General features: G+C 36.6%; 6 protein-coding genes across 6 annotated transcripts; all 6 read left to right on the plus strand.

Annotated features, from left to right (window-relative positions):
- Window positions 1-10,828: 10,828 nt before the first annotated feature.
- LOC149143135 (putative ubiquitin-conjugating enzyme E2 23) lies at window positions 10,829-19,331 on the plus strand. Its single transcript, XM_089451697.1, has 8 exons — window positions 10,829-10,892; window positions 12,925-13,880; window positions 14,115-14,290; window positions 16,340-16,655; window positions 16,890-17,159; window positions 17,372-17,444; window positions 17,924-18,063; window positions 18,172-19,331. The coding sequence occupies exons 1-8, from the start codon at window positions 10,829-10,831 to the stop codon at window positions 18,523-18,525; spliced, it is 2,349 nt and encodes a 782-aa protein (XP_089307823.1). The 3' UTR covers window positions 18,526-19,331.
- LOC149143136 (putative ubiquitin-conjugating enzyme E2 38) lies at window positions 14,509-15,913 on the plus strand. The gene is made up of 3 exons (XM_089446956.1): window positions 14,509-14,637; window positions 15,117-15,256; window positions 15,365-15,913. The coding sequence occupies exons 1-3, from the start codon at window positions 14,574-14,576 to the stop codon at window positions 15,716-15,718; spliced, it is 558 nt and encodes a 185-aa protein (XP_089303082.1). The 5' UTR covers window positions 14,509-14,573; the 3' UTR covers window positions 15,719-15,913.
- A 32-nt stretch (window positions 19,332-19,363) lies between the features above and the next one.
- Window positions 19,364-21,347, plus strand: LOC149143137 (putative ubiquitin-conjugating enzyme E2 23). Its single transcript, XM_089446955.1, has 5 exons — window positions 19,364-19,462; window positions 19,697-19,966; window positions 20,179-20,251; window positions 20,731-20,870; window positions 20,979-21,347. Exons 1-5 carry the CDS (start codon window positions 19,451-19,453, stop codon window positions 21,330-21,332), a joined length of 849 nt encoding a protein of 282 aa, XP_089303081.1. The 5' UTR covers window positions 19,364-19,450; the 3' UTR covers window positions 21,333-21,347.
- Window positions 21,348-21,624: 277 nt separating this feature from the next.
- Window positions 21,625-22,695, plus strand: LOC149143138 (uncharacterized). Its single transcript, XM_089451698.1, has 3 exons — window positions 21,625-21,736; window positions 21,977-22,269; window positions 22,504-22,695. The coding sequence occupies exons 1-3, from the start codon at window positions 21,673-21,675 to the stop codon at window positions 22,693-22,695; spliced, it is 549 nt and encodes a 182-aa protein (XP_089307824.1). The 5' UTR covers window positions 21,625-21,672.
- A 1,490-nt stretch (window positions 22,696-24,185) lies between these two features.
- On the plus strand, window positions 24,186-25,505 carry LOC149143139 (putative ubiquitin-conjugating enzyme E2 23). Its single transcript, XM_089448624.1, has 3 exons — window positions 24,186-24,593; window positions 24,702-25,013; window positions 25,106-25,505. Exons 1-3 carry the CDS (start codon window positions 24,486-24,488, stop codon window positions 25,334-25,336), a joined length of 651 nt encoding a protein of 216 aa, XP_089304750.1. The 5' UTR covers window positions 24,186-24,485; the 3' UTR covers window positions 25,337-25,505.
- A 2,760-nt stretch (window positions 25,506-28,265) lies between these two features.
- On the plus strand, window positions 28,266-32,569 carry LOC149143140 (putative anthocyanidin reductase). Its single transcript, XM_089451699.1, has 4 exons — window positions 28,266-28,370; window positions 31,210-31,422; window positions 31,536-31,745; window positions 32,468-32,569. The coding sequence occupies exons 1-4, from the start codon at window positions 28,266-28,268 to the stop codon at window positions 32,567-32,569; spliced, it is 630 nt and encodes a 209-aa protein (XP_089307825.1).
- The last annotated feature ends 39,264 nt before the right edge of the window (window positions 32,570-71,833 follow it).

Genomic DNA, 71,833 nt, shown 5'->3' on the forward strand with positions numbered 1-71,833 from the left:
TGGTACTATAAAGTATATCTTTGGTTAGATTACTTAACAAACCATATCAAGGTAGTTCAATATTATGGAAAAGAAAAAACAAATATAGGATGATTAAAATCGAAAACATGATACAACTTTCTATTGAAGAAACTATCCAGGAATATATGACACAAATGCTTTAAAACCAATAACTAAGTATGTATTCCAAAATATGTAAATGTCATAAACTTCCTAAAGAAGGAGAAATAATTTTAAATAAACATATTTGGGAAACATGTGAAGAATAACAACAACTAAACCCAAAGGCTTAATTACTAGTCTTTATAGCACTAAGAAAATTTGTATATTAGTCCCAACCATAAATGCTACGGATATATTTCGCATGTAAAAAGAGTTTAGAAACTAAAAACTAGATAAACATTTTAGTAGTATGAATCTAAATTGATAACAAATAAATTATTTCAGTCAAAGTTAGTGCCAAAGTGTTGGGAGAAAATAAAGCTCATGGTACTCTCATTATAAATCCTACCCACAGTTAAAATATAGAAGTGAACTAGATTCGAAAATCAGAAAATGTAACTCATGAGCAGAAGACAGTTACAATTCATAGAACCACATACACATTTATTTAGGGGTAATTATGGTCGTATATTAGCTCACAAAAAAGGAGAAAACAACTATAAAAATTTGTCAAAAACTAATGCGATCAATTAATGCAATACAAAAGATAAGAGGAGGAATTATATGTACAGTCAACATGACAACATAACTCCTTTTGGGTGCAATTTGAATTTATTACACAATACTCATAATTACCCTAAGGTTTTAGATGAATCACTAAGAATTACATAATGGTTAAGAAAAGGAAATGTAGCAAATTTCTTTTCTAGTCAAACAAGTTAGAAGCCATTCAAAAAAATTTCATGCTACTGAGATACCATTTTCTCTATATCTAACTTCCCTGTAGTAAGAACTTGACCACAGGGGTGTTCCACCAATAGACTAGGTACACAATAGGAACCAAGGACATATTGTATTCAGAAGTGAACAACTAGACCATGAGAAGCATAATGAAAACAGACCTGTGGCATAAGGAAGATAAGTTAGCGGTGAGAGAGCTCCTCTGTTGTGTGGATCATAATAAAATGGCACTTCTCATATACTTGTAACAATGGAAAATAAGAGGAGATGAGCATGGGGGATGTATATATATCTATATATATATATGATAAGGAAATTTATAATATCGATAAGGGCATATACCTGTAAGAGAGAAAACCATGTTATTCTTCTCCTTAATATGGAAAATACAATGGAAACCCTGTTAGTATAGGAATAGGCTATAGGTATATGAAAAGGTACAAAGTATAGCATTAGTAGAGCTAAGGAAAACCCTAATAATAGGAATCCCTCTATGGGAACCAAACTGAAAAAGAGGTGGTTAAACCATTCTATCATAATGACCATTCAAGTAGAATAACAAGAATAGTCCTATGGAAACAAAAATCAAGGATTCAAAAATACCTTCATCTACATTGATTAAAAACGAAGCTAGGAAATCTATCGTGTAACGCTGAACGAGAACTACCCTTATCACTTAATTAATAAGACTATCCAACATATATGAAACCACATAGTTGATAGCAAGAGAGTGACCCAAATTTTTAGTCCGGGTATGAAGTCACTCAATGAAAAAAAAAGGAAATGGTACCTAAACATGAAATTGGTGAGATAAGACCTGGAGACGTTGTAGTTATGTGGATGACCCAACAAAACTAGGAGTGCACTAGCACATGTTAAAGAAAAAAATTATAGTAAATTAGCTAGATAAGGAGGTAAGTAAGGAGCCAAGACGTAACGCAGAAACCTAACCGATGTTTCTTGATGCTAAGCTCAAAGGGGAGGAGGTGTGTGTTGCCAGAGAACCTAGTAGCAAAACCCAACTACCAAGGTACCCACTAGGCCATATAGCAGCACTATGTGAGACAAACACAAATGCCATTAGGGAGATAGATGCATGAAGAGAAGCAAGATCTAGAAGGAGGGGTAGGGTGTGAGAAAAGAAACGACACCGTCAAATGAGGTATGAAGAAATCCATACCATTTGTATGATGTAGTCTAACATCCATGTGAAGGTTAGGTGGGGCTTCGGTATGTGGCGATCACTCCTTTGATAAACAAAAACCCATAAAGAATCACACAAGTTCCCTATAAAATGCATTAAGTCAAGATAAGGGTATAAATATTATATACAACATCATCAGATGATTCAGTTATTTAGAGGGACAACAAATGTTTCACACCAAATTCCTATATAATTTCGACCTTATATTAATGCAGGAGGGTAACTACTCTAAGACACCATTTATATGTAAGTTTAGTTATATTAACTCGACCTAGGAGGTTACACATGTTCTAATATAATTCTTAGTGTGTGGATAGGTGGTATATTTTAAGTGAGCCCCTAGTACATCATAGATAAAGTGTAAGTTTTATGGGATAATTAAAAATAATTACATAAAAAAAAAATTGAGGTACGTGATGGACATCCCCTTCTTTATGTACAGGTATATGATGTTATTTAATAATCTTCCTACTTATTTTCATGTTGTTCAGTTATGGCTCGCTAAGTTATGGCAACCCTTTTGTTGTTAGTAGGTGATAGTTGTCATTCGCAAGTATCATTCATACTTATGACAATGCAGCACCTCGACTCAATCTAGGTTAGGGATTCAACCTTCTCGTCTAGGGTTCAGTCCACCTATCATTGGTCCAACGGTGTGCTTAATGATAATAGGGTTAATAATTCTAGGAAAAATAACACTGTGATTTTTCTAGCTCGTCTGGTAGTTTACATTTGAAAAATCAGCTTCTTGTGTAGAGTTGGTTATGAGCTATTCAGATAAATTTTTCTCTTGAATTATTTGGCATAATATTTGGTATGGCAAACTTTTTTTAAATCAATAGTCTCACTATATTCATGATTTTATTAGCAATCCAATGTAGTTTCTTTTGATCTTAAGTTATCTGTGTATGGAACAAATTCTTTCGCTGGGAGTTTTTTCCTTTGAGAAATAAATAATTTTTTTTTCATAAATTTGTATGTTTGCTTTAGGCTTGTTATAGGGTTTCATAAGAATTGTTTTTTTGGTTATATTGATAGCCTCCATCTTTCTTTCTTTCATTTTGTTTCTCCTCTCTAAGATTTTTTTTTATAGAAATGGTAAATCAGGTTCATATTTAACCCACTACATGATGTGTTTTGAAGAATTTACTTCAATAAATGGTTTACGTATTATTTTCATTACATTTGCAGAATATGTTCAATCCAAGTTTTTTTTGTATAACGTACCCAAACAACTATAACTATATACTTCGTTAGAGAATTGAGGAGGCATGAGGGACTATTTTTGGCTATCGTGAATAATTGGGCCCCGAAACTAACCTAATTCACTTTCAGCTATTATATTTATAGAACTCCAAATCCTGGTTTAGTGAGATACTATACTGTGTTCTTTTCCTAATTAAAGTCACATAACGAACACTTGTCATACTAGACCATTCTCTTTCCTATGTGTGCAGTTCTTCTATCAACCTTGTTTTAAGCTTATTTTAATCTTTGACCCTAGCAGAGTTGTGCTTCTCTTTAGAATCTTGTTGTTGTTTGGACCTTGAAATAAGGAAAATTAATCAAACCTTATCACAAAAAATCACACTAAATTTACTCTTTTCCATTAACAATATTCCAAAATATTGGTTCTATGAATTTAAAGAATTTATATACTCAACACATTATTTCTTTGATGATTTCTACTATAGTAAATTCCATGGATATGTCCACAACACAACATATACCATTTTCACAAACTAGTGTTGTACTTATCTCTTCTTTCAAGTCATCTTACACAAGTGGTCACAACCACATGAGGGAGATGGTTCCTACCTACCAATAAGATCAGTCTCAGCACTGCGTCTCCCCTCAAGCTATCTTCAAAGAAAGGGTATTTTCCTTAGACAATACTACACATAAAAGTTCTTAATGACTATCTGGTCCCATCTGATGTAGCCAAGGAAAAATTCAACATTTAGAGGACTCCTCTAGCTAGTTAGTAGGAAAATGATTCGTTGTAAAGGTTCTTTCTCAATTCTTGTAGCTCATCTCATTCAGATTACCTCAGGTTCACTGCACCCTATCAATTTTCATTTTTTGAGAACTTTTATTTTCTCTAAGACAATTTTGGGCAAGTAACCTCTTGATCCATAATTTTCCAACTACCCTGACAAGTGAGACTCATCACACCCTATACTCCCATGTGGTTTGTCTCGTGGTTACTGCTTCCTCAATCTCCTTCAATAGATTAGGTCCTAACATCAATTGGTCTTCTAGACCACTCCAATTAACAGGTGTTCCACACCTGGACTGGTATACTACCTCAAACACACTCATCTTTAAACAAGTGTGGTAGCTGTTATTGTAAGAAAAATCTACTAGGTGAATGTAGTCTTCTCACTTGGTTGGAAACTAGATTACATATATTCTAAACATGTATTCAATTACTTGATTTAATCTTTCAGTATTTCCAACAGTTTAGGGTGGTACACAGTACTAAACTGTAGCTGAGTACATAGCCCTTCAAGAAAAGACTTCCAAAATGTGGATGTAAATTTCACACCCATATCCAAAATTACTTCCTTCGGTATCCCAAGTAACTTGAATATCTCGTTCATAAATATGTTAGAAATTTGAATTATTTTTTATGTATATTGCATTAGAATGAAATGACGATACTTACTCAATTTATCAATTACCACCATTATGGAGTCATTCTATCTTTTAGTTTTATGTAAACCAATAATAAAATCAAGTGTAATAATCTCCCTTTTCTACTTGGGAATAGGAAATGGTTGAATTGATCCAACTAGATGCTGGTGTTTGGCCTTCACCTATCGACATTCAAACACTTAGATAATTATTCAGCCACCTCTTTTTTCATGCCTAGATATAAGTACTCTTTTCTCAATGGAGTATTTTTGGTATCTAGGGTGGTCAACATATGGGCTTCTATGATACTCATTTAGAATCAATTGTTTAACGCTTATTTGATTTGGAACATACATTTTATTTTGATAAATCAACATATTTTCCTTATTTATCTCATATCCAAGTTGACGTTCATTGTTGTTTAGGTTTCCTACTTGTTTCCATAAGAACTAGTATTCGGGATCCCTCTGAGCATCTTCTTTAATTAGTTATTTAAAATTAGTTTCCACTTCACTAAATCAAATTTCATAAACAAAATTATTTTTTTTACTCAAAGCATCTACTACACAATTCCATTTTCATTTCAAATGTTTAATTTCAAACTCAAATTCTCTTGGGAAGGAAAACCAACGTGCTTGTTGAGAATTTATAGAAGGTTTTTTTTAAATAATCAATTAGGCTACTATGATATGTCATCAGCATAAATATTTTCCCAAGAAAATAATGTCGCCACATTTTCAAGGTGTGGATTATCGTTGTTAGGTCCAAATCATAAGATTATTACTTTTGTTCATGTTATTTTAGCTTCCGAGACTTATAAGCTACAACCTTTCCCTATTGCATTAGTACTCCTCCTTCAACCTCTTTGTTCGCATCTGTACAAACAGTAAACTCCTTATCTGGGTTAGCAATTCTCAGTATAGGGGCAGTAGTGAGTAAATGTTTCAACTAATCAAAACTATTTTTACACTCAATTGTCCACTTAAAGGCCTTCCTTTCTTTTGTAATGAAGTTACGAATATGCCACCCTTGAAAATCCTTCAATGAACTGCCGAAAGTATTCAACTAGCCCCATAAAAGATTGTATATTAGCCACATTTTTGGGAGCAAGCCAATCCATTATAGTTTTTATTTTATCTAGGTCTACCGCTATTCCATCCTTTGTAATAACATGCCCTAAATACTAAATTTTCTCTTTATAAAATTCACACTTGCTGTAATTTTAACACAATTGATGTTCCCTCAAAGTTTGCAAAAGAATTTGCATATGCATTTGAGGATCCTCCATATTCCTGGAGTAAACCAGTATGTCGTCTATAAATATCAACACAAATTTGTCACGTATTTGTGGAATATGTTTTTCATGAGACACATGAATATCGCCGGAGCATTGCTTAATCCAAAGGGCAGAGCTACAAATTCATAATGGCCATACCGAGTTCTAAAAGTTGTTTTATATATATCCTGTTCCTTAATTCTTATTTGATGATATCCAAAATGTAGTTCAATCTTAGAGAACATTCTAGCCCCTTTCACTTGATCAAATAGATTGTTAATATAGGGTAAGGGATAATTATTTTTCACTTTCACCTTACTTAATTGTCTATAATCAACGCATGAATGTAAAGTGTTATCCTTTTTCCTAACAAAAAGTAAAGGATCTTCACAAGGGGATACGATTAGGGAGATATACTTTTACATAATAGCTCTTGAAACTCCATTATAAGTTTAGTCAACTCTGGGACACTCATACGATATGGTGCTCTTGATATAGGAAAAACTCCTCAAATAAGTTCAATGGTAAATTCTATATCCCTTCTAGGAGATAGTCTAGGAATATATTCAAGAAATATATCAATAAAGTATTGTACTACCAGCAGGTCACCCCAAGTTGCAGTATTTTCCTTAGAATTTGAATATTCTATTTGCACCAGGTAAATTTGGCATCCCTCCCTAATACATTTTTCCAGCTGTGAAGTTGTAATCAGTCTTAGTTTTATGGGTCTCCTCACCCCTTCCACCTCTTGCCTTATACCTGCCTCATTCAAATAAATAATGGTCTTGTCCTTAAAATATATAAGAGACCAATGCTTCTCCAACCAATCCATGCCAATTAGAACATTGTATGATCCTAAGGGTAGAACATTTTGGTTCACTAATATTGACTAATTTTCTAGTTTCAATGGGAAGATATCCACTTTGGCTATCACCCTTATTTTTTCCCTCATGGCTAGGTGTACCATCCATGGGTTATTGAATTTAACAGTTTTCAATTAAAATTTTTCTACTATCTTAGGACTTATGTAACTTAAACTCGCCCCTAGATCAATTAAAATAGACACAGCTTGGTTGAATCTTTGCCTTCAAACTCCACCATGGTTGGTTGGTACTTCACCTTATCATATTCTAGTGCAACATTAATTCTTGGCAAACTCCTTGCTACCTCCCCCACAGTGGATGTTTCTTGAATATGTGCTACTCAGTCTGCCCCCTTTCGGTAAGGACAATTTTTTATATAATGTGGTACTACACACCCCCAAAATTGTAATAGAGGTCTAGCTAATAGTTCTGGATCAAATTTATTAGGTTTTTTTGGTAAATTTAAATTCATTCTATAATTTTGACCTTTTCTCGGTTCTTCTCAAATTTCTATTCAGCTAATTTTTTTAGTAATTTCTAAAGTTTACTACCTTTGATCCCTTTATATATTGTGAGGTTTTGTGCCCCTTATTATATGTCCACTTTTTTCTACTGCCTCCTTTCTGCTTCATTTTCTAGTAGAATTTCTATATATTTCATCCATAGTCAGGGGATTATCAAATTCCAATCACTCCTTTATAAATATTGGCAAACTACTAATAAACTGTTTCCCTTTTGCCTTTACTTCTCATATGTAGGGGACATATCTTAGCAATGATGTAAATATTGTCACAAACTCGTCCATAGAAATTTCTCGCAACCACATACCATGGAATTTCTTAGGTTTTTCATCGTAAAATTGTTTAGTTAGATATTTATCTTTAAAATATTTTTGGAAATCTTCCCAAGTTACTTCTTTTTCATCAATTATTTGTATTGTTTTCACCTCTTCCCACCATAAAGTGGCTTTAGCTTGTATTTTATAATTTTCCATCCGAGCTTTCAAGTTGTGATCATATTCATAAGAAATATTTATTCATACTAATGAGCCAAATTGCCAAATTTTGATTCTTATAAACAACTTTAAAGAATGATAAGAATGTCATAGGGACAAAATGGGTATTCAAAAACAATCTGAATGAAAATGGAGATGTTATTAGAAACAAGGCCAGACTTGTTCATAAAGGGTATGCTCAAAAAGAAGGTATAGACTTTGAAGAAACTTTTTCACTAGTTGCCAGACTTGAAGCAATAAGAATGTTTCTAGCTCTTTCTAGCTTTCAGAAGTTCAAAGTATATCAAATGGACGTGAAATTTGCCTTTCTAAATGGAGACTTGCAAGAAGAAGTGTATATTGAGCAACCAGATGGGTTTATCCTTGGAAATGATCCAAAACTTGTATGCAGACTCAAAAAGTCTCTCTATGGCCTTAAAAAGGCTCCAAGGGCTTGGTATTATCATTTGGATAAGTACCTCCATCAACAAGGTTTTTCAAAAGGATCAACAGGTAGTAATCTATATATAAAAATTGACAATGATAAGTTGTTAATACTTGTTGCGTATGTTGATGATATCATCTTTGGTAGCAAAAATTTGTCGTGTTGATGCAAAAAGAATCTGAAATGTCCCTACTTGGTGAGCTCAGATATTTTCTTGGTTTATAAGTCCAACAAAACAAAGACGGTATTTTTCTATCACAAACTAACTACCTCAAGCACATCTTGAAGAAATATGGAATGGAGGATTCGAAACCAGTATGGACCCCTATGGTAACAGGATGTAGCCTCAACGCAAATGGTGAATCAACAGCAGTACATCAACCAACCTATAGATCCATGATTGGTAGTCTGCTCTATTTGACAGGTACCCAACCAGACATCATGGATGCAGTGGGAATAGTTGGAAGATTTCAGGCAAATCCAAAGGAAGCTCATCTTCAGGCAGTTAAAAGAATTTTCAAGTATCTTCAAGGAACTCAAAACTATGGCTTATGGTATCCTAGAGATACAGATCTCACACTTCATGCATATACAGATGCAGATAGGGCAGGAAGCGTGGATGGCAGAAAAAGCACTAGTGGTGGTGCATTCTTTATCGGTTTCCAGATTAGTATCTTGGTTTAGCAAGAAACAAAGCTCAATTGCATTATCTATAGCTGAAGCAGAATATGTGGCTGCTGCATCCTACTGCACACAACTCCTTTGGATGATGCAAACATTGCAAGACATTCAAATCACTTGTACTCCACCTATCTCCATTTTATGTGATAATACAAGTGCAATTAATATTTCAAAGAATCCAGTCATGCATTAAAAGACCAAGCACATACCTATCAAGTATCATTTTCTTTGGGAACAAGTGCTTGAACAAAAGGTCAAATTGGAGTATGTTCCCTCCAAGGAAGAGGTTGCTGATATATTCACCAAACCTCTGCCCATGGAGACATATGAATACCTCAGACAAAAGCTGCGAGTAGTCGATGCATCATCTTGCTGTTGAAATTATCTGTTTCAAAGAATAGTGGTTGTACACGAGTTTCATGAAGCATATCCGCGTACATACGCCGGTTTTTGTGGATACAACCACGTATATGTTGGTTTGAAGACAAATAGTGGGTCAGAGTCACGATGAAAAGAGTTTGATATGGGTCTAACAGAAACCATCTGGCACAGGTTCAGGGGGAGCATATACTTCTAATAATTATTGTTGGCATTATCTTAGAAGATCTTGGTTCAATTTCACAGTTTCACTTTTTTGTTTCAGGAGGAACAGGTGCAGAGGGAGATCATGGTTGCCAGTCTGAATGCTGATTAATAGATGCTGCTAATGTTAGTTACTGATGACTATCATATTATTGTCTTAGATACTTAGTCTCTATGTCATGTATTTCTTTTATTATCAAGGTCATGTAACGACCTATCTTGTTTCCCCACTATGCCTGGGATGGATGATTTAATGTTCTTGTTTTATCATGTATAAGCTTTTGGTGTATCCCCATTTGGGTGGGAGATGGATGCTTGCATGTGTCTTTGGTGATAGGAAGGTCATTCATGACGTATAGAGTCATGTTCTTCTTGTAGAACATCTTTTTGTAGATCTTGCCTACAGTCAGGGGGAGCATGGACAGCACAGCAGAGAAGAGATTTCAGCATATACTCAAGGGGAGCATAACCCTTTTCCCTTGATGAAAAAGGGGGAGAATGAGTGACTTGGGGTTTCCATCAAGTCCAAAGGGGGAGATTGTTGGCATTATGACACAGGTTTGGCACTATGACACAGGTGTTGTCCTTGATGGAAACTCACTCAAATGAAAAATCACAGTTCAGACTCTTAGAATAAAGGAAAAGGAGGTATATGCAGGTTCCCTTTGACGAAGACACATATACACGCGATGTCACAGACCAAAAGGCGCATATGCATATACACGCACTTTCATGCACAGAAAAGCGCGTACAGTTTGGAAAACTTGGTTTTGGTCTGTGGTATTTGGTCCATGGTATTTTGGTATTGGTCCATGGTATTTGGTCCAAAGTATTGATCCCAGGTATTGGGTCCAAGGTATTGATTCTATATGGTTTTGGACCATGGTATTGAGTAAGGCCTAAGACTATAAAAAGGGAAGGAGATCATTAGGTAAAGGCACTCAAGGATTGAATATCTTATGAAGAGAAAGATCTAGAATACTGGTCATTGGGTTATAAAGCATAGCTGGATCTGAATCAAGGAAGAACTCGAGTTCAAGGAGAAGGATAAGTTCTATTGATGGGTCAAGATCTCAAGGCTTGAAGAGAAGTATATTTGTGTGATTTTGATCTATTATATTTGGTGCATGACTTGATCTATAAATCTGATAATCTGGGTATAACTGATGTCTGAATATTTGAAAAGGGTAAATTATCTTTTATAGATCTGTACGCAGGTTCCGCATAGAAAAGGTGCGTATACATGCTGGTTCAGTATTACAAAACTGCGTATACACTGGTTGACCTTAATACAGAAGCGTATGCACGTAGGTTCTACATATTGAAGTATCGTACGTCTCATGAAATATGTTTTAGCTACTTTTATTTATTGTTGCAGTGTTCTAGGTTCAGGATTGGTTTCTAGTTACTGTTAAAGTATTCTGGTTACAACATTTAGAGAAGTGATTGTTTGACTCAGTTTTTGGCTGGTGCAAAGGAGATTGGTTGATGTAGATGTATTTGATGTTTGATTGAAGTTATTGATGGATCCAGTCTGAAAATTTATGAAATGTGGTCCCTGGAAGAAAAGAGAAGGTTGTAGCCTTCTGTAAGTCAGCACCTATGTACTAGTACATCAGCTAGTACAAGAACTAAGGGGGTTGTAGCTCCCTTCCAGGAGAAGCTGTAGAACGAGAGAAGGTTGTAGCCTTCTGCAGGTAGAAGCTTGCATACTGGTATAAGACTGCACCGGTATAGAAACATTGTAAAAATAAGTTTCTAATTAAAAGAAGATAGAGCCGAATTGTAGCAGGTGGTTTTCACCCACATTGGGTTTCCACCTTATATCTTGTGTTCTTGTGTGTGACTATCTGCTCTGTTTTATTGTTCCTGGTTACTATTTATATGGTTCTTATGCACATATTAATGATCAACATTTTAAGAATAAATCAAATTATAAGTTTGCTGGTTATACGCTAGTTCCCTTAACTGCAGTTGCGTATATACGCAATTTTCACTAACTAAAGTAGCGTATACAAAACTGATTGTGAAACGAAAAATAATTGACTTGATAATACTGATTCACACCCCCTCTCAGTATTATTTCCAAAAAGTGCTAAGGTAGATGTATCTATAGCCTAAGAGAAAGGTCGAAATGGTTTCTTAAGCAATAAAATACCATATTTTTTCCACTATTAAGATTTTACTAAGTAAATTTTATGTGGTCTGTGTAATTCGATAATGTCTCAATTCATGTTAAAGAACATATAGGGTACATGCTTAAAGTCCTAGAAACACTACAAAATAGTAAAAAAATAAGAATAAATGATTGTCTTGTTCATTCAAGAAAATACATTTTTATCAATTTTACAAAATTACCACAAACAAATTGTTTTACTAATTACACATAGTCGAAATAAATACTAAATATAAATATAAATAACTTTAACTCTAAAAGTATACAAGTGGCTATCCTTTAGTGAAACTAAAATCCAAAGATTCACCGTTAAAAGGAAGTGGAGATGTTATAGGATACACACCCTTCTTGTAAGTGCACCCTTGTGTTGTATATCACAAATATCACATACAATGACCTTAAATATACTTAAAACACCCATCACATATTAAAAAAAAATGGCTTAATTATCAAATTTCATATTATTATTATGAATAAAAATGTGACATAATTATATTCATTTAATAAAAATTAAATTAAATTTTTTACTTAAATTAAAATTAAATTTTTTTACTTAAATAATTGTATATTACATAGTTTATTATTATATATCTATTTAATATTTAAAACTACTTAAACTTTTTATTTTTAAGTTAATTAATTTTAATTATCAAAATTAGTATTTAGGATTTACCTTATTTTAATTATCAAAATACATATTCATCATATATATCTCTCTATTTGCATCTGTTGTCCAAATTGAACTGCAAAATTATGCATGATTGTTTTTGCGTTGCAAGCAAAGCATGAATGGCATTTGATCTAATCTTTATATACTTGGTATAAAAAATAGATAATCATATATCACAGATGTATTCATATTTTATTCCGTTGTAGTAGCATAAATTTATAATTTGTTTTTTAAGTATAATAAATTAATAAAATTGTACATATTTATTATTTTGAACTTTATAAAATAATATTTTAATTACGCCGTAAGGCGTTCCCCTCTGAAATCAACCTCCCAAAATGTCTTCGTGTCGTAATCGTAGCCCTTAGATCTAGTGTTAGACGATGGGAGAAAAATGAGCCGTTGATTAAGAGGTTAAAGTTTTTTAGGGTTTAGAGGGTGTTGAGGGGGCGGCGGCGGACCTGCAGAGGCGGACCTGCATGCGGTTGTTGAGGGGGCGGCGGACCTGCAGAGGCGGACCTGCATGAGGGCCGCGTAGTCGTGCGTTGCCAGCGTGTCCGGGGCAGTTCTTCAGCAGTTTTCAAGAATAGTATTTGGCTGTGGGGTAAATGGAAGGAAAATCGCGAAGAAGGTACAGTTTGCGATGTGGAAGTGGGATCAGTTTGCGTCAGTTGGATTACTGTAGCAAATCCTGGTTACAATTCTCAGTCCAGTATCGTCCCTGCAATGCAACAGGACCCTAAGCAGCTAAAGCTATTATCTTGTTCTTCACATGCTAATTGGCGGCTGAGCGACTGGTGTCTGCTTCCTACATCAGAAAAGAGGATGCCAAAAGTTAGGGATAATATTGTTGATGGGGTACTAACTGTGAGCAACAAATGGACTAAGGTCGATGTGATATGGCAAGATGGAACAAGGAGTTGCGGTGTAGATTCTAGAACTCTGATTCCCATTTATGATCTTGGGGATCATGACTTCTTTCCTGAACAGTATGTATTGAAGGGGTATTCGGATGTTAGAGCCAGACGAGTAGGAGTTGTAAAGAATGTGGATTGGAAGGAGCGCAGAGCAAGAGTAAGGTGGCTCATGTCTGTGGATTGTCCAGGAGATAAAGGCAAATTTGATGGCGAGGAGATGGTAAGTGTGTATGAGCTAGCTCAGCATACAGCTTACAACACCTTAATTGGGGGCATCGTTAGTCTCTCTTCGGTCTCAGAGGAAACAGAAGTGCCTGGCATAGTCAATCAGTTGGTTGTCCAGACAGACTGTAAGGATGAAACAAGAACCAAAAATGTTGTTGAGACTACAAACCAGAAAACTCGGAAAGGAAAACAGAAGGCAGAGCTCGACAATAGTCTTGAAGAATCCAATATATCCTGGTTTGGGAATGTCATAGGTCGTAAGGATGGAGACATTGAGGTAGCATGGGCAGATGGAATGGTGTCAAAGGTATGCTATTTTGCTATTTTTTTGCTTGATTACAGTAGACTATTGAAAAAGGAAATATTTTTCATTATGTCTTTTAAGTACTATGTTTTATTTGAGGAATTGATCATGTTTTATTTATTTCCACTAGAATGGTCTGCCGGCTTTAGCAGATCACAATGCTCTGGCTATCACGGAATGAACAGTATCAGTTCACTTTGATTCACTAAAGGTTACTTATTTTTTTTTGTTATCTAGGTTGGACCTCACCAAATATTGGCAATTGGTAAGCATGAACGTGATGCTGAACAAGATAAAGATGTTAAAGTTGATCCTGGAAACTTGGAAATTGCTGATTTTCCTTTAGTTAAGTGGATAGCCAATAAATTTGATGTGAAACTGGCAAAGGAGGAAGATACAGTAGTTCATAACTAGTCCCGAAGTAATTGGCATGAGCCAGGTCACTTCAAACATTTTGATAGTGTAAAGAACCCTCTGGATCACTTCTAAGGCCATTTTTTTCTCATCCTTCTTTGTAAATTTTGTTGCCAAAAGCAATGTTCTTTTTCATGGTGGATTATGATTGAAATTTTTGCACAGGCTAGCTTAATGGCATGTTTTTTTCATTCTTCTGTGATTTTTGTTTCCAAAAGCAATGTTTTTTTTCATGGTAGAGTATGATGGAAATTTTTGAACCTCTTCTTGCAGGCTACTAATATGAAGCAGAAATGGATAAAGAAAGTTCAGCAAGAATGGAACATTCTTGAAAAAAATTTACCAGGTTTGTTAAATGGAAGTCATGATATTTACACAGACTGTTAGGGAATAGTTTATCTGGACACTTAGTTATGTTTCCTTCCTTTTTCCGTTCTGTTACTTTCCCTTTTATTGCTTCCAGTGATCCTAGGAATTGCTTTCTCACTCACCCACTGTATTCGCACTAACATTTTAACTTTCTAGGGTTCTCTTTACTTTTTATCCACGAGTGAAAAGTTATTCAGTGCCATGTATTTGAACATTTTCTTCCATTGATCATAATTGATGTCTTTAATGTAGTAGAAAGTTACAACCCAACAACTGTATGCATTCAGGAGGGAAATAGTACATTTCTTGTAACCCAACTGTTCATGTGGATACAGTGTACTCATGGGCAAACAGTATCTCATGGGCAAACAGTATTTCAAGCCCTTTATTCCCTTGGTTGTTAAAATGAAGGTTGTTCTAATTATATCATATATAAAATCTGCATTGATTGGACAGATACAATTTTTGTGAGAATCTATGAAGATAGGATGGATTTGCTCAGGGCTGTGATTGTTGGAGCAGCTGGCACTCCATATCAGGATGGGCTTTTCTTCTTTGATATTCATTTTCCATCCAAGTATCCTGATGTACCACCTGTAAGCACTTAATTGCAACTGTTTGATTTGAAAGTGAATTTGAGATCTCGTGGTTTCTTTTATGATGAAAATTGTCATTTCGCTTTATGTTGGCTTTCAAATTTGCAGCAAGCTTACTACCATTCTGGTGGACTAAGGTTGAATCCGAATTTGTATGACGATGGGAAAGTTTGTCTGAGTCTTTTAAACACATGGATGGGCAAAGCTGATGAACTCTGGAACCCATCATTATCAAACGTTCTACAAGTCCTTGTTTCCATTCAAGGACTAGTACTAAATGACAACCCTTATTTTAATGAACCCTCATTTGTGAGAGAGATTGGTTCAGCTGAATGGGAGAAGAACTCTCTAACATACAAAGAAAACTCCTTTCTCCTATCATGCAAGTCAATGTTGTACATACTACGCAAGCCCCCAAAGGCAGAATCTGGAGAGATTTTCGTTTCTAATTATCTTGTTTAACCCTTTTTTTTTCTGAATCATTTTGAATCCATTGATTGTGGTGTGTGCAGCATTTTGAAATGTTAGTTAAAGAGCATTTTAAAAAACGCGGTCATTATATTCTCCGTGCCTGTGATGCTTATCTGAAAGGGGCTCCAGTTGGATCGCTTTCAGAAGATTGTACGTTGCCACCCAATGTTGGAGCAGAGTCTCAGACTCAGAATAGTAGTTCTGTTGGGTTCAAGCTTATGTTGATTAAAACTGTTCCCAAACTTATTTCAGCCTTCATGAAGTTGGAGTAGATTGCCAAGAATTTCAGTAGACAATAGCCAAAGAATCCAAGGGACTCTGAGAATTATAGATGTGTGGTTATTTCTTTCAAATGATTTACATGGCGTTCAAGAGCTTATGTACAGTTGCAGAAGGTTTTAGATTGTGGATTATATTATAGATTTACCACATTCTTGCTTATCTTATGTTTATGTTTAAATGTGATTACATATTTATTGCAACGTGATTTTGGGAAAACGGATTGATTTGGTAATTTCTGTTACATGTTTAGCATTTTGCTCTCTCCTGTATGCATTTTAAGTAACTGTTTAGATATTTGTTTAGTTGGTATAAGTATTATAAATAATTAATTTTTACGCCGTTGTATGAGCTAGCTCAGCATACAGCTTACAACACCTTAATTGGGGGCATCGTTAGTCTCTCTTCGGTCTCAGAGGAAACAGAAGTGCCTGGCATAGTCAATCAGTTGGTTGTCCAGACAGACTGTAAGGATGAAACAAGAACCAAAAATGTTGTTGAGACTACAAACCAGAAAACTCGGAAAGGAAAACAGAAGGCAGAGCTCGACAATAGTCTTGAAGAATCCAATATATCCTGTTTTGGGAATGTCATAGGTCGTAAGGATGGAGACATTGAGGTAGCATGGGCAGATGGAATGGTGTCAAAGGTATGCTATTTTGCTATTCTTTTGCTTGATTACAGTAGACTATTGAAAAAGGAAATATTTTTCATTATGTCTTTTAAGTACTATGTTTTATTTGAGGAATTGATCATGTTTTATTTATTTCCACTAGAATTGTCTGCCGGCTTTAGCAGATCACAATGCTCTGGCTATCACGGAATGAACAGTATCAGTTCACTTTGATTCACTAAAGGTTACTTATTTTTTTTTGTTATCTAGGTTGGACCTCACCAAATATTGGCAATTGGTAAGCATGAACGTGATGCTGAACAAGATAAAGATGTTAAAGTTGATCCTGGAAACTTGGAAATTGCTGATTTTCCTTTAGTTAAGTGGATAGCCAATAAATTTGATGTGAAACTGGCAAAGGAGGAAGATACAGTAGTTCATAACTGGTCCCGAAGTAATTGGCATGAGCCAGGTCACTTCAAACATTTTGATAGTGTAAAGAACCCTCTGGATCACTTCTATGTGAAAGAAACAGGCCAGGTACATTTATCTAAGGCCATTTTTTTCTCATCCTTCTTTGTAAATTTTGTTGCCAAAAGCAATGTTCTTTTTCATGGTGGATTATGATTGAAATTTTTGCACAGGCTAGCTTAATGGCATGTTTTTTTCATTCTTCTGTGATTTTTGTTTCCAAAAGCAATGTTTTTTTTCATGGTAGAGTATGATGGAAATTTTTGAACCTCTTCTTGCAGGCTACTAATATGAAGCAGAAATGGATAAAGAAAGTTCAGCAAGAATGGAACATTCTTGAAAAAAATTTACCAGGTTTGTTAAATGGAAGTCATGATATTTACACAGACTGTTAGGGAATAGTTTATCTGGACACTTAGTTATGTTTCCTTCCTTTTTCCGTTCTGTTACTTTCCCTTTTATTGCTTCCAGTGATCCTAGGAATTGCTTTCTCACTCACCCACTGTATTCGCACTAACATTTTAACTTTCTAGGGTTCTCTTTACTTTTTATCCACGAGTGAAAAGTTATCCAGTGCCATGTATTTGAACATTTTCTTCCATTGATCATAATTGATGTCTTTAATGTAGTAGAAAGTTACAACCCAACAACTGTATGCATTCAGGAGGGAAATAGTACATTTCTTGTAACCCAACTGTTCATGTGGATACAGTGTACTCATGGGCAAACAGTATCTCATGGGCAAACAGTATTTCAAGCCCTTTATTCCCTTGGTTGTTAAAATGAAGGTTGTTCTAATTATATCATATATAAACTCTGCATTGATTGGACAGATACAATTTTTGTGAGAATCTATGAAGATAGGATGGATTTGCTCAGGGCTGTGATTGTTGGAGCAGCTGGCACTCCATATCAGGATGGGCTTTTCTTCTTTGATATTCATTTTCCATCCAAGTATCCTGATGTACCACCTGTAAGCACTTAATTGCAACTGTTTGATTTGAAAGTGAATTTGAGATCTCGTGGTTTCTTTTATGATGAAAATTGTCATTTCGCTTTATGTTGGCTTTCAAATTTGCAGCAAGCTTACTACCATTCTGGTGGACTAAGGTTGAATCCGAATTTGTATGACGATGGGAAAGTTTGTCTGAGTCTTTTAAACACATGGATGGGCAAAGCTGATGAACTCTGGAACCCATCATTATCAAACGTTCTACAAGTCCTTGTTTCCATTCAAGGACTAGTACTAAATGACAACCCTTATTTTAATGAACCCTCATTTGTGAGAGAGATTGGTTCAGCTGAATGGGAGAAGAACTCTCTAACATACAAAGAAAACTCCTTTCTCCTATCATGCAAGTCAATGTTGTACATACTACGCAAGCCCCCAAAGGCAGAATCTGGAGAGATTTTCGTTTCTAATTATCTTGTTTAACCCTTTTTTTTTCTGAATCATTTTGAATCCATTGATTGTGGTGTGTGCAGCATTTTGAAATGTTAGTTAAAGAGCATTTTAAAAAACGCGGTCATTATATTCTCCGTGCCTGTGATGCTTATCTGAAAGGGGCTCCAGTTGGATCGCTTTCAGAAGATTGTACGTTGCCACCCAATGTTGGAGCAGAGTCTCAGACTCAGAATAGTAGTTCTGTTGGGTTCAAGCTTATGTTGATTAAAACTGTTCCCAAACTTATTTCAGCCTTCATGAAGTTGGATTAGATTGCCAAGAATTTCAGTAGACAATAGCCAAAGAATCCAAGGGACTCTGAGAATTATAGATGTGTGGTTATTTCTTTCAAATGATTTACATGGCGTTCAAGAGCTTATGTACAGTTGCAGAAGGTTTTAGATTGTGGATTATATTATAGATTTACCACATTCTTGCTTATCTTATGTTTATGTTTAAATGTGATTACATATTTATTGCAACGTGATTTTGGGAAAACGGATTGATTTGGTAATTTCTGTTACATGTTTAGCATTTTGCTCTCTCCTGTATGCATTTTAAGTAACTGTTTAGATATTTGTTTAGTTGGTATAAGTATTATAAATAATTAATTTTTACGCCGTTGTATGAGCTAGCTCAGCATACAGCTTACAACACCTTAATTGGGGGCATCGTTAGTCTCTCTTCGGTCTCAGAGGAAACAGAAGTGCCTGGCATAGTCAATCAGTTGGTTGTCCAGACAGACTGTAAGGATGAAACAAGAACCAAAAATGTTGTTGAGACTACAAACCAGAAAACTCGGAAAGGAAAACAGAAGGCAGAACTCGACAATAGTCTTGAAGAATCCAATATATCCTGGTTTGGGAATGTCATAGGTCGTAAGGATGGAGACATTGAGGTAGCATGGGCAGATGGAATGGTGTCAAAGGTATGCTATTTTGCTATTCTTTTGCTTGATTACAGTAGACTATTGAAAAAGGAAATATTTTTCATTATGTCTTTTAAGTACTATGTTTTATTTGAGGAATTGATCATGTTTTATTTATTTCCACTAGAATTGTCTGCCGGCTTTAGCAGATCACAATGCTCTGGCTATCACGGAATGAACAGTATCAGTTCACTTTGATTCACTAAAGGTTACTTATTTTTTTTTGTTATCTAGGTTGGACCTCACCAAATATTGGCAATTGGTAAGCATGAACGTGATGCTGAACAAGATAAAGATGTTAAAGTTGATCCTGGAAACTTGGAAATTGCTGATTTTCCTTTAGTTAAGTGGATAGCCAATAAATTTGATGTGAAACTGGCAAAGGAGGAAGATACAGTAGTTCATAACTGGTCCCGAAGTAATTGGCATGAGCCAGGTCACTTCAAACATTTTGATAGTGTAAAGAACCCTCTGGATCACTTCTATGTGAAAGAAACAGGCCAGGTACATTTATCTAAGGCCATTTTTTTCTCATCCTTCTTTGTAAATTTTGTTGCCAAAAGCAATGTTCTTTTTCATGGTGGATTATGATTGAAATTTTTGCACAGGCTAGCTTAATGGCATGTTTTTTTCATTCTTCTGTGATTTTTGTTTCCAAAAGCAATGTTTTTTTTCATGGTAGAGTATGATGGAAATTTTTGAACCTCTTCTTGCAGGCTACTAATATGAAGCAGAAATGGATAAAGAAAGTTCAGCAAGAATGGAACATTCTTGAAAAAAATTTACCAGGTTTGTTAAATGGAAGTCATGATATTTACACAGACTGTTAGGGAATAGTTTATCTGGACACTTAGTTATGTTTCCTTCCTTTTTCCGTTCTGTTACTTTCCCTTTTATTGCTTCCAGTGATCCTAGGAATTGCTTTCTCACTCACCCACTGTATTCGCACTAACATTTTAACTTTCTAGGGTTCTCTTTACTTTTTATCCACGAGTGAAAAGTTATCCAGTGCCATGTATTTGAACATTTTCTTCCATTGATCATAATTGATGTCTTTAATGTAGTAGAAAGTTACAACCCAACAACTGTATGCATTCAGGAGGGAAATAGTACATTTCTTGTAACCCAACTGTTCATGTGGATACAGTGTACTCATGGGCAAACAGTATCTCATGGGCAAACAGTATTTCAAGCCCTTTATTCCCTTGGTTGTTAAAATGAAGGTTGTTCTAATTATATCATATATAAAATCTGCATTGATTGGACAGATACAATTTTTGTGAGAATATATGAAGATAGGATGGATTTGCTCAGGGCTGTGATTGTTGGAGCAGCTGGCACTCCATATCAGGATGGGCTTTTCTTCTTTGATATTCATTTTCCATCCAAGTATCCTGATGTACCACCTGTAAGCACTTAATTGCAACTGTTTGATTTGAAAGTGAATTTGAGATCTCGTGGTTTCTTTTATGATGAAAATTGTCATTTCGCTTTATGTTGGCTTTCAAATTTGCAGCAAGCTTACTACCATTCTGGTGGACTAAGGTTGAATCCGAATTTGTATGACGATGGGAAAGTTTGTCTGAGTATTTTAAACACATGGATGGGCAAAGCTGATGAACTCTGGAACCCATCATTATCAAACGTTCTACAAGTCCTTGTTTCCATTCAAGGACTAGTACTAAATGACAACCCTTATTTTAATGAACCCTCATTTGTGAGAGAGATTGGTTCAGCTGAATGGGAGAAGAACTCTCTAACATACAAAGAAAACTCCTTTCTCCTATCATGCAAGTCAATGTTGTACATACTACGCAAGCCCCCAAAGGCAGAATCTGGAGAGATTTTCGTTTCTAATTATCTTGTTTAACCCTTTTTTTTTCTGAATCATTTTGAATCCATTGATTGTGGTGTGTGCAGCATTTTGAAATGTTAGTTAAAGAGCATTTTAAAAAACGCGGTCATTATATTCTCCGTGCCTGTGATGCTTATCTGAAAGGGGCTCCAGTTGGATCGCTTTCAGAAGATTGTACGTTGCCACCCAATGTTGGAGCAGAGTCTCAGACTCAAAATAGTAGTTCTGTTGGGTTCAAGCTTATGTTGATTAAAATTGTTCCCAAACTTATTTCAGCCTTCATGAAGTTGGAGTAGATTGCCAAGAATTTCAGTAGACAATAGCCAAAGAATCCAAGGGACTCTGAGAATTATAGATGTGTGGTTATTTCTTTCAAATGATTTACATGGCGTTCAAGAGCTTATGTACAGTTGCAGAAGGTTTTAGATTGTGGATTATATTATAGATTTACCACATTCTTGCTTATCTTATGTTTATGTTTAAATGTCATTACATATTTATTGCAACGTGATTTTGGGAAAACGGATTGATTTGGTAATTTCTGTTACATGTTTAGCATTTTGCTCTCTCCTGTATGCATTTTAAGTAACTGTTTAGATATTTGTTTAGTTGGTATAAGTATTATAAATAATTAATTTTTACGCCGTTGTATGAGCTAGCTCAGCATACAGCTTACAACACCTTAATTGGGGGCATCGTTAGTCTCTCTTCGGTCTCAGAGGAAACAGAAGTGCCTGGCATAGTCAATCAGTTGGTTGTCCAGACAGACTGTAAGGATGAAACAAGAACCAAAAATGTTGTTGAGACTACAAACCAGAAAACTCGGAAAGGAAAACAGAAGGCAGAGCTCGACAATAGTCTTGAAGAATCCAATATATCCTGGTTTGGGAATGTCATAGGTCGTAAGGATGGAGACATTGAGGTAGCATGGGCAGATGGAATGGTGTCAAAGGTATGCTATTTTGCTATTTTTTTGCTTGATTACAGTAGACTATTGAAAAAGGAAATATTTTTCATTATGTCTTTTAAGTACTATGTTTTATTTGAGGAATTGATCATGTTTTATTTATTTCCACTAGAATGGTCTGCCGGCTTTAGCAGATCACAATGCTCTGGCTATCACGGAATGAACAGTATCAGTTCACTTTGATTCACTAAAGGTTACTTATTTTTTTTTGTTATCTAGGTTGGACCTCACCAAATATTGGCAATTGGTAAGCATGAACGTGATGCTGAACAAGATAAAGATGTTAAAGTTGATCCTGGAAACTTGGAAATTGTTGATTTTCCTTTAGTTAAGTGGATAGCCAATAAATTTGATGTGAAACTGGCAAAGGAGGAAGATACAGTAGTTCATAACTGGTCCCGAAGTAATTAGCATGAGCCAGGTCACTTCAAACATTTTGATAGTGTAAAGAACCCTCTGGATCACTTGTATGTGAAAGAAACAGGCCAGGTACATTTATCTAAGGCCATTTTTTTCTCATCCTTCTTTGTAAATTTTGTTGCCAAAAGCAATGTTCTTTTTCATGGTGGATTATGATTGAAATTTTTGCACAGGCTAGCTTAATGGCATGTTTTTTTCATTCTTCTGTGATTTTTGTTTCCAAAAGCAATGTTTTTTTTCATGGTAGAGTATGATGGAAATTTTTGAACCTCTTCTTGCAGGCTACTAATATGAAGCAGAAATGGATAAAGAAAGTTCAGCAAGAATGGAACATTCTTGAAAAAAATTTACCAGGTTTGTTAAATGGAAGTCATGATATTTACACAGACTGTTAGGGAATAGTTTATCTGGACACTTAGTTATGTTTCCTTCCTTTTTCCATTCTGTTACTTTCCCTTTTATTGCTTCCAGTGATCCTAGGAATTGCTTTCTCACTCACCCACTGTATTCGCACTAACAATTTAACTTTCTAGGGTTCTCTTCTATGTTGCATGAGTTTCTATGTTGCATGAGTTTCTGGAACGTGGGAACGTTGGGAACTTGGGTACGGGTGTCGGGAACGGCTAGAGGTTTCCCCAAAATTTACAGGAAACGGCTAATCGGGAACGGTAATATTATATAATAAAAAAATTTAAAATATAAAAATATAAAATATATAATTATATAATAATCAAAATTAATATTAAATCAAAATATTCAAGTATTAAAATCAATTTAAATATATAATCTCTCTTATATATAAATATATTCTCTGGGTGTCTCTCTTCCCGAGTCTCTCCCTTTTATATATATAAAATATTAAAATGTCAAGTTCATTATTAGTTCTCTGAAACATGACCAGTGTTTGAAACAATCTGCCTTAAAAATACAAAGGAACAATTTTACCTATGTTTCTCTAGTTATTCTTATGAGAAAAAGTAAAGCGACTCTAATGGTTAAGCATTGATTGCCACATACAATATGCACACAATATTCTGCGATACATATACATAAACAAAAAAAAATACTCATCAGCATGACACCCCAGATATCCCCCTTACATTGAGGTGTCACACGCTTCCTTAACCCATCAAGGGATTGCTCCAGTTTCTCAATTAAGGATATCGGTGTTAAGGATGTCTTTGGCCTTTCTCCCTGCGAAGGTTTCAAGAAAGCCTCATGTTTTGTGGGAAGTTCAACATATTTTTCTACATGCTCTGTATTCCCCAACCCCAGGGAACGCGGGAACTCCAAAAAAAAACAGTCTTCAAAGCTCCCGGAACTTTCCCAAGCTCCCATTGCAGCTCCCACAGAAAAGGGAACGTTCCCATATAGTTCCAAAGCTTCCGGGAGCGCGGGAACCACTGGAACGAGTTTCCCACTTCTAGGGAGCGGTTCCCGTGTAACAAAGGTTCTCTTTACTTTTTATCCACGAGTGAAAAGTTATCCAGTGCCATGTATTTGAACATTTTCTTCCATTGATCATAATTGATGTCTTTAATGTAGTAGAAAGTTACAACCCAACAACTGTATGCATTCAGGAGGGAAATAGTACATTTCTTGTAACCCAACTGTTCATGTGGATACAGTGTACTCATGGGCAAACAGTATCTCATGGGCAAACAGTATTTCAAGCCCTTTATTCCCTTGGTTGTTAAAATGAAGGTTGTTCTAATTATATCATATATAAACTCTGCATTGATTGGACAGATACAATTTTTGTGAGAATCTATGAAGATAGGATGGATTTGCTCAGGGCTGTGATTGTTGGAGCAGCTGGCACTCCATATCAGGATGGGCTTTTCTTCTTTGATATTCATTTTCCATCCAAGTATCCTGATGTACCACCTGTAAGCACTTAATTGCAACTGTTTGATTTGAAAGTGAATTTGAGATCTCGTGGTTTCTTTTATGATGAAAATTGTCATTTTGCTTTATGTTGGCTTTCAAATTTGCAGCAAGCTTACTACCATTCTGGTGGACTAAGGTTGAATCCGAATTTGTATGACGATGGGAAAGTTTGTCTGAGTCTTTTAAACACATGGATGGGCAAAGCTGATGAACTCTGGAACCCATCATTATCAAACGTTCTACAAGTCCTTGTTTCCATTCAAGGACTAGTACTAAATGACAACCCTTATTTTAATGAACCCTCATTTGTGAGAGAGATTGGTTCAGCTGAATGGGAGAAGAACTCTCTAACATACAAAGAAAACTCCTTTCTCCTATCATGCAAGTCAATGTTGTACATACTACGCAAGCCCCCAAAGGTAGAATCTGGAGAGATTTTCGTTTCTAATTATCTTGTTTAACCCTTTTTTTTTCTGAATCATTTTGAATCCATTGATTGTGGTGTGTGCAGCATTTTGAAATGTTAGTTAAAGAGCATTTTAAAAAACGCGGTCATTATATTCTCCGTGCCTGTGATGCTTATCTGAAAGGGGCTCCAGTTGGATCGCTTTCAGAAGATTGTACGTTGCCACCCAATGTTGGAGCAGAGTCTCAGACTCAGAATAGTAGTTCTGTTGGGTTCAAGCTTATGTTGATTAAAACTGTTCCCAAACTTATTTCAGCCTTCATGAAGTTGGAGTAGATTGCCAAGAATTTCAGCAGACAATAGCCAAAGAATCCAAGGGACTCTGAGAATTATAGATGTGTGGTTATTTCTTTCAAATGATTTACATGGCGTTCAAGAGCTTATGTACAGTTGCAGAAGGTTTTAGATTGTGGATTATATTATAGATTTACCACATTCTTGCTTATCTTATGTTTATGTTTAAATGTGATTACATATTTATTGCAACGTGATTTTGGGAAAACGGATTGATTTGGTAATTTCTGTTACATGTTTAGCATTTTGCTCTCTCCTGTATGCATTTTAAGTAACTGTTTAGATATTTGTTTAGTTGGTATAAGTATTATAAATAATTAATTTTTACGCCGTAAGGCGTTTCTCTCTGAAATAAACTCTCCAAACTGCTGTCGTGTCAAAATATGTGCCATTCGATTTCGTTGTTAGACGTTAGACGATCGAGTAATCCTTAACCGTTGATTTGAATTACGCAATGCCAGGCGCCACGCTCCATACGAACCGTCAACCGTCTTTCAACAAGATACGTTGGGGTGAGCACAGACGAGAAGGAGGCGCCTGGGGAGGCGAGACATCGTGGTGGTGTGGAGGGAGAGACATTAGTATTCGCGGAACCACAAAATCGATGGCCACGCTCAGCCAAATAATCAAGCAAGATCGTTATCCCGTCTGGCTTGCCGATGCGCTGATTCTTTCAGCTGTTGCATACAGCGACAATCCTCGGCAGGAACTTGAAACACTGAATACCACATTCGGCTTGCCGGAAACGGCGATCTATGAATTTCTGGAAGAAGACAAGCTGCGAAAAGAAGGCTTCGAGATCGGCCGAAAGCAGGATCTTTTGGTCGTTAAAAGCCTGGATAAAGATCACATGATCATCGCCTGTAAAGGCACCACGGGGTTTATGGATGCGCTAACGGATCTCAACATAATGCAGAGGTCCTTGAGCCTGGGAGCGGGAGCTGCTCATGCGGGGTTTCTTGACAGAGCCAAGAGCATCCCATTGAAGTATCTTAGGCGCCAGTTAATACAAGGGAACAAAATTGTATTGACGGGCCATTCTTTAGGAGGAGCCGTTGCCTCGTTGCTCACCCTCAGATTGTTGGAATCGAGCCCTAAGTTTTGCCACGAACAAGTTCAATGTTATTCGTTCGGATGCCCTCTCTTCGCGGATTCAAAATTGGCAAAACATATAAATTCGTGTTACAGAAGACACTTTGTGCATATAGTTTCCAAGAGCGATATCGTCCCCAGGCTTATGTCGTTTGCGCATTTTCTGTACACCCTGTGGGCCGGCTTGGAGGTCGGCCCACTGGAAGATGTGTTCAACATAACGCGGCTAGCGCTTCTGGTATGGCAAGTGCTCCCCAGAATCCATAAGCAGCGTCTAGGAATAGCAACAGTGGCGACGCAGGCGGTGTCGTGGGTACCCGGCTTGATTCGTTGCTTCGTCCATCGGTTGTTAGCTTTGGCGTTGTCCTACCATTCGGGGTTAGGCTACTCCTTCGCAGGCCAGATGGTGCTGATTGATGCAGACAGAAGCTTCGATGAGGATATCGATGACTCCTCGGATGTGGATAAGCACCTGGCCTTTCAGTTTACTCAGGTTGTTTCCATGGACAGCATAAATGAGCACAGCCTTCTTAGCTACATCGAAAATGTCTTTTCTGTTAAGACGAAGGAAGAAGAATCTGATTCAGAGCCGGAGGTCCACAGATCTACGGTTAGTGTTTCGCTTGCTGATGGTAGGGATAGGAAGAGTAAATCGAGTAATAATCGGATTCGTCTCACAGAGTTCGAACCCGAGACCTCTCATTCTACCGAAAACCCTGTCGGGAATATTTTGAATAAAATAAAGAATTCAAAGGCTTTCTGAAGCAAGGTTGCGTGCTTAATCTTTGCTAAGCGTATGCAGGAGTCTGCTTCCATACCCATCAGGCAGAAACCGAACGAGAGAAGGAGATGGCTTGCAATAGTAAGGAAAAACCTGGGCAGATTGGGCATATTTTCTCGCAAGTGGAACACACTTATCGTGACATCTTCCATTTATTATGCAGTTATGCAATTTCACAAATTTTATGCATTGCAATAGCAAATGAAAGGACCCTGTGGGATGTAGCCTGTATCGCAATTTCTCCTGTGCAAGGAAAAATGTTTGCCCTTAACCTGAACCACACATCTCGATGTTTGGTACGAACATTTCAGCTGTTCCTATCCTGTCATTGCTCTGAGGATGTACGGTTGAAAATTAATTATGTTCGGCAAAATGGACGTCTTTTAAAATGCAAAACGGTCAAATATTTTTACGCCGTAAGGCGTTTCCCTCTGAAACAAACTCTCCAAACTGCTCTCGTGTCAAAATATGTGCCAGCACGACGCTCCATACGAACCGTCAACCGTCTTTCAACAAGATACGTTGCGGTGAGCACAGACGAGAAGGTGAGGCGCCTGGGGAGGCGAGACATCGTGGTGGTGTGGAGGGGGACTGATACAGAGATACCCATTTAGGTAAAAGGTTTCCTATTTATGATGGTGGAAGACGTTTGTACACAGCTGGGCCATTGCCCTTTACCTCAAAATAATTCAACATCTTGCTTGTTGAGGGGGACGATGGACCTGGTGGTCCAATAAGGGAGCGTCAGTTCAAGATACTTATAAATTTTAGGTCAATTTTAGGTCAATTCCTATCTGGGAGGGAGGATGATGCTCCGCATGAAGCCCTGCAAGTTCTTGATATTGTTCTATGTGAGCCACCAACTAAAAGGTACATTCCTATTAGCAGATCATTTTATTCTGGCAACCTGGGGGCAAAGCAGTCCCTTGGAGAGGGATTGGAAAGTTGGCGTGGGTTTTACCAAAGTTTAAGGCCAACCCAAATGGATTATCGCTCAATATTGATATGTCTTCAACTGCATTCATTGAATCATTACCTATGGTTGATCTTGTTTCGCAACTGTTGGATAAGGATGTGAGAGCAATACCGTCTCCATGCTGTACAAAGAGATTGGTCAACACAGGCTTCTTTAGTTATCTGGATGTATGTTTCAATTGCCTCGTAAGGAACGAAGGAACTGTCTCTGAGTGTTGGGGTTGCTTCTCGAAGTAGTGAGGGGTTGAACCGTGCTTTCCTTTGGTCTGTGTCTCAGTCAACAATACTTTGTAAGTGATTTTGAAACTTTTGTAACGACATCTTACAATATTCCCGTAGCTAAAATTCATTTGATTGAGCTGAAAATTGCGCATGACTTAGCATCATCCCAATGCATAAAATTTAGTTGAGATCGAGAAAATAACCGGTGGCTTCGTAACGCAAATTGGCAGAGGAGGATTTGAGCGTCTACGCCATGCATGTCTCTATGCCATCTAAGTACTGTCAAAAACATCGAAACAAGGAGAGTAGGAACCCTCAACAGAGGCATATATTATTGCTTGAGAGGTATATATAATTGCTTGATTGATTAAGGTCTCATGTTTTCATATATAAAAAACAAAAAATTGTCATTAAAAATAAAATGTAAAAAAAAATTTTGTCGTAAAAATTAAATGGTTTGATCTCTCTTTGGGCAGTTTTGGAAAAATGTGTGAAAACAAAACAGTGACACGTGGGAAAAACAAGGTATAATATAAGTTTCTTTGCGTTCGAAATTCCACCATAAATTCGTGTGTCGTTTGTGGCATATTGCGGTGAAGGAGAATTATAAATATTGATTTACCATTATATGTCCATGGTAAACTTCCCTGTGATGCTCTATTATGTCCAACCTTGTGTTTGATAGGAAAAAACAATTTCTAAATCACTATATGTCCACTCGTTTTAACTAACAATCTTGTTATTGAACAGGACAAAATGTTTTATAGAAGTGACCGACTCAAAAACAAGACTCGACATTCCATTGAATGCAAGCCATGAATTAGAGTATCTATAATATCTGGGAGAGACCTGGTGGATACAAATGTCTCTGAGCTGAGGAAAAATAGTCATATCCTCTCGTATGTAAGCTTTGTTCATGTAAATATATTCATATTTGTGGGTATAAAGATATTGGAGAACTAGGAATGTAATGGTGTTTTGGATTTTGAATTTTATCTCTCGGGGAGATAAATGATTTTGTTAGTAAATATTGAAATCTTTTGGGATGAATAAGTGGTAAAATAGGTCAATATGAGCACAGTGTGGAAACTGGCGGAGTTGGCCATGCTGGGAATAAAAATCCAACACAATGAAAAACAGGGAACGAATGAAGTTATAAGTGAATTGAAAAACAACAACCGAATGAAATACAAACAACGAATGAAGTTGTAAGTGAATTGAAGAAAAGACATTTGATTTATTAGGGAAACTAATTCACTGGATCACAAATCTGTCCATGATCAAATCTTTTATGTGGCTGTAGCATCATACTAGACTAACAACTCATCTCCAAAGTATCTATATTCTCAAACTTATATCACCTACTTACATAGGTTGGGTTTCTATGGTCATAAAATATTCACTCTTTATCCTGAGAATATAAGATTTGTGAGAATCTCGCAACAACCTTTAACTAACACAGTTTCATCCCGTATGACATCATTGGAGGCCGAAAGCAATTGAGCCTTTTTATCCCATCAATGCAACTTTTTAAATCCCCAAATACCTGAATATCTTTGATGTTGAGCCACTGAAACAAGTATAAAAAACCCGAGATGCAATAATTTTTGCCCAGTTATTAGTACCCTACCACCTTATAAACATGTTTATGTTGTATATATGGCTGTAGTACCAGCTGAGATATGTCAAAATAATAATATGGTATAAGAACTCTTATAAAGGTTCATAGTTGTGTGTATGAAAGATATATAATTTATCGGTTCTGTTGAACATATAAAAACCAATCACAGTTTATAATATAGAGAAAATAAGATTGTCCTCCTGATAATCTGCAATCAAAGAAAAAGCATGTAAATTGCTTTGAAGAAAAACTGACTTTATTACATTCTTTGAAGAAAAACTGATTTTATTACATTGTTCCGAGAATTGTTGATCCTTTTGTTTAAATAGCCTTGCTTTGCCTTTGTCCATTTGAATTGGATACGGAGGAATTGTTTGGATGGCCAAAAGTGGTAGGAATCTGGGCAAAATAATTTCAAAAAATCTTGTAGATGCAGTGTTTGAATTTTATTTTTGATAGTAGAAATAGATTCAGCACCATCAAAAACGTCTAGGACACTTAAAATTTTGAAATTTAACAACTATAACTTGGATTTACAAAAATCTTTACCACATATTTTCTAAATATAACCTAAATTTCCATAACAATCCAAACAATTCCTCAGCTAGTTAAACTATGGCATTTAGATTTGTTCTTACACAATACATGGATCCTTTGATTCTATGCATGTGATGAAAACTGATAGGAGAGGCATGAGATTTGAAATCATATTTTGATATATTGATAACAAGGTGTAGTTTCTTATTTCAAATGTTCCACTAATCAATCTATAATAAGTTTGGAATTTCTAGGTGATATTTTTTTCCTGTGCCATTAGGATATTTAGAGAAAATAATTGTGGATAATTGTTTCACACTGTGTCTATATTTACACAGAATAAAAATTGGAGGATGAATTGTTTATAAAAATTGGAGTATGAATTGTTTATAAAAATTCAGCCTCCCATCCATCCTTTTGATGTGTCTCGTCACGCGGCTCTATATTCAGTTTTACTTTACATATTTATTGCCTAGCATATTTATTTCTTTACATATTTACGTCGTAAGATATTTCCCTCTGAAATGAACTCTCCAAACTGTTGTCGTGTCAAAATATGTGCCATTTGATTTGGTTGTTAGATGATCAGGTAATCATTAACCGTTGATTTGAATTGAGCAATGCCAGGCGCGACGGTCCATACGAACCGTCAACCATCTTTCACATGCTGCAGGCAACGATAGCAAAACTCGCCGTATTCTGTGCCTTCCAGGAGAAAAAGAGAGGCTCAGAATCTTCAAAGCCGACCTCCGCCAAGAGGGAAGCTTCCATGCTGCCGTTGAGGGTTGTGAGTACATTTTTCATTTGGCAACTATAATGGATTTCGCCATTGAAGCACAGGTATTTTTTAACAACCACCCGAATGCACAACTTCCGGAAACAACGAATTTATTACTGGATTTTGACCCCTTTTTTGGATATAAATTTTCCCTTTTAATGTACTTTTTCTTCAGACACAGATGAATGTTATCGAAGCTGAGGTGAATGGTACTCTTGATATTTTGAGGACTTGCAGTCAGGCAAAGTCTGTGAGGCGTGTAATTTACACATCATCCATAACTGCAGCCTCGCCACTTAATGATGATGGCAAATTCAGGGACTGCCTCGATGAATCTTGCTGGACCCCAATCGATATCATGAGACATGAAAAGCCTATTTTCTGGGTAAGTTCGTTGTTACTACTCACTTCAAAGATTTGTAATAAAAGATCCGTAAGTTTATCTTAACTTCAAATATAATCAATCTAGATTTATTAGGGTTAGGGTCCAGAAGATCAAATTTATGAGTTGTAAAGTTGCATGCTCATAATAGATTTAGAATTAGATAAATCTAATCAATCTGGATTTATTAGGGTTAGGTTGTAGAGGATCAAATTTATGAGTTGTAAAATTGTATGCTCATAATAGATATAGAATTAGATAAATGTAGACCGGTTTTAAAAAGTGATGAAATCCCAAATAATTTTCATATTCCACTATAAAATGAGCTTCTTAACACAATCTCTTACCCAACACAATCATTATTTTGACTCGACTGTAAAATGAGCTTCTCAACCATTATTTTGAAATTACTTTGAAATGCAAATCTCTTGATATTTAGAAAAATGTAATTTACATTTTTATCTTGTCACACGTATGGTATGCGTTCATTAGATATTTGATCTTATTTTTGTAAATTTTCATGGCTTGGTGTTTCTCTTATGGATTGTTTTATTTCATTGAGTTTAGGTTGATTATGGATTCTCTGTATCTCATGGTTATAAGCATAGTTTTGTTACATATCAATAAGATACATGAAATCTGAAATCAATATATAAATGTTCATTTCATCTAATCTTATATTAAAGTCGCATTTCTGTATCAATGTTGAACATTTTGATTCTCAGTATCCAATGGGTAAGAGCATAATTTTCAGATCTGCCATTAACAGAAAAATGCCCATTTTTCCTGTTCTTATATTGATCTTCACATCTCTCAGGCAACGCTGAACATTTTGAATGGTTAAGGGAGCTTCATGATATCATGGGTTCCATTTTATTAGTCCACACTGAGGATGCTTGTAATGCTCACATATTCTTGATGGAGCGTCCCTCTGCGAGAGGTCGATATATATATGTTCAACAGTCTGTGCTACCAGCATTTTTCCAAGGAAAAAAACCTTGCAAATTGAAACCCAACGACACCCTCTATGAAGAAACCAAAAACACCAGAAACCCTTGTCTTCTCGTCAAATCTACCAAAATATTCGTATAACCGTAAGTAATTGCAATACTCTTCCACAAGAATCCTCAGCAAACATATCAGTCTTCAACAGTCCAAAGGTGAAAAATCTCTTCAAAGATGACTTATTGCTTTGGCTTACTGTTTCCAATAATCCATCTTTCACAATCTTAGAAATGAACTGTGTATGCAAATAGCCACGCTTACAAAGATAGAATTAGGTAGAAATGAGGGTGATGAATATGCAATATACAACCAATCAATAGGATGCTCATTGCTATCATTGTTACAGTGACACATAAGTCAATGTCATGCAACCAATGTTACTCTTACAGCATCAACAAATCGTCAAGGATTTGTCACACAAGGTTTCTGTCCTGTGTCAAGGTCTTTAGCTATTAGTGCTATTGGTGAAGCTTTAGACCTAGTATCACAACTTGAAGAGAAGAAACAGGTAGAGCCTCCTAATATGAACATAAATATCACAGATACCCAAAGAAAAGCTCGGTCTTCTCAAGTAATGGTGCTTCTGAGTTTGCTACTGAGGCATGACAACACAAAGTTGTACATTGCTTCCTTTCTCTTTTTTTAGGGGAAATGTACACTATGAGTAGCCACTTGTGATATTAAAACAGTGAGCTCTGAGGTCAATATAATGCTCAGACTTATTGAGAAACAAGAGCTGGAGATATTCAATAGAAAAAGATGGAGATGGGTGTTTCAATGGACAATCTGCTTCAAACAATTTCAGATCACGGAATCAGGAATCGATTTCAATTATTATGTCTCTATATAATTCATTCTCTGATGAAGGATTCATAGTGGAAGGACCTTGAAAAAAACTCGTTCCTCAGATTTTGGCAAAGATGATTAGATTTCAGAAATGACAAATCAAACATCCATAACCATCAGTGTTGTTAGATTTATCACCAGCAAAATCTAACACTGAAAATTCAAATTCACCAAAGAGTATTTCAGAGGAAAATCATCGTGATGATTGAGTAATATGGAGAACAACTACAGATCCATGCTACGGGCATTTTTCCAGGGAAAATAATCTTGCAAATTGAAACCCAACGACACCCTTTATGAAGAAACCAAAAATACTAGAAACCCTTGTCTTCTCATCAGATCTACCAAAAGATTCATATAATCGTAAGTAATTTCAATACTCTTCCACAAGAACCCTCAACAAACATATCAGTCTTCCACAGTCCAAAGGTGAGAAATCTCTTCAGAGATGACTTATTGCTTTGGCTCATTGTTTCCAGTAATCCATCTTCTACAATCTTAGAAATGAACTGTGTATGCAAATAGCCACTCTTACAAAGATAGAATTAGATAGAAATGATGGTGATGAATATGCAAAGATGTGGTTGAGTCAGAGATTGCAAACTCAGAGGTTTGCTTTATTTCTGGATGAAGTTTGGAGAGATGGTTCCTAGTTGATGGAAGAAATTTGGTTTGTTGCTGCTAACCCACCACTCCAACTAGAGACTCGTTGTAAGTTCAAGGAATCGCAAAGTCCTGTCAGAAATTGGAGTTGCGGAGACATCTATAATAAGAATGGGGGATTTGGTAGAAGAGGAAAACTGGCAGCTATTTTTTATTCATCCTTTTCGAATTCCATGATTCAGTTGGGGCTTACTCACGAGGTTCTTCTTCGGTTGTCCACACTCAGAGAAAGTGTTCAACCTTCATCCAGTTCTTTGTTCTTGATTGGCATATCTGATTACAAGTTATTTTCTCAGTGATATACAACCAATCAATAGGATGCTCATGTCTTTCACAACCATTAATTATTTTTTATGAATAAAAGGTGACTTTAGAAATAAACAAATTCAAATTGAAACTAAATTACTATGATTTTAAAGTAAATTCAAATTAACTCACATGTACAATTTATAGTGTTCTTCCTACCTCTCCTCTCCTTTGGCTATAGCTTTCCCATTGAGCAACTTGGTAGCTTCATAGTCATGAACAACAATTTATATGCAATATTAATTCAATAATTAATAAAAAATAGTGCAAGGCACCCTAAATCAATTTCATTTCTACTACATCTCTACATTTCATTTAGATTTGCCCATTCCATGTCCTGATTATTCCTCAATTTATGCCTTACGGCGTTTCCTTTGCAACATTTGGTGCAAATGCTAGTTATTACGCTCTTCACTTGTGTATGTAAGAAAAGTTGTACATCCACCCAATTGTATTGCCTTCTGAAGCTCCGTTACTTTTTGTTAGGAAAAAGGATGGTACTTTACATTCATGTAATGGTTATAAACAGTTAAATAAGGTAAAGTCAAAAATAAGTATCCCCTACCTTGTATTAATAATCTATTCGATCAAGTGAAAAGGGCTACAATGTTTTGTAAGATTAAGCTGCATTTTAGGTATCATGAAATAAGAATTAAGCGAGAAGATATATATAAAACAATTTTTAGAACTTGATATGGGCATTACGAATTTGTAGTTCTTCCCTTTATTAAGAAATGATTTGATGATGTTCATGTGTCTCCTGAACAATATATTTCACAAATACCTCGGCAAATTTGTCTTGATATTTATAGATGACATACTCGTTAACTCTAAGAATATGGAGGAGCATAAAAATCATCTACAAATTGTTTTGCAAACTTTGAGGGAGCAACAATTGTGTGCAAAATAAAGTAAGTATGAATTTTATAAAGATTAAATTTAGTATTTAGGGCATGTTATTACCAAGGATGGAATAGCAGTATAACCAGAGAAAATAAAAACTATAATGGATTGGCTTGTTCCCAAGAATGCGGCTGATATACAATCTTTATGGGGTTAGTTGGATACTATCGATAGTTCATTGAAGGATATTCATGGGTGGCTTATCCATTACTTACAAATGAACGGAAGGACCTTTAAGTGGACAATTGAGTTTCAAAACAATTTTGATCAGTTGAAACATTTACTCACTACTGCCCCTATACTAAGAATTTTTGACCCAAGTAAGGAGTTTATTGTTTGTACAAATGCTAGCAAGGAGGGTGTAGGAGGAGTACTAATACAATAGGGCAAGGTTGTAGCTTGTGAGTCTTGGAAGCTAGAAGAACATGAACTAAAGTACTAATCTTACGATTTGGACTTAACAATGGTAATCCATGCCTCAAAAATGTGGCGACATTATTTGCTTGGGAAAATATTTATATTGATGACAGATCACAGTAGCCTAACTAATTATTTTAAACAACCTACATTAAATTCTCAATAGGCACGTTGGATTTCCTTCCTTAGTGAATTTGAGTTTGAAATTAAACATTTTAAAAGAAAAGGGAATCGTGTGGCAGATGCTATGAGTAAAAAATTGAATTTTCTTTATGAAATTTGATTTAATGAAGTGGAAATTTCTTTTAAATAACTAATTAAAGAAGATACTCGGAGGGATCCTGAATACTAGTTCTTATGGCAGCAATTAGGGAACCCAAATAACAGTGAAGGCCAAATTGGATATGAGATAAATAAGGAAAATATGTTGATTTATCAAAAAAAATGTATGTTCTCAATCAGATAAGCACTAAAGAATTAATTCTTGATGAGTATCATAGAAGCCCATATGTTTCCAACACCAAATACCAAAAATTAATCACTACATTGAGAAAAGAGTACTTCTAACCAGGCATGAAAAAATATGTAGTTGAATACTTGTCTAAGTGTGTGGAATGTAAATAGTTGAATGGAAAACACCATCATCCAGTTGGATTACTTTACCCATTTCCTATTCGCAAGTGGAAATGGAAGGTTATTACACTTGATTTTATTACTGGTTTACCCAAGACTAAAGGACATAATAACTCCATAATGGTGGTAGTTGATAAATTGAGTAAGTCTGCTCATTTCATTCCAGTGAAATATACATACAAAATAATTGAAATGGCTAACATATTTATGAATGAGATATTCAGCTTACATGGGATATTGAAGATAGTAATTTCGGATAGGGATGTGAAATTTACGTCCGCATTTTGGAAGTCTTTTTTTGAAGGCCTAGGTACTTAGGTAAAGTTTAGTACAACATACCACCCTAAAATAGATGGGAAGACTGAAAGAGTAAATTAAGTTATCGAATACATGTTTAGAATGTATGTAGTGTAGTAGCGAGTCTAGTAAGAAGGCTACATTTATCTAGTAGAGTTTTATTACAATAAGATTTACCACTCTTCTTTAAAGATGAGTCTGTTTTTAAGGTAGTATATGGGTGCAGGTGTAGAACACCTACTAATTGGAGTGGTATGGAAGACAAATTGATGTTAGGACTTGATCTGCTGAAGGAGATGGAGAAAGTAGTTAAAAAAGTGAGGGGAAATTTAAAATCTACCTAAGACATACAGGAATATTATGAAAATAAAAAAAAAAGTTACCAAGAATTCATAATGGCGGATCATGTATATGTGCGGGTAAGGCCTAAGAAGAGTGCTCTATGATGGGGAAGTTCTGCCAAACTGGACCCCTAGTTTTGCGGCCCATTTTAGATTCTAGCCTAAATTAATCCTATGGCATATCAGCTAGCTTTCCCTAGTCGTAACGTGTCCATAACAGGTTTCATGTTTCACTATTGAAAAAGTATATTTATGATCCTAGACATATCATTAATTGGCAGAATGTATAGGTAATTAATTATCAAATGTGAATCTCTAGACATGTTATGAAATTTTTTAGTAATAAAAAGTAATAGTATTTTTATGATTGTGGATGTAGGTTGAACCACACAAAGAGTTCATGGTTGAACCCCTACATATAATCGATTAGAAAGAAGTAACACTATAGAAGATAGCTATCACCCAAGCTAAAGTCTAATGGATGTTGTTTAGACCAGAAGACACTACCTAGGAGGATGAATAGTATATGAAGGAAGCATACCCAAGCCTCTTATGAGGTTGTGTAAATACCGAGACAATGTTTTTCTTAAGGGGTGAGAAATGTGATATCCCCAGGTAACTTGTAAATATTATTTTAATGTAGTTAAAAACATTCTATTACTTTGTAGACCATGTAGAGGTCAAACAAGTATTTAGTAAATATTTAGTTTGTTATGAAATATATGAATGCTTAGATAGTAATCATGAGACAAACCACATGTAATTCTAAGGTGTAATGAGACTCACTTTTCAAGGTAGTTGGACAACTATGGATCAGGAGGTTACCTTGCCAAACTTCTCTTAGATAAAATAAAAATTCTCAAAACGGGAAAATTGATAGGGTCCAGTGAACCTAAGGTAATTTGAATTAGATGAACTTTAAGAATTGAGAAAGAATTGTTACAAATAACCATTTTCCTACAAGTTGGATAGAGAAATCATCTAAAGGTTGCATTTGTTCTTGGCTACATCTGGTTGGGACTAGATTGTCATTAAGAATTTTTATGTGCAATATTGTGTAAGGAAAATACCCTGCCTATGAAGATATCTCAGGGGGAGATGTAGTGCTGAGACTGATCTCATTGGTAGGAAGGAGGCTTCTCTCTCATGTGTTCATGACCACTTGTGTAAGATGGCTTGAAAGAAATGATAAATACTTCACCACTTTGTTAAATGGTATATGTTGTGTTGAGGACTTCGCTATGGAATTTAATATAGTATAAATCATGAAAGAAATAATGTGTTGAGTATCTAAATTCTTTAAATTCACAGAATGAGTATTCTCGAATATTATTGATGGAAAAGAAGAAATGCAATGTGACTTGTGATAAAGTACGGTTAACTTTCGTTATTTCAATGTCCCAACCACAACCTGATTTTAAAGAGAAACACAACTCTGTTAGGGTCGAGCATTAGAGTAAGCTTGAATAAAAGGTTGATAGAAAAACCACACACACAAGAAAGAGAACACTCTGGTATGATAATTGTTTGTTATGTGACTGTAATTAGGAAAATATGATAGTATAGTATCACCTTAAACCAGAATTTGGGGTTCTGTATGTTATCACTCTGATAATTATTTTGAAGTAAAAATAAAGAAAAACCAAAGGTAACCACAAACCGCTTTTGGAGATCAAGACCTACCCTTCCCGATTCTTGAGAGGGCTCTCTCTTTAAAATTTAACTTTGTTTTAGCTAAGATGTTTTTAGGCTAGTTATGAATGTTCAAGAGGTTTTTGATTTCTATTTGAGATTGGGTGGTGGGATCTGCTTAGACAGATGGATAAAATGATATCTTTTGGACCATTGGGCTATGGATTCAAACAACAAGGAAGCAAAATTGGATTAACTCACTAAAGGGAATGTTCCAAGGGAAAGATAGCAGAGTGTTTTTGATATCTTTGAGATAGAGGGGTGAAAGGGTTTCACTCAATGTGAGAGAGAAGTTAAGAGTTCTCAGACCCAGATAATGAATGAGGAATGAAGGGGTAATCGAGATCAAAGGGAAATTAAGAATCCTTTAACCTGGATATTTATGAGATCAATCTAAAGCAAGGAGAAATTAAGGATTCCTTAACTTAGATATGAGAAGAAAACATTTAAATGTATAACTGTTAAGACAGAGTGTGATTAAACAAATCGTGAAGGATTGTTCCAGTTATAACATTTAGATTTAGAAACACATTAAATATTATGAATAACTTGAGAAAAATAACAATAACACATGAAAAATACTTCTGTGAAATTTTCTCAACACATGAATCCTTAGAAATATCTGAGCTTTATTTATCAATCCAAATTGATGGCTCAACAAATGATACAATAACCCTCTGGGTATTCTAATCAAAAGTCTATAGAAATGTCTAATAGAATTCCCCTTACATACTTCGAATCTTGAAGTATTTATACAAATGGAGTTACAAAATATCTGAAACTATATTCAAAACTAAACTAGGAAAAAAGAAATATCTTCATGCAAAAAGATAGAGACAACTATTGAACTGTTTCATGATGTCCCTTTTATTTTGGTTCTGTTGGCTTTGATCTTTTGCCCTTTAATCTACTTTGTTTTTTAATCTTTCACACTGGATGCTTCATTTACTTTATACTTTCATCTAATACACTTTCATCTGATACACTTTGACTTTGCTGATCTATCAACATCATTTTACCATGTTGTTTTACTTTTACTGTACATTAACCTTTTTACTGTGTATTTCTATAGTAAATCAGTTAATTTCTTCCATGTTTCAGCGTTAGTTAATTGGATTTTTAGCATCTTTGTATATGATTCATCTGGCTCTCTGTATTTGGCAAACGTAGGCTTATTCATAAACAAGTTTTCTACCTCATGCTAGAGGTAAAACAAGTTTTCAAATGTTTGGTAGAGTACTTTTCATGTTGGCAATGCCTTCATTGATGATGTATTTACCTGATTTTCTGCTACCTCTCTACTTTTCTTTTTGTAATCCTCCTGTGCCATCAGCTTATCATTTATCACTAAGGGATTGGGTAATCCCTTTTCTCTCAAAATCTGGAACTTATCCATAAATCTGTCAATGGCTAACTGCATATTCTGACACTTATCCTCCAAGTTTTGCATCAAGTTCCTCTTGGAGAGGACCTTTTTCACCTCCAAAATTGTCTCTGTTCTGTCCTCTATTTCCAATTCCTGCATATCATACTTATTCTTGGTGTTAACGAATTGGATAATTCTCACAACCTCTTCTGGCATTTGTCTTAATTCTTCTTTTACTTTCTGGATGGCCTCTGTAACCAGCTTTATCAAATCTATTTGCTCAAAAATCACCTGAATAGATGGCCATATATGATTGATAGAGTCAATGATATTGGCCAATAATTGTTCCTTAGCCTGCCCAAAGGGTTATTTTAGTGTTAAGTCATTTTCCAGGGCTTTCAATCTATCACTCATCCTGGTAGCCTTTTGCACTCCTTCTTCGTGCATGATTTTGGCAAGTTTGTAATCAGTTTCCAAGCTTGTCACTTTCTCTTTGAACTTATTCATATATATGGTTTGTATCGACATATCTTCCAAGATTTAATCAATTTTTCTACTTCTTCACCTGATGTACCTGTTGCTGATGTAGATGCTGTAGAAACTGGTAGTGTTGTGGCCATTGGAGCTGTGGGAGCCAATGAGGCTGCTAATGTGGAAGGAACAACCATGGTAACTACTGGGATCATAATTACCGAGGTAGTGCCAAGATCAATTTGTTTTAATTGGATTAAGTTGTCCAATTCCTTTTCTATCTCCCTCAACTGATCATTGAGTTTAAGGACTAAGTCCATCAACTCTTCATGCTTAGTTTGGCTTTCCAAGACTTCCTGTGTCTGGGGGTGCTACAGTTGATGTATCTTTAACTGTTTCTTGAGGGCTACAATGTCATCATTTTTCTTTTTGATTAATTGTTCAGTAACCTTGATGTATTTGCGATCATGTCCCAATTCAATTACCAAGTCTTCCAAAGACTTGATTTTAGTGTCTTTGGCCTATGGGGAGGCCTTTTCCAACTGATACTGGGCTGAAATTTTAGTCAATGAATTCTGCAACTGATGTGCAACCATGGCATTTCCTGTAAGGGTGGAGTAAATCATTTCTCCAACCTACTTGTGAGATTCAATTTGGTCAATGGGATGAATATCCCTTGCCAATACTTCAAAGTCTGACTTCCTGAAATCTGTTGATGTTCTCGGTTGTTGTACAGTTGGTTTCATGAAGGAAATTTGCATATTTCCTTCCCTGATGTCAAAAGCTGACATTAACCTACTTTGATTAGGCGGTGTAAGCTTGAAATACTGTGCATAGGATTCCGCCTTCAGTTTCTCATTTCTCATTTTAATCTCCTTGAACATGTCCTTAATGTCCCTATCTCTATCAGCAAGCTTATTGAATGAGGAGACTTCTACACTAAGCTTTCTTTCTAAAATTTGAGTCTTTGATGTATATGGATCCTGTGTTTCTCCAGATGGAGCTGTGCCTCTGTTCATGTCTAACTCAGTATCAGTTATTTCTACTAAGCCTTTTGTGTCTTCCTGTTCTGAAACAGGATTGAGCCTAAGCCTTTTGCTCTGGCTAACTTCATATTGTACATTGGAAGTGTCCATACCTAAGCCAGAGCCTTCCTCTCTTTCCCTTTTGGGATTCTTTTCCTCATTCTAAGGAGTCTGCAAAATAGGAGGGTTACTCATGGTTCCTTCTTGCTCTGGTACCTACAGGAATGAGCTTTCATCAAGCTGTTTCTCTAAATCAAACAAGGTATTTTCAACATCTACCTTTGTACTATCCTGTTTATGAGAGTGTTTTCCAACCACTCAGATTGGTTGGCACATCTCTCTATTTCTGGTATAGGGTGATGAAAGTAAGGTCCCAATTTGACCTTCTTTCTTAGTTTGGTTATAAACCCTTGAGGGTCATACCTCCACATGAAACTATTCTTAAACTTAATTTGTTGTAGAACTTGATTTGCTTCCTCTCCTGCCTCTCTAGTATTGCAAATGAAAGCGCCTAACCGGATCTCGATTTTGAACTGTGTCTTTTTCTTGGCTGAGACAATGCTAATATCATCGGAGTTCATTATATACCTATAATATTGCAGAGCAAATAACCTCATGGGGATGTATTTGGGAAGTTTGTACGAGGCAAGCTGGCAACCATAGATTCTTATTTCGGTGTGATTTTCGTAAAGGTACCAATCTCCCAACTTACTTTGTTTGGACAATTGGGGCACTCTTTTGATTTCTTGGCTTATTCTGGGTGGAGGGCTTCCCTTTAGTATGGTGATGACTGGATGGACAAAAGAGTCAATGAAATCTTTGTAGGTGTATGATGATGAATACTTGTGTAATAGTGGTGTCCAAAATATAACAGACCTGGGCTGGCCTTTAGTATCCAGCTTCTGGATGGTGAAGGGAAATATGTCTGACTGATGATACAAAAACATGTGGTAAAGTACAAATGAATACTTGAATACTCTCTCAGTGTGCATTCTGGTAAATTTTTCATGTATTCTTTTAGCTATGAACTCGGCATAATTGTACAAAGTAGCAAGAGGCTTTCGTAGTGTGAAAATGGACATGAAGGCGAGGATGAGCTCATCAATGTATTCATCTATGGCATAGCCCAGAATAAATGATATCATCGCTACAATTTGCTAGCCCATTTCAAAGAAAATGGCAGAAACATATGGAGGGGCATCTGTAGGAATGTGCTACTCCTCTACAATGAAAGTTTGGAATATTTGGGTGAGTCTAGACAAGATCAATTTTGTATATTGATCTAAAAAATCCCCAATGAAGAGTGGGATCAGGTTTGGACCTAGTTGGAATTGCAACATTTCATTTATTGACTCAGTTGTAATAGTGAACAAGGCCTTTTGGTCTCGGGACATTATAGCTCTCTCACTGGCAATGTAACAAGCATGTCACAAATGCACAATCTCAGGAAAAACATGTACTTGTGGAAACTGGTATTTGGGAAATTTGGACTCCCAAAGGCTAATGTCATCATTATGGTTTAGATATATATCCTTACTCCAACAATGAATTTTGAGCAGGAGTGTATAGGCAACCATGTCTTTTATTTGAAAATCCATGTCTACCAAGGGAAGGTGGTCAAGGTCCAAATGGGGGGTTGACACTGGTTTGACATCCATGGTGACGAGGGCAACCATAATTCAGTTCTTATGGATTTGAATTTGAATTTTGCGGGTTTATATCAGAGGTTTAAAGGTAATTCAGAAGCTTTCAGAAGGGTTTTGGCTATTTAAGTCAGGCACACTCTTTAATGTTAAGGTAATTTTAATTAATTTTACTCAATTAAAACACTTTAAAGACTAATCGTTTTCAAATTGAAATGGTGTCTGGTAACTTCTCTTCAAATAACTGGAATTTCGGTTAAATAACCTCAAATTGGTGTTCTCAGCAACTACAGAAGGTTGTAAAGGCTCTGGAACAGACTGAGAACTTGAATCGGGTCCATGCAACTTCTTCAAGAGTGAAATTGAGGTCAACTAGTAATTTCAATGTTTAGAGGTGTTGCAATGGCTTGTAGAGGTTTACAAAGAAATTGATAGAAAAAGGCCAAATAGGGATTCTTGGCCTTTTTATTGAACAACAGCTATTTTTGGCGGGTGAACTATGAATTAATAGTGGGCGGTTTTGCGGGTTGTTCAGGGAGGTCGTTTTCCAAGCCATTTCACCGCTTTATCGAGGAGGCGGTATTTTGGCGAGGTCACCTGATCTATCTTAACACTTGACACATAGCAGACGGGGTCCGGGAAATAACACTTTATTGGGTGGGTAAAGGTCAGATATCGAGTGAACCTGATATGGCTATGAACCGTTGGATTTGGGTGTTGACGATCGGATGACAATCAGGTGACAGATTAGCACGGATGAAATGGACAAAGGTTTGGTGGGGATCGGGGCTTTAATTAATGGTGGTTTGTGATTATTTTGGAATTAAAAATGAGATTAAATGGTTGGATGGGGTTAATGGAGGGATTATCTTAACTTTACGGAGAATTGGTGAGTTAAGAGAGCTTTGTCGGGGGGATAAGGTAAAAATATAGTTTATAGTTAAACTAAGGGTAGGGGTAATGTATACGAGGATTTATTTATATACGAGGAAAAAGGGTATATCGGGAGCTATATTATTAAGTTAGAAATTAATATGAACCGAAATTAGCGGAATAAAGATAATACTAAGTATAATGTAATATTTACGCTTTTTCTTTACATACACTTATACTTAGGATAAAATCTTTTTGTGGGTATTTTGAGTGCAATGTAATTTAACATGGGGTTTTTTACTTTTCATAGGCAAATGGTGTTTAACCTTAGGAAAGGGGGTTTTATTAGGGTAATGGAGGGAAATGACTTTTATGAAGGGAATTATAACCCTTGATGTCCATAAGTCATTAAGCTGATAGTCTTATCCCACCAAAAGTCAAAGAAATACTGTGAGCCTATATGACTTGAAGGATTTTTAGTACTAGAACATATTTGTGGATGGAGAAATTAGTAAGTATAGGGATGAAATCAATGAGGGGAAGTCAATTAAATCAACTTATAAACCTCTATTTTTGCTTTCTCAATTTCTCATGCACATTGAAACATATGATTAAGCATGATAAATGTGCTTTTGTCCAATCAAATTTATACTTCAGCAACCCTTCTTCTACTTACCCATTACTTACCCTAACATTTTTTTCTTCACTTATTTGGGTGCATTTAGGCTAGTAGCCCCTTATCATTATTTTTCCTTTTGAAAAGTAAACTCTCTAATTCTAACCTTATATCTTCATATGGCTCAAATTAAACTTATGAGCACATTTTATTTTTTAACTACTGATCTGCCAAGAATACACCATTTGGCTTGATCTTATTCACTAATTCTAAACATGAAATTTTAAAGCATGAAGTAGTTAAGATTAAATAGTTTGAGTATCATGGATTATGGTATTTTAAACAAGATACACACAATCATCATTTGCAGAAGAAGTAAAATAGTAGTGGCAGATCTGTTTTTGTGTTTGGGGTTCATATATTTTCATTTTTTGATCTTTTCTTATTCTTTTTGTCCTTTGATATTTCTTTTAGGACACACCCTCTTTACATTTTTTAATTTTTAATATGGAAGACATTTGTAGAAACAAAAGGTATGTACAATATTACAAAGCCTAACCTTAGCCAATTCAAAATTATGAATCCTATCACTATAGGACTTTAACAGTGGCTCCACATGGGAATGTCATTTCTTAGTGAAATGTCAAGAACTCTAACAATTATTAGCCTTTGAATTATGGTTGAAGTTACCTTGCAAAGTGTCCTTCTGTTAATTTTCATTATTGATACTTATGAGAGTGAATCCTCCAAAGCTCAGGGCCTTCTCTACGGGCTTCAACTTCAAAGGATTACCTTCCAATCCAAACTACACTCTGCAATGTTATGTACAATGATGTAGAGTAAAGAGAACTATTGTAAGTCAGTGGAAAAGTAATGCTTTAGCATCCTACCATTAACAAGTCCTCCTGGTAGATCTGATCCATTTATGTTTCTTAAGAAAAAGGCATTGTTGCCTTTCTAACCATAGATGACATAAGGTCCTTGTCACAAAAAATCAAATTTTCCAAGCTTGCCTTTGTCTTCTCTCTTTGAATTCCACTTAAGGAATTTGTCTCCTATTTGAAAATCATCTGCTTTAGTCTTTGTATCAAAGACTTTCTTGATTTTTTCCTAGATTACTTGTGATTTTACATATACTTCTTCTTTGGTTTGCTTCAGGTGTATGGTCTGATTTATTCTTCTCTGAATATCATTTGGTTCCACCTGTAATTCCTGGATGATCTTCATGACTGGCACTCCCAAGGATGATGGGAAAACTGCATCCATCCCATAAACCAGCTGATAGGGTGATGTTCCAATGGACTTCTTAGTAGTCAGTCTATCTACCCATAAGGCATTGACTAACTTCTTGTTCCATTTCATTATGTTATCCTCCAGTAAATTTTTTATAATATTGACCAGAGTTTTGTTGGATGACTTTGTTATTCCATTACCTTGAGGGTTATAGGTTGTGGAATGGCAAAGGGTGATGTGGTATTTGTTACAGAAATCTATCATTCTTTTGGATTTAAAGGTTGTTGCATTATCAGTAATGAGCTTTTGGGGACATCCAAATCTTGAAAGGATATTTTTTTCTAGGAAGGAAATTATGACGATGTCTGTGGCATGCCTAGAAGGTACGACCTCTATCAATTTCGTGAAATGGTCTATGGCTTTCAGGATCCACTTGTGCTGAGCTGAGGATGTTGGGTGTATTTCTCCAATGAAGTCTAACCCCCATTGTTGAAATGGCATCTTAGTGGAAATTGGTTTAAGAGGCAAGGGTAAAAGTTTTCTCTTTTCCTCAAAAATCTGGCATTTATGACAAGAGGTCACATGTTTTTAACATCTGCAAACAATGTAGGCGAGTACAAACCAGCCCTCAGAATCTTGTCAGTAGTACTCTTCCAGTACAAGTGTCTTCCACAATCCCCTACATGAAACTCTTGTAAAATATTGTCAGCTACATCTTTCAGTAAACAAGTTAAAAGAATACCACTATTATCTTTCCAAAACAATGCATTATCTATGATACAATATCTTAATGACTTCACCTTTAAGAATCTAGATTTAGTTCTTGTCAGACCAGGAGGAGCTTGTAAATTTAGTAATACAAATGTAATATCTACATACCATGGTGACTCAGTAAAAGGTTCACAGATATGAGGAGTTGCAATCTCCTCCCGATCATCAAGGACATTGATGAAGTTGATATTAAGGGCCTGACAGTTCGATTCAGCCATGAGTTTAGCTAAACCTTGGTCTTTGATGAGGTTGGTGGATTTTATCTCTATGTCATATTCCAATATTGTGCCAATCCATTTGTCTCTTTTTCCTTCAGGCCCATTTTGAGTCAAAATGTCCTTAACTACAGAGTTTGGAACATAAGAAATAATACGAGAGTATAGAATGTATACTCTGAAGTCTTTGATAGCTTTTACTAAATCTAATGCCTATTTTTCCATAATATTGTATTTAAGTGTGGCATCTCTTAAGGATCTACTAAAGAATGTTATTGGCTATTCATATCCTTGTTTGTTCTTTTGCAACAAGACTGCTGCAATGGTGTGTTCTGAAGCAAAAGGAAAAATGACAAAATTGTTGGCATTATGATATAAGTGTTGTCCTTGATGGCAACTCACTCAGATGAAAGATCACAGTGCAGTAGATCAACAACAATGAATTATAGATTAGACTCCAAAGAATGAAGAAAGAGGGGTATACACAGGTTCACCTTGTCCAGGCTGTGTATACACGCAGGTTTACTGAACAAAAGGAGTGTATACGTACACACGCACGTTCATAGAAGGAAAAGCCTGTGTATCTTGGAAAACCGAAAGTTTTTTGGTCCAAGGTATTTGACCCAAGGTAATTGGTCCAAGGTATTGGTCCTAAGAGGTTTTTGGTCCATGGTATTAAGAAAGGCCTAAAACTATATGAGGAGAAGATCATTAGGCCAGGACAGTGCAAGCATTTCAATATGTTATGAAGTGTTGAATCATATATGCAGGTTGATGAGCTTCTAATGGTTTGCTTGATCTGATCTAAGGATGCACCTATATGGCTGATGAATGTTGATGGACCGGGATCATAAAGGCTTAAAAGTATTATCATTATATGGTTTGATCTTGAATAGTCTAGATCTGAATACTGACGCATTTTTTATTCTGTAAATGTGATTATGTGGCTATCGCCAATGTCTGAAATAGTTTTTATGTTTCAAGTTAGCATTCACAAATCTGTACGCAGGTTTGCTTTAGCAAAAGAGCTTATACATGCTGGTTCAACATATCAAAGTAGCGTATACTTCATAAATTTGAATTTACAGATCTGTACGTTGGTTCCTTTTGGTAAAAGTGCGTATACACGCTGGTTCGACACATGGAAGTAGCGTATACCTTATGAAGTACGTTTTAGTGGTTTCTATTTGCTGTTGCAGAGTTATGGGTTCTACTTCGGGTTCTAGTGACTGTATTCTAGTGACAGTGTTCTGAATGATCATATTGATTGATTGTGATTTGCTACAGTGATGATGGGTTATCAAGTGATTGATTGATTCAGTTGTGGTTGATTCAGAAAGTGATGATTGAGTTTGATTGATTGGTTGATGCAAATGTATTTGATGATTGTATTGCAGTTATGATTTTCTGAGTTTCAATGTTGTTGATGGTTCCAGTATGAAAATAGGATGAAACGTGGCCTTCAGATTGTGGTGTTGTGTTCTAGGAGTATCCAGTCTAAAAATTCATGAAACATGGTCCCTGGTAGAAGAGTGGAGTTTTCTGTAGGCCGGCACCTACGTACTAGTAAACATATTGGCTAGTACAAGAGCTAGGGGGTTGTAGCTCCCTTCCAGTAGTAGCTAGAGAATGAGAGAAGGTTGTAGCCTTCTGCACGTGGGTGCCTGCATACTGATATTAGTCTGCACTAGTACAAGATTGTAAACAGATTTTCTTATTATTAAAAGAAGACAGAGATGACAATAGTGGGTGGTTTTTACCCACATTGGGTTTCCACCTTATATCTTGGTGTTCATGTGTGTTTCTTATGTGTGATGCTTTATTATGCTTTTACTACACAATCTAATAAATCTCTGATATACTAGTTAAAGTTCAATACATGATAAATTGTCTAAATCAAAAGTTTTTTACATATACGATGGTTGCTTTAAGTACAGTCGCGTGTACACGCTATTTCACTTAGCTGACATACCGTATATAAATCTATTTGGGAAATAAAATTATTGATCTGATAATACTGATTCACCCGCCTCTCAGTATTATTTCCAACAATTGGTATCAGAGCAGGTCCTTCAAAAGAAGCTTGATCACTTGAAGAGAGATCCATCATCATGAGTAATCAAGAAAGCGTGGTATCCATCAAACCACCAATCTTTGATGGGAGCAATTTTGTTTATTGGAAAATAAGAACCACGGCCTATCTACAATCACTTGGAACGGATGTCTGGGAAATTGTGGAAGGAGGATATACATTTCCAACAGCAATTCCTACAGATACGGTAGGTAAAAAGCAATATGAAACCAACGCCATAGCTGTCAATACTTTATGGGAAGTCTGTCACAATTAGAGTTTGTCAAAGTCATGTAGCTCAAATTAGCCAAAGAAATATGGGAGAAAATCGTTCTGAGCTACGAAGGAGACTCTCAGGTAAAACGTGCTAAAATTCAAACTCTCAGAATTCAGTATGAAACTGTTATTATTCACAATGATGAAAGTATAGCTAGTACTTCTTACATATAGATGAGGTTGTTAATTTTATGAAGAATCTGGGTGAAGAAATAAAGGAAGTTACCTTAGTTGAGAAAGTTTTGAGATCCTTTTCTGCTAAATTTGAATCAAAAGTGTCTGCCATAGAAGAAAAACAGGATCTACAGACTATCACTATGACATAGCTTCACAGAATCTTAACTGCCTTTGAGATGAGAAAAGGAGGACCATCAGATATGAGAGAAGCCACATTTAAAGCTTCAACAAAAGCAAAGAAAGAACACAATGAATCAGGACATATTTCAGAAGAAGAAGATGAGGCAAAATTTGTCAAAAAGCTTCAACGGGGTTCCGGAAGATTTAGAGGTAAGCTACCCTTCAAATGCTTTTCATGTGGTAGAGTCAGTCATTATGCTGCCAAATGTCCTCATAAAGATAAATATGAAAAAGGGAAGGAATATGCAAAATGGAATAGAAAACAAGTTGTAAATAAAAGGAGTTACTATACTCATAAAGGTAGCAATGGTTTATCAAATAGTGATGAAGATGAAAATAGTAATGACTATAGACTTCTAATGGCTTATGGCGATGATAATTTGTTGGGTCCCTATAATACTAGTGATTACCCCATTACTATTGTAGTTATACCCCCTATTTATATTGTTGTGCCCCTATTACCCCCATATTGTTATTTCTGTGCCCCATAGAATCCCTCTATTGTTATTTTTGTGGCTTTATATTATTATTGTTAGGTCGGCTGGATTATATTGTGACTCCTTAGACTCCTATATATAGAAAGGAGGTTTTGTCATTTGTATCATCCAAGAATTGTTCATTTATGTAATGTAAAGGAGGTTTCCCCCTCAAAGAGGCTGAATTCTAAGGCGTGGATCTCTCTTTTCTATCTTTTTGTGAGCTGGTTTCATAACATTTGGTATCAGAGCTTTGGATTCTAGGGTTTCGCTGCTCCAAACAGGTCATCGTGGAATTTTTGATATAAGTTTGTTTCTGTGATGTTTCAGAAGTCGCAAAAAAACCCCATTTGAGAAGAATGGGCGCTGAACCTTGGGTCTGAATTTCAGAGCCTTTCGCACGATATTTTCGGAGATATGATTTGAGGAAGTTGGCCTTTTTGCAGACTCCTGAATTACATTCAAAACAGGTGACCTGGGGAAAATCGTCATAACTCTCTCTCTAAGGATCGGATTGAAATTTCGTAAAAAGGTACAGAAAGAGGACGGACTTTAGTTTCATTTATGTGTGTTTCAGATTCAAAGGTTGAAACAGTGACTCGTGGCACGTCGTACAAGTTCGCTCTACTGAACCAGTCTAAAAGCAAGTCACTGTGGGAGATTTCACATAACTCTTCCTTGGAGAATCCAATTTGGCTCAGACTTGTGGCATTGGAAAGAGGACGCAGAAGGCTACTACAGGTAGCAATTTCAGAATTGGATGATCCGAAATTACAGAGATACATCAGATTCAATATCAGGCTTCTATAAAGTGAAAAAAAGGTGTGTAGTTTTTTTTTTAATTTTTGTGTAAGCTTGGTTTAACGGAATTCAAAGGGCATAGTAAAGCATTATTATCGGTAACTGATGCCCCGAGGAAAGAAAATGCAAACACCTAGTAAGGAACCTGAAAGCTCTAGCATGACTCATGAAGAAGAGGAAGAAATGCTACATGATATATCAAAATTACAAGAACAAGTGCAACAAATGTCACGCTCACAAAAGCTAACAGAAGGTAAGGTAAATGGCGTGGAATCTAAGATAAAGGGCATGGAAGCTAAGATGGAGGATTCGATGGAAAATTTGAAGATAGATTTGAAGACAGACATGGAAGAATTGAAGAAGTTGCTACAAGAAAGGGTCACTAATGGTGAAAAGGTAGTAAAGGAAACTCATGATGAGAACAAAAGAAATGTTAATCATGATTCCATAGACTCTAATGTTGGATCGAAGACTCACCATGTTCCAAAAATCGATATGAGGAAGTTTGATGGCAAGGATCCCGCCACATGGATATTACAGATGGAGCAATTCTTCGATCTCAATAATGTGCAAAACACACAAAAGGTACGTATGGCAACTTTATATTTGGAACCAAATCAGTTTGTATGGTATCAATGGCTTTGTTCTCGTAAACAATTTATCACTTGGGCAATTTTTACGGAAGAATTGATAGCACATTATGAGGATACAAAAAGCAACACTTTTTTTAGCCAATTGATAAGTCTCAAACAAAAGGGTTCAATAATGGAGCACATTGAGGAGTTCCAAAAATTGAACATAAGGGTAAAAGATATTCCAGAGGAGCATAGGATTGATGTGTTCATAGGGTCTTTAAAGGATAATATCCAACATGATGTGCGCCTTTGGGAACCTGATTCATTAGAGAAGGCATTCAGGTTAGCAAGAAAAATGGAAAGCAAAATTATGGCAACTAGGAAGCATACCATTCACAACTATAAAGACGGAAGTGTTGTTGCCCATAGTCTTCCACAACCTACAAGGTTGACACCACAACAATTGGAAGAAAAAAGAGCAAAAGGGCTTTGTTACAATTGTGATAGCAAATACACAAAAGGTCATAAGTGTGCTGAGAAGAAATTATTCTACATAGATTGTGAAGAGGAAGAAGAAAAGGAGCAAGAAAGGTCAAAAGAAGAGGATATATTCCAGGAACAAAGCCTAGATGAAGAAAAAATAAATCCGACCATATCTTGTAATGCATTGGCGGGAATTACCACTCCTCAAACCATCAAGATAGAAGGACAAATCAAGAAGAAAAAGGTAATAGTGTTGATTGATTCAGGAAGCACCCACAATTTTATTCATTGTAGGGTAGCAAAAGAATTGAATTGCTTCCTATATCCAGCACCAGAGTGTCAAGTGATGATTGCAAATGGAGGAACAATAAATTGTTCTGGAAAGTGCCATAATATCAAGCTATCCATGGGAGAATATGTATTGACTAGCCCAATGCTTTCCATTCCAATGGGAGGTGCTGATGTTGTACTAGGAGTCCAATGGCTACAATCCTTGGGTACAATAGCTTTTAATTTTCAAGAACTTTTCATGAAATTTTCTGTGGAAGGAAAGGAAGTTGAATTAAGGGGTATTGCAGGGAAACCAGGAAAGATAATCAGCTCTAATGGCATGACAAAGCTTCTAAAAAAAGAGCAAAGAGGTGTAATTGCACAATTATGTTCGCTAGATGTTTCCACATTGGAATCATCTATTTCTCCAGATCTCCAAAAAGTCCTGGACAATCATTCCAAGGTATTTGAGACTCCCAAAGGTCTCCCACCTATGCGTGATCATGATCATGCTATTCATCTGATTCCAGGAAGTGTTCCTCCAAACATCAGGCCGTACAGATATCCATATGTCCAAAAAAGTGAAATTGAACGTATGGTTGCAGAAATGCTAGAGGCTGGTATAATTCAACCGAGTCAAAGTTCTTTCTCAGCTCCAGTAGTATTGGTGCACAAGAAGGATGGATCATGGCGCATGTGTCCAGATTATAGGGAGCTCAACAAGCTCACTATTAAAGATAAGTTCCCCATTCCTGTTATTGATGAATTACTGGATGAATTGCATGGATCAATTTACTTCACCAAGTTGGATCTTCGTTCGGGATATCATCAAATCAGAATGAAGATTGAAGACATTCCGAAAACGGCATTTAGAACTCATGAGGGTCATTATGAATTTTTGGTCATGCCTTTTGGCCTTACCAATGCACCTTCAACATTTCAAGGTTTGATGAATTCAATTTTCAAACCATTCCTTAGAAAATTTGTGTTAGTATTTTTTGATGATATACTAATCTACAACAAGTCTTGGAAGGATCATGTTGAACATGTTGACAGGGTGCTACAACTATTGGAGGAGAAACAATTATATGCAAAAAGATCCAAATGTTTCTTTGGAGTCCAGGAGGTGGAATATTTGGGTCATATTGTATCTCATGAAGGAGTTAAGGTAGACCCTAGCAAAATTAAAGCCATTAAGGAATGGAAAATCCCCACATCCATAAAGCATCTGCGAGGATTTCTTGGGTTGACAGGGTATTATCGCAAGTTTGTTAAGAATTATGGGAGAATAGCAGCACCTCTAACAACATTATTGAAGAAAGATTCATTTTCATGGACTTCGGAAGCAACAAAGGCCTTTGAACATCTTAAAGAGGCAATGTGCCAAGCACCGGTCTTAGCTACACCGGACTTCACAAAAACCTTTATTGTGGAATGTGATGCTTCAGGAAATGGAATTGGTGCTGTTCTAATGCAAGATGAAAGACCCATTGCTTTTGAAAGTCGTCCAATCAAGGGAAAGTTTTTAAGCAAAGCTATTTATGAGAAGGAAATGTTGGCAATACTCCATGCACTTAAGAAATGGCGACCCTACCTAATGGGAAGACACTTCAAGGTAAAAACGGATCATGATAGCCTTAAATACTTTTTAGAACAAAGATTATCCTCTGAAGAGCAACAAAAGTGGGTCACAAAGATGTTGGGTTATGACTTTGAAATCATCTACAAAAAAGGGAAGCAAAATGTGGTGGCAGATGCACTCTCAAGAAAGGATGAGGATGTGGAAGCATTGTTGTGTGCCATTTCTATTATCCAACCAGATTGGATAAACGAAGCAAGGGAGGAATGGAAGAATGACGAAGAAGTGTGGGCACTTATTCAAAAGCTACAACAAGATTCCAGTACTTCTGATACATTTAGCTGGAAAAATGATTCGTTATGGTACAAAGATCGCTTATACCTCTGTAAGAATTCCCAGCTAAAACAAAAGATTCTTATGGAATTGCACACTTCTCCCTTAGGAGGGCACTCAGGATTTTTAAAAACTTACCACAGGGTTAAGAAGGAATTTTTTTGGGATGGCCTTAAATCAGATATTCAAAAGTTTGTGGCGGAATGTTTGGTTTGCCAGCAAAATAAAGTTGAAACAATTAAGACACCAGGTCTATTACAACCTTTATCCATTCCAAGCCAACGTTGGGAGGAGGTTTCAATGGATTTTATCACAGGTTTACCCAAGTCTGAGGGAAAGAGTGTCATCATGGTGGTAGTTGACAGACTTACCAAGTATGCACACTTTTGTGCATTATCACATCCATTTAAAGCCAGTACAGTTTCTACTGCATTTATGGAAACAGTTCAAAAGCTACATGGAAACCCAAAGATTATTGTAAGTGACAGAGATCCCATTTTCACTGGAAATTTTTGGACATAATTATTTTCTTGTCTTGGTACTCAGTTAGCTCATAGCTCATCTTATCATCCTCAATCTGATGGGAAAACTGAGATAGTAAACAAATGTTTGGAAGGATATCTTCGTTGCTTTGTATCTGATAAACAAACACAATGGGTCAAATGGTTGCCTCTGGCTGAATGGTGGTATAACACTTCCTTCCATACAGCAACAAAAATGACCCCATTTATGGCACTTTATGGGTATCAACCACCATCCATCACATCATATTTAAGAGAAAATTCTAAGGTTCAGGCAGTGGAACATCACATCGAACATCAACAACAAGTCCTCCAACTCTTAAAGGATAACCTCGTGTTGGCACAAAATAGAATGAAACAACAGGCAGATCAACATCGCAGTGAAAGAAGTTTTGATGTAGGTGATTGGGTATTCCTACGGCTACAACCATATAAGCAAATGTCCCTAAAGCAAGCTAAGAAGGATAATAAATTATCACCAAAGTATTATGGTCCATACAAGGTGTTGGAAAAGATTGGTACTATGGCATACAAATTGGAGCTTCCTGCAGCTTCTCGATTGCACCTAGTTTTCCATGTTTCATGTTTAAAGAAGGTTTTAGGTGACAAGCTCCCAATTCAAACAATATTGCCAGAACTTGACGAGGAAGGAAAAATTATATTGGAACCGGAAGCAATCACAGAAACAAGAACTCGACAGCTACGAAATCGATCAATTTCAGAGTATCTTATCAAGTGGAAGAACTTATCCGCTGAAGATTCCATATGGGAGGATGAGAATTTTATGCAGAAGTATCCAGAACTACTCAAGCGTTGAGGACAACACTTTTTTGAAGGAGAGGGGCATGTTGGGTCCCTATAATACTAGTGATTACCCCATTACTATTGTAGTTATACCCCCTATTTATATTGTTGTGCCCCTATTACCCCCATATTGTTATTTCTGTGCCCCATAGAATCCCTCTATTGTTATTTTTGTGGCTTTATATTATTATTGTTAGGTCAGCTAGATTATATTGTGACTCCTTGGACTCCTATATATAGAAAGGAGGTTTTGTCATTTGTATCATCCAAGAATTGTTCATTTATGTAATGTAAAGGAGGTTGCCCCCTCGAAGAGGCTGAATTCTAAGGCGTGGATCTCTCTTTTCCATCTTTTTGTGAGCTGGTTTCATAACATAATTTTTGGGATGATTTAGAAGATGGCCTTCATGAACAAATCTATAAACTCAAAATCTATTTATAAGAAAAGAATATGATTATAGATACCTTGACATACGAACTTGCTGAAAAAGAAAAACACAATGAAAAACTAGAATGTGAAATTGTGGGTCTAAGAAAGGATCTTGAGAAAATGAAATCTCTCAATCTTAGATTTTCTAAAGGATCAAAAACCTTAAATGAAATTATCAAAGTGCAGCATTCTCCTATGATAAATACAGGTCTTGGATATACTGAAGAAGCATCTCAATGACAGAAGTCATCAACCTCCACTAAAAGCTATCTTGATGCAACAAAGAGCAGTGAACAGTATGGCAATCGTCAGCAAAGGCATAAAGCAGATCACCAAGTAAATCAAACTCAATTTATTCCAAGGATGAATAGAATCCACAACCAACCTCAGGTAAATCATACTCAATTTGCTCCAAAGATTAATCACCAGGTCATAGATTCGATAGTTGCAGGATCTTCTTTAATGGGCAATGTTTTTCATGTCATAATTTTGGACACAAAGCTGCTCAATCTGTTGCTTACAAAACCATCATGACTAGAGAAGCACGAAATCAAAGGAATGTAACAGGGGTCAAGAAAAGTTCCTATAATAACTTTTCTCTTCTTGAAAATGAAATAGAATGCTCAATCTGTAATAACTTTGTTCATGAAGAATCTGAATGCAGGAGAAAATTTCGGCAAACGTCTCAAAAGGAGAAAATTCCATTAAATCCCAAGATATGGAGAAGGAAAGAATCTCGAACAGAAAGATGTGGTATAGCCTTGTATGCAGAAGGACAAGAAAATCAGTGGTACATCGATAGTGGATACTCAAAACACATGACAGGTGACAAAGAAAAACTTCACTTATATAATGCCTTAGAGAAGGAAAAGAATGTCTCATCTGGAAATGACACTCCTGTTGTCATAAAAGGTAAAGGCTTCGTTTTCTTCAAATAAAAGGTTAAAGCTGGAAATGTTATGTATGTAGATAGTTTAAAGCATAACCTGTTGAGTGTCAATCAAATGTGTGATCAAGGAAATGAAGTGGTGTTTCGATCAAACATGTGTTATTCATGAGTTTGATACATGGGAGACCGTGATCAAAGGTACAAGAACTCCAAACAACTTATACATACTCAAGGGAGGACAAAAACAATGTTATCTAAGAAAAAATGATGAAAACTAGTTGTGGCATAGAAGATTGGGACATCTAAGCTTTTCTCAAATAAGAAAAGCATGCAGATTCAAGGTAGTTCGTGATCTTCCAGATATCAACATCCCTGAAAATACAATATGAAAACCATGTCAAATCGGTAAGAAAACCAGAGCTCACATCATTGAAAGAGAAGGTTAATCTCGTAAGCCTCTTGAACTTGTCCATACTGATTTATGTGGACCATCAAGGAAAAAGTCACCTCGTGGAGAAGAATACTTCATTTGTTCATTGATGATTTTTCCACAATGTGTTGGAGAGTTCTTCTAAAGCATAAAGATGAAGCATTTGAAAAGTTCCAAGCCTTCAAAGCCTTAGTTGAAAATGAATAAGATCGAAAAATCAAATGCCTCAAACCCGATCAAGAAGGGGAATTTACCTTGGATGAATTCTTTGACTTTTGTGAACAACATGGAATAAAAAGGCAATTCTCCACCGCAAGGACTCCTCAGCAAAATGGAGTGGTAGAAAGAATGAACAGATTTGTTCAACAAATGGCTCGAGCTATGCTAGATGAATCTGGAACTCCTGCAACCTTCTGAGGTCAAGCTGCATTCTCCACCGTAACTATTCTCAAGCAAGAAAATGTTCCTGTAAATAGCACTCAAACTCCACATGAACTTTCGTATGGTAAGACTCCTACTATAAAATACTTTAAAGTTTTTGGAATCAAATGTTATATCAAAAGAACTGATGAAAAACTTGGTAAGTTTGAACCCAGAGCAGATGAAGGTATTCTTCTTGGTTACTCTTCCCGAAGTAAAGGATATAAATGTTATAATAAAAGACTTGGGAAAACTGTTGAAAGTATTGATGTTGTAGTTGATGAAGCATGCAAAAATCTAAAATAGACAAAAACAGAAGATTATAACAATGAAGAAGATGGGGATTATTTTCCCACATCAAATCACAATGATATTGAAGAATAAATCAATGAAGCACCAGAAGAAGAGATAACGGTAGAAGAAAAGACTCCATCTAGGTATGTTCAGAAAAATCATCCAAAAACTCAAATTTTAGGGGGAAAAGAGGCAGGTGTATAGACAAGAAGAACTATTACAGAAACCTCAAGCTATCTAGCATTACTATCCTCCACCGAACCTCAAAATGTAAATGAAGCATGCAAAGATGAATGTTGGGTCAAGGCCATGAATGAAGAACTTGAGAAAATTGAAAAGAATAATACTTGGGAATTAGTTCCTAGACCTCATGATAAAAATATTATAGGAACTAAATGTATATTAAAAAACAAGCTGAATGAAAATGGAGAAGTCATTAGAAACAAGGCAAGACTTTTTTAGTAAAGGGTATCCTCAACAAGAAGGTATATATTTTGAAAAAACGTTTGCACCTGTTGCTAGACTTGAAGCCATAAGGATGTTTCTTTCTCTTTCTAGCTTTTAGAAATTCAAAGTATACCAAATGAATGTAAAATCTACGTTCCTTAATGGAGATTTAGAAGAAGTTTATATTGAATAACCAGAAGGATTCATTCTTGGCAATGATGCAAAACTTGTATGCAGACTCAAAAAGGCTCTCTATGGTCTGAAATAGGCTCCAAGGGCCTGGTATTACCACCTTGACCAATATCTACACCAACAAGGTTTTTCAAAAGGTTCAACAAATAGCAATCTATATACAAAGATTGAAACTGATAAATTGCTAATTGTTGTTGTTTATGTTGATGATATCATTTTTGGTAGCAATGAAGAATCCACGAGTCAGAATTTTGCTTCAATAACGCAACAAGAATTTGAAATGCCCTTGCTTGGTGAACTTACCTATTTTCTTTGTCTACAAGTTCAACAAAATAAAGATGGTATTTTTCTTTCACAAAGCAAATATCTCAAACAGATCTTGAAAATTTATGGCACGGATGATTCTAAACTTGTATGTACCCCAATGGTTACAGGATGCAATCTCAGCTCAAATGATGAATCATTAGCAGTACATCAACCAACTTACAAATCCATGATTGGAAGTCTACTTTATCTAATAGGTACCCGACTTGAAATCATGCATGCACTAGCAATAGCTAGAAGTTTCCAAGCAAATACAAAGGAATCACACCTTCAGGCAGGCAAAATAATTTTCAAATATCTTCAAGGAACTCAGAACTTTAGTTTATGGTATCCTAGAGATATAGATAGCACTCTTCATGCATATACAGATGCAGATTGGGCAGGAAGTGTTGATGAGAGAAGAAGCACTAGTGGTGGTGCATTCTATATGGGTTCCAGGTTAGTGTCTTGGTTCAACAAGGAACAAAGCTCAATTGCGTTATCTATAGCTGAAGCAGAATATGTGGCTGTTGCATCTTGCTGCACACAACTACTTTGGATGATGCAAACCTTGCAAGACATTCAGATCACATGTACTCCACCCATCTCCATTCTATGTGATAATACAAGTGCCATCAGTATTTAAAAGAATCTAGTCATGCAATCCAAGACCAAGCACATACCCATCAAATACCATTTTCTACGTGAACAAGTTCTTGAACAAAAGGTCAAATTAGAGTATGTTCCCTCCAAAGAACAGGTTGCTGATATATTCAATAAACCACTACCCAAAGAGACATTTGAATATCTCAGACAAAAGATGGGAGTAGTTGTTGCATCATCCTACTCTTAAATCCAATTTTTCAGAGAAATGTTATTATAAGCGTATTTCATGAAGTATAGTCACATACACATGTGGATTTCATGGGTCAAGAAGCATATATGTTTTTTAGACAAGAAAAACAGTGGGCAGGGTCTGATATGGGTGTTCTAACTGATATTGATGATTAATGTCTATCAATATGCTTTGTTCATTAATTTTTATCTGACTCACAAAGATGCCTTGATCATTGACTTGTTAACAATGCATAGGTAGCACAGGTTCAGGGGGAGCACTAGCCTTCACGTACATTCAAAATTGTTGGCATTATGGTTGTTGAGTCCAGCTATGGCTTCAAATATTTATACCATTTTTTTCTTAAGTCATGTAAAAGTCTAGGGTGTGATATGTCTTCTCATACAGTTGAATGAGTCCTCTTGGACAAATGATGTAATATTTATTGTTTCTGTCATGTATAAACAATTGGTATATCCCCACTTGTTTGGGTGGATGAGTCAAATTTGGTATATCCCCACTTGGTTGGGAGATGGATGTATGTATGAGTCATTGGTGATAGGAAGGTCATCCTCACATAGTTGAGTTATAGAGTCATGTTATTCTTTTAGAAAATATTTTTGTAGACTCTGCTTGTGCTCAGGGGGAGCATGGACGGTTTCAGTACATCTCAGCATGTACATCAAGGGGAGATCAATCAGCATGAACAGCATAATGTATGTCAAAAGGAGAAAATATCTTGGTCCACCCTTTTCCCTTGATGTCAAAGGGGGAGAGTGACTTGGTGTTGTTGTTGCCATCAAGTCCAAAGGGGGAGATTGTTGGCATTATGATACAGGTGCTGTCCTTAATGGCAACTCACTCAGATGAAAGATCACAGTGTAGCAGGTCAACAACAAAGAATCACAGGCAGACTCCAAAGAATGAAGAAAGAGGGGTATACGCAGGTTCACCTTCTCCAAGCTGCATATACATGCAGGTTTACTGAACAAAAGGAGCGTATACGTACACACACATGTTCACAGAAGGAAAAGTGTGTGTATCTTGGAAAACCAAATGTTTTTTGGTCCAAGGTATTTCTTGGTCCAAGGTATTTGAGCCAAGGTAATTGGTCCGAGGTATTTGGTCCAAGGTATTGGTCCTAAGAAGTTTTTGATCCATTGTATTGAGAAAGGCCTAAAACTATATAAGGAGGAGAAGATTATTAGTCCAGGACAGTGCAAGGATTTGAATATCTTATGAAGTGTTGAATCATATATGCAGGTTGATGAGCTTCTGATGGTTTACTTGATCTGATCTAAGGATGCACCTATATGGTTGATGAAGGTTGATGGACCGAGATCATAAAGGCTTAAAAGTATTATAATTATGTGCTTTGATCTTGAACAGTCTAGATCTAAAAATTGACGCATGTTTTATTCTGTAAATGTGATGATCTGGCTATGACTGAAGTCTGAAATAGTTGTGATGTTTTAGGTTAGAATTTACAGATCTATACGCAGGTTCGCTTTAGCGAAAGAGCCTATACATGTTGGTTCAGCATATCAAAGTATGTATACTTCATAACTTTGAATTTGTAGATCTGTACATTGGTTCCTTTTGGTAAAAGTGTGTATACACGCTGGTTCGAGACATGGAAGTAGCGTATACCTTATGAAGTATGTTTTAGTTATTTCTATTTGCTGTTGCATAGTTCTGGGTTCTGCTTTGGGTTCTGGTGACTGTATTCTGGTGACAATGTTCTGAATGATCAGATTGATTGATTGTGATTTGCTATAGTGATGATGGGTTGTCAAGTGATTGATTGATTCAGTTGTGGTTGATTCAGAAAGTGATGATTGAGTTTCAGTGATTGGTTGATGCAGATGTATTTGATGATTGTATTGCAGTTATGATTTTCTGAGTTTCAATGTTGTTGATGGGTCCAGTATGAAAATTAGATGAAACGTGGCCTTCAGATTGTGGTGTTGTGTTCCAGGAGTATCCAGTCTGAAAATTCATGAAACGTGGTCCTTGGTAGAAGAGTGGAGTTTTTTGTAGGTCGTCACCTACATACTAGTAAACATATCGGCTAGTACAAGAGCTAGGGGGTTGTTTCTCCCTTCCAGTAGTAGCTGGAGAATGAGAGAAGGTTGTAGCCTTCTACAGGTGGGTCCTTGCGTACTAGTATGAGTCTGCACCAGTACAAGATTGTAAATAGATTTTCTTATTATTAAAAGAAGAGAGAGGTGATAGCAGCATGTGGTTTTTACCCACATTGGGTTTCCACCTTATATCTTGGTGTTCATGTGTGTTGCTTATGTGTGATGCTTTATTATTATTTTACTGCATAGTCTAATAAATCTCTGATATACTGATTAAAGTTCAATACATGATAAATTGTCTAAATCAAAATTTCTATGAATATATGTTGATTGCTTTAAGTACAGTCGCATGTACACGCTAGTTCACTTAGTTGAAGTAGCGTATATAAATCAGTTTGGGAAATAAAATTATTGATCTGATAATATTGATTCATCCACCCTCTCAATATTATTTCCAACAAAAATCTTTGTTAAAGTTAGGACTAATGAGGACTAGAGTCTTGTTTAATGCTTCCTTAATAGATTCAAAGTATTGTTTGGCCTCCAATGTCCATTTAATTGTTGCATCCTTTCTTAGCATGTTATTTAATTCCCTAATTAATTCTGCTAGATTTGAGATGAATCTCCTAAGAAAATTAATCTTTCCTAGAAATGATTGTAGCTCTTTAATGTTTTGGGGATGGGAAATGGTCAAAATGGCTTCTATTCTAGCAAGGTCTATCCTAATCCTATCTTTAGATATGATGTGTCCTAACAACTTTCCCTCTTCAAGACCGAAAAGTGTCCTTTTCGGATTTAAAGAAATCCCAAATTTCCTGCATTTGATAAATACTCTTCTCAGGTGGTCTAAGTGTTCATTGTCATATTTAGAGAAGACTATGATGTCATCCTGGTATACTACTAAGAAATCATGGATTTCCTTGGCAAAAGCTATATCCATAGCTCTTTGAAATGTGGCACCTGCATTCATTAATCCAAAGGGCATCTTCAAATACATGAAGGTACCCCAAGGAGTAGTAAATGCAGTTTTGGCTTGGTCCTCAGGTTGGATTAAGATCTGATTATGCCCAGAGAATCCATCTAACAGTGAAATCCTAGATAAGCCCACTACCCTTTGCAATATATGGTCCATTTTTGGTAAGGGGTAGTTGTCTTTTCAAAAGACCTTGTTAAAGTTTCTAAAATCTACACAAAGTCTAATTTCACCTATCTTTTTCCCAGTTGTAACTAAGTTTGAAATCCAACCTGAGTATCTAATGGAGGCTATTATTTGGGCATCAAGCATTCTTTTAACCTCTTTCTCTATGGATGACATAAGGACTAGGTTTATCCTCCTAAGTTTCTGTTTGAAAGGTTTATGATCTTATTTTAGAGGTATTTTATGTTGGATTATACTGCTGTCATAAGATTTTAAGTCTTCATAACCCAAGGCAAATACATCCTGGAACTCCTTAAACAGATTGATATATTTGAGCTTAGAATTAAGAAATAGTACATAAGGTACCTCCTTCACTTACTTGCCTTGCGATGTTTATATCTCGTTAATTTACTCTAATTGTTTTTTCTTTACCATGTCCTAGTGCACTCCCAGGTCTGTTCAATCATTCACATACCTACAATGTCTCCAGGTCTTATCTCACCAATTTCGTGTTCAGGTACCATTCCCCTTTTCTTTTCATCGAGAGACTTCATACCTAGACTACAAATTGGGGTTACTCTACTGATCTCAACTATATATGGTGGATCGTCTTGATAATTAAGTGATAAGGGTAGTTCTCCTTCAACGTCGCGTGGTAGATTTCCTAGCTTGGGTTTTAATCAACGGAGATGGAGGTATTTTTGAATCCTAGATTTTCTTTTCCGTAGAACTATCCTGGCTATTCTACTCGAATGGTCATTATGATAGAATGGTTTTGACCCACTTCTTTTTAGTTTGGTTCCCATAAGAGGGATTCATATCATTAGTGTTTTCCTCCGCTCTACTATTCCTATACTTTGTACCTTTTCATATACCTCTAGTCTATTCCTATACTAATAAGGGTTCCATTGTTTTTGTTAAATGAAGGAGAACACTGGCCTGTCTCTCTTACATGTATACATCCTTCTCGATATTATAGATTTCCTTTATATTTATATATATATATATATATATATATATCCCGCAAACTCATCTTCTCTTATTTCGGTTGTTACAAGTATATGAGAAGTCCCATTTCGTTATGCTCCACGCAACAGAGGAGCTCTCTCACCGCTAACTTATCTTCCTTATGCCACAAGTTCGTTTTCGCTATGCTTCTCATGCTCTAGTTTTTCCCTTCTTAATGCAATGAGTCCCGGCTTCCTCTTGTGTACCTAGTCTGTTGCTAAAACACCCCTACAGTCAAGCTATTACTACAGGGGAAGTTGAATTTAGAGTAAAGGGTATCTAAATAGCATGAAATTTTTTTGAATGGCTTCTACATTTCCTTTTCTTAACCATTATGTAATTCTTAGTGACTGGTCTGAAACCTTAGGGTAATTGTTAATATTGTTTAATTAATTCGAATTGAACCCAAAAGGAGTTACGTTGTCATGATGACTGTACATATAATTCGTCCTCTTATCTTCTGTATTGAATTAATTGATCGTGTTAGCTTCTGAGTATTTTTTACACTTGTTTTCTCCTTTTTCGTGAGCTAATGTATTGAGTATAATTACCGCTAAATAAAATTGTATGTGGTTTTATGTAACGTAACTATCTTCTTCTCATGAGTTATATTTGTTGAGTCAATTTGCTGATTTACGAATGTAGTTCACTTCTATATTGTAACTCTGAGTAGTCTTGATAACTGTAGACACTCATATGGAGCTTCCCAAGGCGATACGATTGGGCGAACGTACCTTTTATCTAATAGCTCTTGCAACTTCATTTCAAGTCAGTCAGTCCTAAGACACTCATACGATGTATTCATATTTTATTTCGTTGTAGTAACATAGTTTTATAAGTTATTTTTATAAATATAATAAATTAATAAAATAGTATATATTTATTATTTTGAAATTAATAAAATAAAATTTTAATTATTATGCTCTTCACTTTAGTCTGTAAAAAAAGTTATCATGTCTTGTTATGTAAATATTTTACATGATCCCAAATGATAAGATCGAGTAGTGAATAAACGGTCATTATACTAATGGTTTATGGAATAAAGTTAAGTGATTGTTAAAAAAAAGTCTTTATAAATTCCTGAACGCAATATATTGCAACATAAAACCATTTAATAAATATTTACTTATAATAAATCTATTATTTAATAGATCAGTTATTCAAATTAAGTAAATCGATTAGTAGTTCAAATTAAGGAGATTTAATAAATTAGTTATTCAAATTGATTTTGGTAAGGGAAAAATAAATCTAATTTTATAACATAAATATTAATATATAAAAATAGATATAAATCCTATGATAAAATCTTACTTTACATGTTATTTAGCACAATACTTTTAAAGAAGCAATTTATTTTGAAGTTAGTAGATTTAATATTATAATCATATATAGATAATTTATGTCAAAATCTGTTTTTGACTATGTCAAAATATGTCATTATCGTCTTTTAAATATTATATCTTTTCTTACTCATTAAGTTAATGCCAAATGCCAAATAACGATATCAATGTTTCATTATTAGTTGAAAACGTTTCGAATTACAAATTTCTATATTGTTTCGAAGCAGAATTTAATATAGAAAAATGAAGATCAAGTTATATTAATATGAAAATGAATAACTAATACCTCTTTAATAAGAATAAAAGTAAACAATCATAAATCCCCTAACATATCGGATTCAAATTTAAAATGGAATTTCTAATATTAAGAATTTACTTTGGAAAAAAATTAAAGAAGTAATTTATACACTTTCTTTCTTATATATTTTTACAAAGTTACACGGAAAAACATTAAATGTTTTTGTAGAGAGCATGTGTGAAAATGGGTGTGGGTATTCCTCGTGCATAGAGGATGGAAAGATTTTGTAAGATGTCAAAATATTGAAGGCGTATAATTTTTTTCTAAAATGTCTTACGGATTTTTTTTAATTTATTAATTATATTATGAAAATAAAAGAATTTAAAATTAAGTTTTCAAGTCTTCTAGCCAATGGCTCTGAAGCTCAAAGGATGGCGCACTACAGTGCTCACTGCTCTTACCTTTTTCGTAACTCTGATTACGGTTAGCCGTAGGCACCGTATCCTCCGAGGCTACCTACCTGCTCCCAACTGTCGACGGTAACGGCCTACCATTCCTAGGCTCGACATGGAAGGAATGGAGCTGGACGTCGTGGATTATTCACTAGACCCTTACCCGGAGCAATCTATTTTCTGTAACCCTAACCCTAAATCGGCACAGAGTCCATCATTAGCGTTGTCCAGCTCACACCCGATGTCGGTTTTCTCCCTCCTCGGGCTTACGGCCTCCACCCTTCACATTAGGACTCTCTCCATTGACTCACCTGCTCTCGACTGTCCATCACTATGTCCTGGAACCCTAAACTTCTGGCCGCCTGCTCATCCCCTCTTTTCGACCCCTCTCCCCCTCTAGATCACTGCTTCTCCAAAAACCCCGCATCTCATCCAGGTATTGATACTCATGCAGCAGCAGAGGCACAGAAGACCCACGATACTCCCAGCTGTTGCACGGCAACTCAGGTCTCAGCTCCACCTTTTGGTTGTTTCGACACTCCTGTAATTCGAGCAAGGTAGGTGGAGTCTCATCCAGAAGCAAAAAACCCGTCGGATTTGTTGCAGGATCACCCTACTCTGTCGAGAACAGTGAAGAGGAAAAGAAGGTGTGTCAAGGCATAGAGAAAGGACTACACCATCAAATTCAGGGAAGGAATCAGCATGCGTGAAGTGGCTGACAAGGCAGGGAAAATCCTGGTGGGTAGGTTTGTGGAAGAACCTACACGGTGGAGCGATTGGGGCTGTGGGTTAAAGAGATCTGGGGGCAGATATTCATACAGCTCTCGGATCTATAGATCCTCCCTCGAGGATGGTTTGCGCTTCATTTTACCCTTGAAGAATACACAAACATGGCACTCGCACGATATTGGAATATCGAAATGACTCCTATGCTGCTCAAAAGATGTAGCCCTCTCTTCGATCCAGAAAGAGAACAGATAGGAGCTAGACCTTTATGGGTATCGCTACCAAGTTTACCCCTCCAGTACTGGTCAGAAGAAGTGTTCATGGGAATTTGGAATACCCTCGTCACCTTCCTGAATTATGACAAATCCATTATTCAATCCAAAAATCAAACCCTAGCTTGCATTCTAGTGCATTTGGATACTTGGGAGGGCCTAAAGGAAAAAATTACTCTGCAATGGTGTAACTTCACTAGGGTTCAAAACATCGATTACGAGGGGTTGCCATTTAGATGCTGACGCTGGCACAAGGTCGGGCATCTTTATAAGGAATGCCCACTGGTCCAAAAGCCCCCGGAAGTAGCTATGGAAATGGAGGATGGCAATGGAAGGGCTACCTCAGACATCCCCAGGAAGGCACCATCAGCAGCACCCACTCCACCTCGGAAGGTGACCCCATCTCAGCCATTCCAACAATCTACAGGCTACTCCTTACGACCCCCATCTCCACCTTCGACTCGAGATAAGGCAGCAGCTGAAGCAGCTCGTACTTTAGGTATTTCTCTCCCCACTCTCCCCGCCCTATATTCTACTTATGCATTTTCTACACATCATCAGCATAATGCATCTGTACAGGATCGATCCACCTCTCCCTCATCTATTCCCTGCCCCCTTCTCTCCCACCACCTAGTTTATTCCACTGCCTCCCCTTCCCTAACTCCGAAGGCATCCTCTGCCCCATCCCTTTCTCCCCTAGCTCCCCCTCACCCTTATAACCTGCGATCCCACCCTCCCACTGTGGGTTCACACTCAATTCACTCTGGTCTTGGCCTGTCCCTCCCCTCGATGACTATTAAACCCCTTCGTGGGCGCAAATCTTATCTCTCACATGCTATACTTCGAGCTGGTGCTAAGGTGGTTTCGGGAAGGAAATCTTCATTAGATTGGGTTCTTAGAGTGAATAATACCCTTGACATGGTTCCCCCATGAAATGCTTATCATTTAATTGCAGGGGTATGGATAGCTTGCCCAAAAAGCTAGCCCTCCATAGGCTATTTGACTCTGAGCCTGTAGACATTATTTTCCTTCAAGAAACCCTCAGTGAAGCTCAACACATCATCTGTATTCTGAAGAATCTGAACCCGGATGGGAATTCCTTGCACTAGATGCAGTTGGGCGTTATGGTGGATTGGCTGTGGGGTACAATCCACTAACCATAAATTTAACTTTGGCCTGGGGAGGAAAGGGTTTCATTGGTATCGACATTTTTCTATCGAGCTGGGAATGGATCTCCGTGTCATGAATGTTTATGGGCCTTATGAGGGGCGGCAGGCTTTCTGCGATCGGCTCCTAAACCTCTCTATTACCTCATCTGACAAGCTCATCATGGGCGGGGATCTAAATTTTTCTATTGGATTTAGTGAGTCCTGGGGTTCATCAGCATAGATTGACCCACTCTCTGATACCATGGAAAACCTGCTTGATCGAGCTCACCTCTCAGATATTCCCATGAACAAATCCCTGCCAACATGGAGGAACATAAGAGTTGGTGAGGCGGTACTAGCTAGAAGACTTGATCATTTCATCCTCAAAACCTCGATGATACAAATATTATCTCATTATAGGCAATGGGTCGGAACCATAGGTATCCCTGACCACTCACCCATCTACCTAGAAATCTCTGGCCCTCCTATCAAGCCCAAAGCCCCGTTCAAATTCAATTCAACTTGGCTTCAGGACTACTCCTACACCAATTTGGTTATAGAATTCTCGCTACAAAACCCTCCCACTCAAGGACTCACTCGGGCCTAAGGGTTCTGTCATAACCTTCAGTACCTCAAGAAACTCACTATCAAGTGGGCAAAGGAAAAAACCCAAAGGGATGACCATACCCTCACTTCTGTTGAATTATCCTTGGCCGACCTTATGGATGACCAAAACAGGGGTTTCTTAAATGCAAAAGCCAAGACAAAATTGATTGAATTAGAAAATCAAAGGGCCAAAATTCTGAAGGAAAGAGAGGAAACCTGGAGACTCAAGAGTAGAGCACTTTGGCTCAAAGCAGGGGATGAGAACACTAGTTACTTTCAGAATTTTTCCAAGGGCAGAAAATCCTCCAACACCATTTGGCAGATGCCCACACAGGATGGAGGTATTGCAAAACTTTCAATCAACTATCTTAGTTGGGTATCTCACATTTGAAAAATCCTTATAAGGAGCCCCCAACCTCAAACCTTGCTGATATCATTCAAGTAGCGAGCACTTCCCAAGCTTTCTAGATCCGGATATGGCAGCTAAAATAAATACACCTGTTACTAGAGATGAACTTGAAGGGACACTGAAATGGTTCAAAAAGATAAAAGTCCTGGCGTAGATGGATGGTCCATTGAATTCTACTTAGCCTTTTTTGACCTCGTTGGGAATGACCTCCTCAATGTAGTTGAAGAATGCAGGATCTCCAGAAAGATGTATAAGGTTATTAATGCTACCTTCATTGCTCTTATACCAAAATATGACTCCCCTACATCCTTCAATGACTTCCGACTAATCTCCCTTTGCAACACCCTATACAAAATCATCGCGAAGATCATAGAAAATCGGCTCCATCCTATAATCTCCCATCACATCTCTCCAGAGCAATTTGCCTTTCTTCAAAATAGACAGATCCATGAGGCCATAGGCACTACCCCAGAAGCCATTCACTCTATCAAAACAAGAAATCTGAAAAGCAATATCCTCAAGATTGACCTCGCCAAGGCTTTTGATCATGTCAGCTGGCTCTTCATTAAGATGATCATGATCCATCTAGGATTACAACTTACTTTCATAGAATGGATCATATGCTGCATAAACTCAGCATCCTACAGTGTACTCATAAATGGTTCAGCATCCCACTTCTTCCATGCAGAATGAGGACTTCGGCAAGGATGCCCTCTTTCTCCCCTTCTGTTCCTTATATTGATGGAGGGTCTCAGTAGGCTCATTCGCACTGCAAAAAGGGAAGGTAGACTCAAAGGACTGAAAAATGAATGAACTTTTCCACCTCATACATCTCTTTGTTGATGATGTTATTATATTCCTAGATGGTAGCATCAGAGATTCTACCTCTTTCCATGACATACTTGTACTCTTTGAGAAAACCACTGGCATGGTCACAAATCATTCCAAATCTACTATCACTCTGTCTCACACCTCCCGTGAGGAGGATAGAACAACTCTCCATTTCTTCCACTATCATTTGCATAATATCTCAGATGGCCTGAAATACTTGGGGCTCAGAATCAAACCCCACAGCTACCGGATTGCTAACTGGATCTGGTTAGTGATTAAAATTGAGAAGAGACTGAAAATTTGGAATCACAAATTCCTATCAAGAGTAGGGCGCCTAGTGCTTATAAAATCTATATTGGAAGCCACACCTGTATATTGGATGTCTCTCGCCTGGATTCCTCGAGGAACATTCGGCCGCATCCAACATATATGCTACAGATATCTATGCAATGGACAAAAGGAAGGAAAAGCTTTTGCCTGGGTGAGGTGGAAGAAAAATGCTACGCCAAGAAAATGGGGAGGGTGGGTGTTAAAAACCCTATCTGCCTTCGCACAAGCCCTTGCAGCCAAGATGAGCTAGTCCCTCCTCACTTCAAAGAATCTATGGATGACTCTGTCATACCACAAATACATATGGCTACAACAAATATTGGACTGGGTTTGTCTACCAGACTGGCCTCATTTGGGCATCTCTATAGTATGTAAATCAATCCTTCAAACTTTCCCCTTCATCGGATCTAGTTTGGCATGGCGCATAAACAATTGTAACTCTATACGCATTGGTATTGACCCATGGATGGGGGGGGGGGGGGGGAACAGGTATCAGCTGCCACCTGAACTGATTCAATATCTTCATCAGAGAGATACCATGATGATTGCACATATTGTTGATCATGAGTGCAACACTGTCTTCAGACAGAAATGGAGGTCAGCCCTTGAACAGGGCATTCCTATTCAATGGCAATAGTCTTGGCAAACTTATATAACAACATTTTCTGAAGCTCATGTGCATATAAATGACGATCCAGATGAGCTAGTATGGATACTAGCTGAGCATGGGAAATATACCCCAAACCTGGGCTACACCCACCTTCTCTCGGATCGCAAACCTAAACATACAAAATAATGGTGGCAACAAATCTTGAAAATTAAAAATCCTCTGCAGGCACATCTTTTCATTTGGAGTGTCTTAAGCAACAAAACCCCCACATGCAATGCCCTTTCGCATAGATCCATGCATTGCCCGATCTGGTGCATATTATGCAAGCAAGACTCTAAAAACAACGAGCACCTATTTTTGCTTTGTCCGATAGTCGCCCAATTTTTGCAAACTATAACACAACATCTCTCTATACAGAATGCATCGTAGGGTCCCACTATTCTACAAGCATGGAACAATTGGAACGCAGCACACCAAGGCTCAAAGAAACAATGCCTTCCTCTTATCCTCTGTTGGACTATATGGCTCACCCGAAACCACATAATTTTTAATGATGCAACTGTCCGATGGCCTCTTATCATTGCCAAGGCTATGGCAGCCTATCATGACATCCCTGAAGAGGAAAATTCCCACATTCGTAGAACCTCGGCCCCCAGACAGATTGAAAAATCCAGGCCATGGGCCTTCTTCGATGGAGCAGCCCAACCACATGGATGCGGAGGGGGTTTCATATTACATATCTCTGATCAACATTTCTATAAGGTCCAAATAGGACTAGGGGAGGGAACCAACAATTT

Source organism: Pinus tabuliformis, chromosome X (genome assembly GCF_031772625.1).
Source record: "Pinus tabuliformis cultivar Carrire ecotype Pingquan chromosome X, CPIR1, whole genome shotgun sequence".
Taxonomy (NCBI): Eukaryota; Viridiplantae; Streptophyta; class Pinopsida; order Pinales; family Pinaceae; genus Pinus; species Pinus tabuliformis.

Coding starts and splice junctions, on each gene's coding strand:
- LOC149143135 (XM_089451697.1), top strand. CDS start 10,829: ATGCTGGTTCAGTATTACAAAACTGCGTATACACTGGTTGACCTTAAT. Junction 14,291..16,339: donor GATACAGTAGTTCATAACTA/GTCCCGAAGTAA, acceptor TAAATAATTAAT/TTTTACGCCGTTGTATGAGC. Junction 16,656..16,889: donor CAGATGGAATGGTGTCAAAG/GTATGCTATTTT, acceptor TTTGTTATCTAG/GTTGGACCTCACCAAATATT.
- LOC149143136 (XM_089446956.1), top strand. CDS start 14,574: ATGAAGCAGAAATGGATAAAGAAAGTTCAGCAAGAATGGAACATTCTT. Junction 14,638..15,116: donor TCTTGAAAAAAATTTACCAG/GTTTGTTAAATG, acceptor TTGATTGGACAG/ATACAATTTTTGTGAGAATC. Junction 15,257..15,364: donor AGTATCCTGATGTACCACCT/GTAAGCACTTAA, acceptor TCAAATTTGCAG/CAAGCTTACTACCATTCTGG.
- LOC149143137 (XM_089446955.1), top strand. Junction 19,967..20,178: donor ATGTGAAAGAAACAGGCCAG/GTACATTTATCT, acceptor CTCTTCTTGCAG/GCTACTAATATGAAGCAGAA. Junction 20,252..20,730: donor TCTTGAAAAAAATTTACCAG/GTTTGTTAAATG, acceptor TTGATTGGACAG/ATACAATTTTTGTGAGAATA.
- LOC149143138 (XM_089451698.1), top strand. CDS start 21,673: ATGTGTGGTTATTTCTTTCAAATGATTTACATGGCGTTCAAGAGCTTA. Junction 21,737..21,976: donor CTTATGTACAGTTGCAGAAG/GTTTTAGATTGT, acceptor TGTATGAGCTAG/CTCAGCATACAGCTTACAAC. Junction 22,270..22,503: donor CAGATGGAATGGTGTCAAAG/GTATGCTATTTT, acceptor TTTGTTATCTAG/GTTGGACCTCACCAAATATT.
- LOC149143139 (XM_089448624.1), top strand. CDS start 24,486: ATGGATTTGCTCAGGGCTGTGATTGTTGGAGCAGCTGGCACTCCATAT. Junction 24,594..24,701: donor AGTATCCTGATGTACCACCT/GTAAGCACTTAA, acceptor TCAAATTTGCAG/CAAGCTTACTACCATTCTGG. Junction 25,014..25,105: donor TACTACGCAAGCCCCCAAAG/GTAGAATCTGGA, acceptor TGGTGTGTGCAG/CATTTTGAAATGTTAGTTAA.
- LOC149143140 (XM_089451699.1), top strand. CDS start 28,266: ATGGTTGATCTTGTTTCGCAACTGTTGGATAAGGATGTGAGAGCAATA. Junction 31,423..31,535: donor ATTTCGCCATTGAAGCACAG/GTATTTTTTAAC, acceptor CTTTTTCTTCAG/ACACAGATGAATGTTATCGA. Junction 31,746..32,467: donor ATGAAAAGCCTATTTTCTGG/GTAAGTTCGTTG, acceptor TTTGATTCTCAG/TATCCAATGGGTAAGAGCAT.